The sequence below is a fragment of the Lactuca serriola genome, chromosome 4, assembly GCF_051521515.1.
Source record: "Lactuca serriola cultivar US96UC23 chromosome 4, Lser_US96UC23_V15, whole genome shotgun sequence".
NCBI lineage: Eukaryota > Viridiplantae > Streptophyta > Magnoliopsida > Asterales > Asteraceae > Lactuca > Lactuca serriola.
This window is the reverse complement of record NC_136411.1, coordinates 188,989,399-189,061,487: the sequence shown is the minus strand read 5'-3', so window position 1 is coordinate 189,061,487 and position 72,089 is coordinate 188,989,399. Positions and strand designations below refer to the sequence as shown.

Below are 72,089 nucleotides of genomic sequence, written 5' to 3'. Positions count from 1 at the left end.
TTGCAATTTGGGCCATGGATTGTCTTAAATCAAGAGGTGGACGAATTCTTATGGGAAGCCCATAAGGAAATCGTCCAAGGGCTTGATTAAAGGAGTCTATGGGTTGCTTAGGGCTTAAGCAACCAAATTAGGGTTTCCTTGTTAGATAACCCTAATAGCCTCACTATATATAGAACCCTTAAGGCTCAAAAACGTGGGGAACTTCTTTTCTAGGGTTAGAACACGTTTTGGGCAACCTCCATCCTCTCTCCTCTTCATCCTCTTGCTTATGGTGTTTGTGAACCATTAGAGGAGTGACACTTGTGACTCTAAGCCTTCCAAAGTCAATTCAAGGAGATTTGGGATTGTTATTGCTACATAACAATCAAGGTAACATTATAAACCTATTCTCATGTTAATATGATTATTTGAATGCTAGAATTAGGGTTTATAGTCTTGGATAACTTGCATGTACAATAGAGAAACCTAGATCCAAGCATTAGGGTTTGTATGAGCACATAGATGTCTTATGACTAAAACCCATCAGTGGTATCAGAGCCTTGATTGGTTTCTATTGTATTGATGTATTATGTGTTTATTCAAGTTGCAAAATCATTTTTGAGCCATCTTCCTGATGAACTCGGCGAGTACCACAGTGTACTCGGCGAGTATAGTGTGGTACTCGGCGAGTTCGAGCGTCAGATGGAGCTATTTTCGGGATTTCTTGCTGTTTATTTTTGAGATACTTGCCTTTATCATATTAGATCAATATAAATCCGATTTTTTGATATATATGAGTATATTCTTGATCTAATTGAAGATATTTATCAATTAATAAGATAATTGTTTCTTTATGTGATAATTGATTAATTATTTTGATTAAATTGGTAAATTGTTTTGCAAGAAATCATTAAATAAATCAAATATGGATAATTATGTGATTAATTGTTAATTTAGATTATTTGTTATTTGATCCTTGTTGTTATGAAAACTTTCATATTTTCCCCTTAGGTTTTATAGTTTAAATTTGAACCCAAAAGTTTTGTTGTTTTGAAATTTAAATAGTTAAAACCCTAATGTTTTGAAAAAGGTTTCAAAACTTGCCCTCAAGTTTTGGAATTTAAATTTTGATTAAATGGTTTAATTTTGATGTATATTTAAATTCTAAACCCTAATGTGTTGAAATGTTTCAAAACTTGCCCTCAAGTTTTGGAATTTAAAAGTTGATTAAAAGTTTAATTATGAATGTTAAATTCTAAAACTCTTGTATTGTTTTGAAAAAGTTCAAATCACACCCTTATGGTTTTATTAATTAATTAAGGTGTATAATTAAAAGAGGTTTAATAAATCCATAAAGTTTAGGTTTACAATTTAATTGAATTAAAAGTATAATTGTTAAATTTGACCACCTAGTATTTTAAAAGTGTAAAATACACATTATACTATATATAACATTAAAAGTCTAACATTATATATATATATATATATATATATATATATATGTATATGTATGAGTAAAAGTCAGTCTTACCGTTAGTAGGCCTCATTCACGAAGCTAGTCTATAGGAGGTGTTTAAGGAAATTGCCTATAAAATGGCGATTGAATGGGTATCCACTCTTACCCACCGCACTCTTGACTAGTGGAGGGTCGTTAGCCGAACGGGTAGGATAGGACGAAACCTTCCATTATAAGTATAATGAATTATTAAAGTAACTAAATGTTTTCTTAAAATTCTCAATCTTAGTTACTTAGGCAAAAGTGAATTGATGTAATTTCATGAAATTACACTTTGTGTTCTTGCGAAGACGTTAGTGGAGCGTGTGTGGTTTACCGGCACACTAAATGGTTCTAAGCAAAGGTAGCAAAGGGTGACTCAATGTTTGTCATAGTTCGGTGGAGTGTGTGTGGTTTACCGACACATCGAATAGGTGACTGTAACATGTGAGGGCACCATGTAAGTTTGCATGGTTATTCACACCCACTTTGTGATCCTCGGCATCCCAGTCACAAACAAGAGGGGCATATCGAGATTTAAACATGCCATTGAAAGTTCAATGAATATCAAAGGATCTAGGAGTTTTAATAGATTAAAAACTTAAATTTCTTTTTCGTTTTTCGTGGTGGAAATTAGTGAATCGTCATTCACTTACCTTCAAATATTCTGCAATTAGGGTTACAACATCCCTCTCCCGAGTTGTAGAATATTGTGTTGGGTCCTAGCCTTAGTATCTCATTTGGGTGATTTACTAAGGACTCAATCAATCAACTAACTTGAATTCGTTTTCTCCCGTTTTGTAGATGTCAAAGTTTGACAACTATGGTCTTCTCAAATCCCGTGGAACAAGCATTCCACATGAAGATGATATTCCACGATTCGATCGAGGAACAAGATATCATGCTTCACTTCCTCCTCCTCCTCCAATTGTTCTCCCTAACCCACAAGTTCAAAGGCTTGAAAAGTTCAAGATCACTCAAACCCTTTTGGCAAGTAAACATAAAGAAGGAAAATCGGTGTGTGCAGACGTCCTAGGGATGAAGTCACACATTGATAGGTTAAGAATGTTGGGATCCATTGTCTGTGAGGAAATGGCTGTTGATTGGGTTCTTCAGTCACTTCCTAACTCATATAGTGAGTTCGTATGAGAGTACTATATGATGAACTACGACGTGACCCTGATAGATCTCACCTATATGCTTATTGTTGCTGAATCAGCAATGATTTGGCGCAATAGAAAAGCAAAGTTGATTGGTGAATCTGTCTTCGAGACCTCTATGGATATAGACAATGGCAACGAAAGACATGCTATGATCGAAAAGTTTGATCACAAGAGAAAGGCAATGTCTGAAGAAGTTCCATGTCATGTTCCAAAAGAGTCAATTTGCTTTTATTGCCAAGAGAAAGGGCATTGGAGACGAAGCTGCCCCATTTACCTAAAAGATCTAAGAGATGGGAGAGTAGAAACGTATGGCTCTAATATAGGTAAAATCCATTAACTAACTCTTTTAAGCTTCTATTCTAGATTCTTAATACATAATGTGATAAGATTACAATTGATGTTTTGTAGGATCGAAGAAAAGAAAAGAAGCTTAAGGGAAGAAGTGAGCAGAATATAACCGTGAAAGAATGGATTTCGATCGCATTTCTAGAAGATTAGATTCTTGAGCTACTACTTAGAGTTAGAATTAGATTGCTAAGAAAGATATATTAGCATAGTTTTTCAATGAATTGCATTGTAAGGACAAATTTTTCCACAATAAAATAAATTTTGATTTTATATTTTATTTATTTATCCTTGCAATGGCGTGTATGAAAAAATTGATGTTAAATTGTTTCTATTATTAACAATAATGGATTTAGTTCTTATTATGTTATTTATGGAAAGTCAAGAATTTACCAAATAGGGAGAGTCTCTCATCGCCCAAGTTTCAATTGGACATAAACTTGGAATCATGCAACTTGGTTGCACGATGAATGAGAAATTTCATATTTGGAAATTAGACTAATTCATTGACAAAGTGTCAAGTGAAGGACTAGGAGATCAAGTACACAAAGTTGCGTATTGATGAAGTCCACCATAAGAGTAACAAAGATATTCGTCATAATTTACTAAAGGTTTAGTAAATGTGATTATACTCACAAGATTAAGTGTAATTGTGAATTGATTAAAAGGGTTTAAATCAATAGCAAAACGAATAAGAAGAATCAAGTAGGCAGAAAGATAAAAGTTTCTCCATTCTAAGAAGAAGGGAGAGTACCTTTTATGCTTTATGATGGGTCTTAATGATTAAGAACCATATCTCAATTGATCCTCTAAGTGAGTCTTAGTACAATTGTATGTCTAAGAAGAGGAATCAAGAATTGAAGAAATGGTCAAATCAAGAAGTCAATCATGCTTTGTTCCAATAACAAGTCTTAAAGTTAAGATTGTGACAATGAGTGAAAAGTATTAAAACATTCATCAAATGTGGAAAGTTGTGATGTCTTAGATAAGACAAAGACCAACTAGAACCAATTTATGAAGTGTTTTGATAAAAGCTACACTAACTCTTGAATATCTGTTTGTCAAGAAATGGTTATTGACAAGAGAGTCTTATATGTCAAGGAGTCAGTGGGAGTCTTAATAGTTTTGAAAGGTTTCAAGAACAAATCAAATAAACCTTATCGATCATCACTAGCACACGAGTTGAGGTTTACAACCTATCGTGATGACACTATTTTGTTTCCGATCCAATCCAATCGAGTTAATTATGCATGTGAGTTCTATGAGTTCTCATTTTGAACGCATAAAAGGCAAAGCACCTTAATCAATGAAAGGTACATTGATAGGAAAGGGTGAGCTGCTAAACTACTTGGAAGACATGAGGCAAGAAATCAAGATTAAGAAAGTTCGGTCCATATGAGTTTGAATTTGTCGTAAACTTTGGTTTTAACAAATTCAAATCGATAGGAACGCATACAGCATTAAAATCTAAGTGTCATAAGATTTCCTCCTTCATGAAAATGATTGTGAGGAAATGCTTTTACTAAGAAAGATTTTAAGAAGATAGTGATTGTAAAATTGCATTCTCGAATTCGATTATGGTTACGATATCCCTTTCCATAATTTGAATTGTGAGGTTTGGCAATTGTTTACACACACATATGAACTATCTAAGGCAAAGGTGTATAAGTTCAAGAAGCCTTGATAAAAGATTATCAAAGCACTAAGTATTAGAAACATTAAGAAATTCAATAAGCATTGTTTTTCTGAAAGTTAAGCTGTTTCTAAAGACATATCGAAGCTAGTGGGAGCGTAAGTGTTATGTTTTATAATAATCCTCATGATAGTGGGAGCATAAAAGTTATGATTGTATGATTATTAAGGCACATATTGCAAGTTGGCAATATTAATTATAGAAAACAAGAGTTATACCTTGCAAAGTCGTAAGAGTTGTAAAGTTGTTTTGCTATAATTAAGGGAGAGAATATTATGCTTCATTTCAAATCTAAAGGCTTAGGTTGAGAAATGTTAATAAATTAAGTCAAAGGTACATAGTGTGTTCTTAAAATTTTGATTATGATTACGGCATTCCTCTTCACAATTCGAATTTTGAGAACATAGCAAATAAAACATTATGCGTCGTGTCCCATACGCTTCGGGTAAAGGATCGATTGCAAATGCTTTAATGTTTGACCATTCTAAAATTTTCCAAATGTCGAGTGCATTTAGAGGGAAAAGGGACTAGAATTGGTTTTGACTAAAATAATTAAACAACTATCAAAGGACAATCCAAAGTTTGACGAGGATTGGTCGCTTGTGAGTAGTTGGAAGCATGGTATTGGATGGACCATATCGACATTATTATGAATAGAAAAGATTCTATTAAGAATGAGTTGTCATATGGAAATTATGGAAATGTTTCCATATTGGATGGACCATATCGACTTTATTACGAATAGATAAGATTCTATTAAGAATGAGTTGTCATATGGAAAATATGGAAACATGTCCATATTGGGAATTGAATATTGAAAATCTATGTGTAGATTAGAAACTTTTATGCAAAAGGATGTTCAAAGGAATGTACTTTGAGTGAGAGACATCATATCTAAGGAATTGTCTTGTAACAATGTCCAATAGAGGACTTTGTAATATCATTGGCAATAGTCTTTGTGACTTTGGTGCAGTGACATTACGAAAGGATCATTGCATAGAATTATAGAATCTAACATATGTTATAAGTAACAAGAATTTGATATTCTCACACTTATGAAAAAGGATTTGGAGTTGTGAAATGAGAATGATCGGAAATGTGTTCAATTTGATCTACTTCACAAAAGTAAGAACCATAGGTAAACATTGTGTGCATACTAAGAGCATGGGACAAGTGTAATAATTCAAGTAAGAAGTTGATTACCCGAAACGACAAATAATGAGTAATCGATATGGTGATAAATAAAAGGAGTTTTATTTATACTCAAAGGTTTGAGGCCATATGGGATTAGTATTATTCTTGTGTTTCACATTTGCATGTTTTGACTTCCAGAATAATTGAATTTATTAAGAATAATCGAATTATTCGAACGGGCCACAGTCGTTCATATGTTGGAAGTAGATATGAATGAAGACTGTCGTGAATTGGTGTGTGGATTGTCTAAAAGAGTATTAGACATAAGCAAATGTTTGATGCAACGTTCATGAGTGCTTATGAATATGATTTGAGCATTGGATTAAACCCATGCTCACTTGTATCACTCCATGAATTGTATCACGAGTGATTGGTGAGACGATAACATCTTATATTCTTGAAATCGAGATGTGTGAGTTGTATCTTGCAAATCGGTTGCACATTGATAATATGTAAACGCACTAGTAACTTGGTGTTATAAAACATATTGTTGTGTGTGATTCGATGAGTAAGTGCAAGCAAGCATTGTATCAAAGTTTATCCGTTCCTTTTATTCAAAGTAGGATAAAAGCGATATCTTTGGGCCCCTCGATGATTTAGTGATGACAAACGTAAATGCTCGGCCGGGCTAGGGCTAATTTGATTTGTTCAATTAGTCAGTCGTCATAAATCGAGAATCGAGATATAGTACAAAGAGAATGATTTGAAATCATATCTCATATGATATCTAGAATGGAGGAATATATGATCCCTTATCTAAGGACACACGTATCTGATAGGATCAGAGTTGACAGCGGCTTTGGAAAGCTACGATTGCAGATCAGGATCTGAAGTCATACGCATAATAGTTGTTAGACTTATCCAAGTGGGAGACTGTTGGATTAGTGTCTAAGTCCATAACTATTTTGGTATGTACTTGACCCGATGGTGCATGGTCCTTTTGGGTTGCCTTCACCAAAGCAACTTGATAGGATGAATTATGGAGAGAAAGGATTAAATATGATTTATTAATATATTATGGGAATAATATATTAAAGGAGAAATCATATTATTTAATTAATATTAGTCAATAATTAATTGGTAATTAGTTTTATGACTAAAAGAGATTAATTAAACTTAAGGGACTGGAATTGTAATTATAAGATAATTGCAATTTGGGCCATGGATTGTCTTAAATCAAGAGGTGGATGAATTCTTATGGGAAGCCCATAAGGAAATCGTCCAAGGGCTTGATTAAAGGAGTCTATGGGTTGCTTAGGGCTTAAGCAACCAAATTAGGGTTTCCTTGTTAGATAACCCTAATAGCCTCACTATATATAGAACCCTTAAGGCTCAAAAACGTGGGGAACTTCTTTTCTAGGGTTAGAACACGTTTTGGGCAACCTCCATCCTCTCTCCTCTTCATCCTCTTGCTTATGGTGTTTGTGAACCATTAGAGGAGTGACACTTGTGACTCTAAGCCTTCCAAAGTCAATTCAAGGAGATTTGGGATTGTTATTGCTACATAACAATCAAGGTAACATTATAAACCTATTCTCATGTTAATATGATTATTTGAATGCTAGAATTAGGGTTTATAATCTTGGATAACTTGCATGTACAATAGAGAAACCTAGATCCAAGCATTAGGGTTTGTATGAGCTCATAGATTTCTTATGACTAAAACCCATCAAAAAGGACGATGAATGACCAGGTATGGTGGGGGTGTGGGCTGGTCATGGAGTGGGTGTGGGTGGTTGCTTGTGTCATAAACTAAAGCAAAGTCAACACTCCACCAATAATATCTCACCCACTCTTCTTGGATAAGTATTATGCCCCAAAACATGATTAATTATGAAATAAGTGGTTTTATATGTTAAAATATGATTTGGGTGAAAACCCCACGCTAAAATAATTAAAATCGGGCTTAGAACGCAAAACTGGTCGAAAACCAGGTGAATTTGGCCTATCTGCAAGACTTCTCGATACTGGGCCGAGGTTCGGTCCCTACTGCTGCTGGGCCCGAAGGCAAAATGAGCCATAATGGAGTGAAGGTGGTTAGGAGTGAAATGGGGCGAAGGAGAAACGAAGGTTCGGTTCGGTTCGCAGGCTTTCAGTTCGGCCCGCATGGTTTCGGTTCGCATGGTTTCAATTCGCAGCAGTTCGGTCCCTATAGGGACCTTCGCTTCTAAGCACTTTTGGTCCAAGAGGGTTCGCTTCCTAAAGGGAGGCATCAGTTCCTTTAGGCTGTTTTACCCATTTTTACCCTGTTTTAAGTGGTTTTTGACCCGGTTAAGGGTCGGGATGACCCAAATGATTACGAAAAGTTAAATGAACTTTTAAGAGAGATTTGGGAGAGATTTTTAATAGAGAGAGATAGAGTGAAAGAGATTTGGGAGAGATTTTTAATAGAGAGAAATAGAGTGAAAGAGTTTGGGAGAGATTTTTAATAGAGAGAGATAGAGTGAAAGAGATTGGGAGAGGCTTCATTTGTGACCTTTTTGAGTGTTTGGCTTCGCAACGCAAGGTTCGTAAACCCCGTTAAGGCATTTTTAAGGATCTTACACACCCCCGATGGGTATGTAATAGTGTTTTATCGTTTCGTTACGTCACTTACCCCGATTAGGGTTACAGAAATCTAAAAATACGAATTTTCCAAATGATGATTTCTTATTAAAATAACGAGTTGTACAGTAATTACATAACATAAACCCTAGTATACAAGTGCTAATTGAGTTGACTGGTTTGACTTGTTGACTTTATTTGCCTTTGACTTGACTGGAATTTGACGATTGTCACATTATGCATGTTTCGAAAAATATGAATGAGAGTTTGTTGAATACTACATTGATGAACGATAAAACAAAAGACATAAAAGAAGCAAGAACTGACTTCAAAAGTATAGGCATTCGACTAGATCAATGGCCAAAAGAGAAAGTCAAGAAGAAGAAGAAAGACAGCAACAACAAGGAAGACAACAAAAAGGAGAAATAAATATTCCCACATGCTTCTTACTCTTTCAAACCAATTGACCGACAACATTTTTGTCAATTCATTAAAAGAGTGAGACTATCTGATGGTTTTTTATCGAACTTTAAGCAGAAGGTTAATGATACATAATCAAATTTGCTTGTGCTGAAGGCTCACGATCATCACATCCTCATGCAACAATTGCTACCTATAAGGGATCGAGCAGGTCTCCCACCAAATGTTTCAAAATAATCATTGACTTATGTACATTCTTTAAAACAAATAATGCACGGTCATTGGATGTTAACGACATGAGAAATGCCAAAGCAGAACTGGTGAAGATCTTATGCAATCTTGAGTTGATATATTCTCCAACATATATCGACATAATGATTCATCTCATTCATCATTTACCTGAAGAAGCCATTCTTGGAGGACTTGTACTGTGACATCCCCATTTTTACGGCCAGAAAAGACCGATTTTGTTTATGCTTTATAAAAATCAGAGTATCTCTTTTAATAAAAATGTTGCGGAATTTGTTCCCAGAAAAACATGATAATCGCGTTATCAAAGAATTTCTAAAGAAATATATTTTTATTCACTTTTAAAACATTTGGGATGTCATCGTCAATACAGAAACATAAGCATAAACAAAACTTACATTCATTTACACTAGTGATCTACATCTCTTTTAAATCTCTCAGTGTAATGTGACTTCATATCAATACCTGTGATATAAATAAACTGAGTGGGTCGGGTTGGGAAACCTGGTGAGTACATAGGGTTTTCAACCCACAATAATATAATTATTATGTTTAAACAATCAAAGAATCAACCCAATTACCCATCCCCATCATCTTCTTTATTCTTAAGGATCTACCCTAAGAATCAGTTATTTCTCATTCATTCATTCCTAAGGATCATCCTAAGGAAACAACATGAAGTCCATTGTTGCCAATGACACATTGGTTAAGCGCAGCTGCTAATATTATCACTTAGGCACAGCTGCCAGAATTGGGACATTTTCTATGAGGCGCTTCTGCCGGTATTGACCTTTAAACGCTATTGTCATAGTCATAAGGCTCCCTATTAGGCGCAGCTGCCGATACTGTCCTTAGAGCCCAGCTGCTAGGACGTTTACCGTAGATCTAAAACATCTACGGGTTGTGGCGCAGCTGCCAATGCTCATCTATAGGGTACTAGGTCCACTGCAACGCTTCGATACTCTCAAAACAATTTTCTTCGATAAAACCTAGTACCAATACCATTAGGGTTTAGTCTAACGATAACCGCGACAAATTAATAGTCTGACTATTATTATTATTATATAAGCGTTAAATAACACTCAATATGACTCATAATAATAGCCCACACAATTATTTCAAGGACCTAATAACATTCCTATAATTATTTGAAAGCTATATCAAAAATTGTGTAAGCGTAGCTCACTTACAGCGAATTTTATCGAAAACCGGAACTTTATTTGGAGCAGCATTTCAAAACCGAAAGACTCTTTTTCTCGGGACTCTGGGAGCCTCGAGGCTTCCTTAGGGTGCTAAGGGTTTTATCTAGGGCTTAGGGGTGGTTTGGGGTCTTAGAGAGAGAAAGAATCTAGAGAGAGAAAGAGATTTGGTGTGAAAATGTGTGAAAAGCTCGGACCCTTCGCATGCCTTTTATAGGCGCCTGACTTCGGACTACGCTGGGCATAACTCCGGATAGGGTTGCCAGCTCGCACCAGCTGGTTCGCACTTCGGACTCGGATGGATAAGAACCAAGGTACGCTGGGCGTACCAACCTCGGACGCGGGGCGTACTGCGAAGGTGGCGTGTCACTCATCCGAAGCGGGTACCGAGTTAGCGATGGAGGGTCTAGATTATGCCAAATCATCGATCCTTCATCAGGTCTCGCAATTTCATGCTTCAACTTTAAAAATTCGTAACTTACGCGTACGAGCTCCGTTTTTGACATTCTTTATATCCACGCGAAGGTGGGAACGTACTCTACAACTTTTGTGTAGACTCCGTCGGCTAATTTTGATTTGTTTTTAAATTTTATATTATTAACAGGCCGGGACAGGATTGGTCCGTTAAATCCTCTTAAATTCTTCATCCGACGTCCGTTTTCGCCCATCTTTTTATCGTTATGATACTCTTAACGAGATCATCGATTCTCGTTTAGGTCGTGTCGGCTAAAAACTGCTCGATCTAATATTCGAATTTCGGGTTGTACACTGCTAATCCGAAACTTCGAAAAATCATAACTTCTTCATATGAAGTCAGATTTGGGCCTTATTTTTATCGATGCTCTTAGTTTAACATATTCTACGACTTTCGTTTAGAGTGCTAAGGCTAAATCTTGCTCTATCATAAATTCACTATTTACGCTTCCCGGTATGGTGCCGGTTCCGTCGTGAAACTTCAACGGGTCATCATTTCTTTGTTATAACTTGGATTTCGGCGTTCTTTATATGTATGAAAACCTTGTGACATATTGCCTCTAAATTGACTAGCCCGGATCTACGGGCGTTACATGTACACATGAGATGGATGTATCCTTTTAAAAGATTTATGAAAAAACTTAAAAATTATGTCAGAAACAAAGCCATGCTAGAAGGTTAAATAGTAGAGGGTTATGTTGCAAACAAAGCTTTGCCATTTTTCTCTATGTATCTTGAAGGTATATATGCAAACTAAATTCAATAGTGCTGATAGAGATAATGACCCCGACCTTCAAAAAAGGCAATTTTATGTTGTCTCATCACAATGTCGAACAATGTCGGCTAACAAAATCACCGAACTTTGTAAAGAGACCAAAAAATCATTGTATTGGTTTGTACTAAACAACTGCGATGAGGATGAGATGAAATGCTACAAACCATAAGTTTTGTGATCTATTAACTATATTTTCGATAGTGCTATAATATATTTTAACTATTCTAATTGTTTTGTCCCACATCTAGTGGATTCAAATCAAAATCATCTGAAAGTGATTTCAAAAAGGAATTTCTTTCATGGTTAAAAGGAAAGTAAATATGTTATATATTTATAATGTAAAATTAATGAAAAACTAATTCATTAATTAAAAGTACAATCTTATATTTCCTTATAGATTTATCGTCTCCAAAAAATATGCATTCGGGCTGTACTGATGATATAAAGGTCCTAGCATATGGTCCATTGAATGCATATTCTTACACTAAATGCATAGTAAATGGTGTTCGATTTGTCGTGAGTAGCCGTGATCTCTGACGCACTACTCAAAATAGTAATATTGTTACGTTAGGAGAAGACGGTACACCATTTTATGGTGAATTAGAGGACATCATAGAGTTGCATTATTTATATGGTAACTCAATTATACTCATTCTTACTAAATGGTTCAATGCGTCATTATGTAATGGACGTTTAAAGACTATAAATAATATGAATTTTATCGATACTTGTCATGAATGGTATGTCAGTAAAACATGCACTACTAGAAAAACAACATTTTACGACGCGCAAACAATGACACGCAGTGATTTACGATACGCAAAAAGCATGCGCCGTAAAAATAATGTCATCTCTTCTAAAATTTGAAGGATAGAGGACATGCATTTGTGCGTGCCCTGAAATTAATGTCAGAAAAGAAACAAATACAAACACAGAGGGCGCTTATCTTAAATGTGTGTCCTCTTCAAACATCACTTTATATATATATATATATATATATATATATATATATATATATATATATATATATATATATATATATATATATATATTGCTTAAACGCGCCTTTTTAAAGGGGGGAAACGAAATCGTCTGAAATTCTAAAATTTTGAAGAGCCCCACGTCTACCCTCTCTCCTCAGTATCTCCCTTCATCCACTCCTTCCTTCTCTCTGTAAACCCTAAGCCATCGCCACCGTCACAGCCATTGAACCTTAAAAACTCAATCCACGCTTCACCTTCATTCACTCAATCTAGCCCTTTAATTTTAGCAAACCCACCAGAACCCTAGGTCTTGCCTTTTATGCTTTCACATCCTTCCTTCCCTAGTCGTATGTTATTCTGAATCCTTATTTCTTTTCTTTATCACGAACACGCCTCTATCACATCGCTCTACTCACCGTCGTGGTCTTAGGCTCTTACGCCTCCATCGTGGTCTCTGTGCTCATCGTATCATCATACATGCCGCCTCTCCTCGTCGTTCTACTCCTTGTCTCTATGCAGGTAATATCATCAGTACTCCCTCTTCTCATCGTTCTGCTCCTTGACCCTACGTAGAGCGTGGCTATTACCTCCTTGTCCAACGACCCGTCAACTCATCCATGCTTCCTCTTCATGGCTGCAGAAAACCCAAATCCCCTTGCCTGCCAATGATTTCCCATGTTGTTATGTGTGCATTGATAAGGGTTTTCACCTCCATGCTTTCTCTACTACTCTGACAGGTCTGATATCTTTATTCTAAGTCGTGATTTTTTTTGATTGAATAACTATGCCAGATTCTCCACATGATTCAGTTCAATTTAATGACTGGTCACCTTCATCTTGCCCTCGTGCCTTGCTAATTGCTAACTTTTATGGGAGAATAATTGTGGACTCAACCTTCCCATGTAAGCTTTGCCTGCTTTACTTCTAGTATCTTCTTTCACTGTTTGTGTACATCTTACCTCTTGCTTACTTCATTCTTTTGGGAGTTGTTTTTTTTGTATATAAGTAAGACTATTGGTTTTATTGTTTTTTTTCTTTACTGGAAAAAGTATTTGTAAAAAAGATTAGCCATTCTATCTATTTGGGCTAAGTTATCTTGCCAAGTTCTTTAGGTTAACACACTAACATTGGTACTAAGACTGAGACTGATACTGACATTGACATGTTTAATGATACTACAGGGATAAACTAGTTTGGTTAAAGATGCTAGTTGTTGGCAACGTGAACATGAGGGGAGATAGGATATTACAGTTATAACAAAGTGGCTATCTGGGATGTCTCCTGTATGATGCTTATACCCTCTGGTTATCTATATTCAAACTATGAATCATCCTTGACATTTCTTTCTTTTTCTGAAAACTAGTATAGGTGGCTTTCCTCAAGATTTGGTAGCTCTAAAAAGTCCCCATTTGAAGAAAAATTTCTCTCATAACAACCTTAAGCTCCAGCTGGATGGCAAAATTTTCTGTGTGTATGTGTCATACCCCCAAACCGGAACGACGGAAACGTTCGGGGGCGGAGGACATCATGTTTAGTATCACAACACATGCATCATAGTAATCAAAGTAACAAACAACCATTGAATTAATATTAAAGTGTTTACAAAGTATGCGATTCACAAAAGATTGACTCCAAAAGTAAATAATAAAACAAGACATGAAGCTACTATACTCCATCTTCTGAATCCCAGAGCGCGTACCTGTCTACTAGTTTCCTGAGAATACAAGTTATTTTGATAGAGTAGATCAACATTTAAGTTGGTGAGTTTATAAGTATTTAAGTGATGAAAAGTAAGTGCTAGTTCTTTTTAGAAAATTTCGCCTATTCCTCCAGAAAATCCTATATTTTTTGATGTGATGAATAATAAGTAAAATGACTTTACAATTCCTTCTATGACTACTAAATGGTTACAAGTTATATCCAATTTAGAGTAAACAGACAATAGATTGTGTGAATCTACCCTAAGCCCACAACCAAACAAGGAACAAGGAATGAGGCAGAAGTCACACATCCCATTGTTTTTTAGATCATCACTGTTATATAACCTTGGCATATTCATTTGGTATTCACGGAGTTAACTGTAGTAGTTCTTTATATTTGAAGAAAACATTCTTTAAGAAAATCATATATTTCCTTTAGTAAAATGGTAACCACAATAGTTCCTTCTATAATCACTTAGTTTATACTAGCTATATATAATCTAATATTGAACGGACGGTTAAATGGGTGAATCTGCCCTAAGCCCACAACCAAACAAGTAACAGGAAGTAAGGAGGAAAGCACACATCCAACTGTCTATCGGATATTAATTATATATAACCCTGATGTATAAACTAAGGTATAATAGAATTAACCACTAAAGGTCCTTTAAGATATAATGGTTTAATAAAATGAATTAAACCTTTTACTGGTAAGTTTCTAGTTTCACCTACTTAGTGTTCTATCCGAAAAGTATGTTTTTGTACTAGAAAACGGTATACTGAATTTGTATGTTATGACCTAACCCATACCTGTTACTCCCTAAGATTACTTGGTGTATACAGGATGTATATAGTTAAGATCGAATAGATAGTAGACTATGTGAATCTGCTCTAAGCCCACAACCAAACAAGGAGCACGAAATGAAGCGGAGAGCACGTATCCTACTGTCTGTCGGACCCGATTAATATATATCCTTTATGTATCTACCGAGGAATCATAAAGTTAGCATTATAGGTACCCTTCTAACTGGATGTACTAGGACTCGACTGTTTTGTTTGTCTTTTGTATTAATGTAAGTTTTCCCAAGATTAAGACTATCTTTACTAAAAATATAGTTTGCATTACCTTTTAAGTGAGAATATCACTATAACAATGTAATGGGAAAATGAAAGTGTGCAGTAATATTTGTATAAAATAACTACTGGAGCACTAACTACCTTAAAGCTAATTAGTTAAATTAAGGTAAAATTTTGATAAGGTTGTAACCATGATGATTGACTGTTGTAAACAAGACGATCATCCGACGTCGAAACGATGTGACATTTTGTCACCCTTTAGCCTTGCTGGCTGGGATTGTAGCTAACAGTCGGGGTGTGGGAGCAGGGTCGGCCCAATACATGGGCAAGTTGGGCTGAAGCCCAGGGCAGCAAAATTTTAGGGGCATAAATTTAGTCCATTCATCTATAGTATATATAATATTGGTCCATAAAAATTAGCCTATTAACCTTTGAGTCCAATTTCTATGGTGAGAAGGGCAGCGTATGTGAAGCAACTGAAGAGACCGGTGATCATCAACGTCGCATGGAAAAACGAAACGTCAATCAATATTCGACACCTAGAACCACGCCTATTTGGTGTTCGATTGGAGAACTCAATGCCTCGAAGCACACCCATTGATTTCGAATGCCGATACTACTTTTCTTAATCGTCGATCGCATCTCTAATATAAGAAGTAAGAAGCAATTTCTCTCTAAATCTGATATTTAGCTTTCAAATTTCTCATTCATCGGTCTCCAAAGTGTTTATGAGTCAATTTCTGACTCAGTTGCTAAATCTATACCTTCATCGTTTTTGTGATTGGGGTTTTTGTTCCCGTCTATCATCTCCCTTATATTCTTTAATTTTTAGAGATGGAATTGCTTTTTTTGCAAAAACGTTGGTAGTCACTCTAACTCGAATTTCTCATTTTAAAACATTCTCATTGTGTTTTCATTACCTAGTTGTTACTATATAAAAACAATTATTAACCCTTGGGTGAATAATTGAAATTATATATTGGTTTTAACTTTTAATGGTTATTTTGAAACAAAAATATAAGCGTATGATAAACTCAAAGTTTTGAATAGGGCCTGCTGCGATCTTTGGTTGGTTTATAGTTTGAGATTTGTCAACAAAATGTTTTTAAAAACCCAAATATATTACCAAAGGTACTCTACATATTTCCTTTCAAATGGTACTTTTTGACATCTGATATGACTTTCTTCATTGATTTAGATTAATATTTAACGTATTACACTTTGTAAATTGATGATTTAAATCTAGAAATTTATGGTATTAAATCCACAACAATCTGTTAGTTGGTTAGCTACAAAATATTAACTTCAAAATGGAAGAGTTGCTCTGAATTTCTAATATCAAATGCCAGCTTCTCTTGTTTTTATGGTATATCTTTGACAATTATTGTGGATGGATGAGTCTGATAAGTGCAATTATGTTATATAAACCCTCATATTGTCAATTTATATTCATTACAAAAACATGATCCATCTATTTGATATTGCATTCTATTTGTTGTCCTTCAAGGGAAAGGAAGTTAGAATAATGACTTTGATTAACCTCCATTTCAGGGACAAAATGTTTCTGTTTTGATAGTTCAATGCCTTCCTTCAAATTTGATATTTCAGTCTTGACCAAATTTGTACATTTGAAGATCGTCGAAGGGTAAGCACTCCATGCTTACTTCTATGATGAGGCATGACTAGGTTTTATGATCCTTAAATAGCAATAAAGTTGTATAGAATAATTAACATTTTTAGTTTTTAGTCTGAATATGCTTTTTAGCTTGTATAAATATGATTTTACAAATAAAAAGATGTATTTATTTTTGTTTTATGAATTTTTTTTATATAGTTGTGATGTATATATAGGGGCAGTGTTAAGCCTTTTGGCCCAGGGTAGCAAAAACCTATGGGCCGACCCTGTGTGGGAGTGTCTATCCCATATAGATCTATACACAGAATGCTCGCTCTCCCTCTAGGAGACTCTGGTTACAAAATGTGACACAACAAGTGTACTTTTGTGCCATGAAGTAGTATCTCACATTATTGTTATCTTGTTCTAGTATGTTCTAAACCCCTAAACTATACCCTTTATAGTTTACTATTATGTTTGTTTTGAACCGTCCCCAATTTGTAGAAAAGACTCGATTATCTATTGAGTTATGCATGTACTTTGAAAACAGAGTTTTATAAACAATAAACTAACATTTTTATAAAAGAGTTGTTGAATTGATTTGATCACTTATAAAAGCATAAGAAATATCTTTAATGTGATGATTATCACAGGTAATATTAACACAATTATCATTTTCTTCACCTTGTATTCCCCCCCCCCCTCAAAAGCATTTAAAAAGATTGATTATAGGGGTATAAACTCACCTTATGTGGGTGATTCAATTGAAGATTTGAGTAAGGATGAGAAGTTCGACGAATGAATTCCCGAGACGCAGACAAGTCCTAAATGACATATAATGGCATATATAGGCATGTAATTAGTGTTTAAAACAACTAACATGCAAGGAAACAACCTTTGGGACTAGGAAACACTTGAAATGAAGTGTTACAATCACATGTGATTGATTTAGGGGAGTTCACGGCCACACCATGAAGGGTTCACGACCAAAGGGGTTCACGGCCTAAGATCCTTTGAAGGGTTTACGACCCTTATGAAGGGTTTACGGCCCTAAACCATTCAAGATCTTGAAGATTGTGTCTAAGAGTGATGAATCAAGGATAAAAAAAAGGGGTTGTTAAGCATGAACAAGTATAGATGTCTTACTAACCTTTTTGGGGACGATATAAGAGTTCTTGGTGGATGATACTTGAGAGAGTTTGCGGCCAAAGGGAAAGAAATGAAGAAAAGTGAAGTGACCTTATACATATAGGGGAAGAGATCACGGCCAGAAGAGAGTTCACGGTCGTGAACAATGTTTGCGGCTGTGAACCTCATGTGTTGGGTTTTCTGGTTCGGTTGTAGCCTTCTGATCTCAAGCTAACACTTCATAACACTCAATTCTTAAGTGTACTAGGCTTAGAACTCATTAGAATGACCCTTAACAAGGCTAGAAGGCAATAGAATTTAGTCTGACTTTTGGTTGATTGAATTGACTTTACAAGACAAAAAATTTCGGGTTGTCACATCATCCCCCCGTTAAAACAACTAACATGCAAGGAAACAACCTTTGGGACTAGGAAACACTTGAAATGAAGTGTTACAATCACATGTGATTGATTTAGGGGAGTTCACGGCCACACCATGAAGGGTTCACGACCAAAGGGGTTCACGGCCTAAGATCCTTTGAAGGGTTTACGACCCTTATGAAGGGTTTACGGCCCTAAACCATTCAAGATCTTGAAGATTGTGTCTAAGAGTGATGAATCAAGGATAAAAAAAAGGGGTTGTTAAGCATGAACAAGTATAGATGTCTTACTAACCTTTTTGGGGACGATATAAGAGTTCTTGGTGGATGATACTTGAGAGAGTTTGCGGCCAAAGGGAAAGAAATGAAGAAAAGTGAAGTGACCTTATACATATAGGGGAAGAGATCACGGCCAGAAGAGAGTTCACGGTCGTGAACAATGTTTGCGGCTGTGAACCTCATGTGTTGGGTTTTCTGGTTCGGTTGTAGCCTTCTGATCTCAAGCTAACACTTCATAACACTCAATTCTTAAGTGTACTAGGCTTAGAACTCATTAGAATGACCCTTAACAAGGCTAGAAGGCAATAGAATTTAGTCTGACTTTTGGTTGATTGAATTGACTTTACAAGACAAAAAATTTCGGGTTGTCACATCATCCCCCCGTTAGATGGAATTTTGTCCCGAAATTAGCTTTCCTAGCAGTACTCCTGGGGTCGTGCTCCTCTGAATGGCAGAATACTCACTCGTAGACCTGGGATATATTGGTTTAATAAAATGAATTAAACCTTTTACTAGTAAGTTTCTAGTTTCTCCTACTTCGTGTTTTATCCGAAAAGTATATTTTTGTACTAGAAATGGTATACTGAATTTGTATGTTATGACCTGAACCATAGCTGTTACTACCTATGATTACTTAGTGTATACAGGATATATATATATATATATATATATATATATATATATATATATATATATATATATATAGCTAAGATCGAATAGATAGTAGACTGTGTGAATCTGCTCTAAGCCCACAACCAAACAAGGAACACGAAATGAAGCGGAGAGCACGTATCCTACTGTCTGTCGGACCCGATTAATATGTATCTATCGAGGAATCATAAAGTTAGCATTATAGGTCCTCTTTTAACTGAATGTACTAGGACTCGATTGTTTTGTTTGTCTTTTGTATTAATGTAAGTTTTCCCAAGTTTAAGAGTCTCTTTACTAAAAATATAGTTTGCATTACCTTTTAAGTGAGAATATCACTATAAGAATGTAATGGGAAAATGAAAGTGTGCAGTAATATTTGTATAAAATAACTACCGAAGCACTAACTACGTTAAATCCAATTAGTTAAATTAAGGTAAAATGTGATAAGGTTGTAACCATGCTGATTGACTGTTGTAAACATGACGATCATCCGGCGTCGAAACGATGTGACATTTTGTCACCCTTTAGCCTAGTCGGCTAGGATTTTAGCTAACAGTCGGGGTGTGGGAGTGTCTGTCCCATATAGATCTATACACATAATGTCCGTTCTCCCTCCAGGAGACTCTAGTTACAAAATGTGACACAGCAAGTGTATTGCTGTGCCATGAAGTAGTATCTCACATTATTGTTATCTTGTTCTAGTTAAAACGTATACGTTCCTTTTGTAAATGTATATGTTCCTTTTTGTTCTTGTTATAGTATGTTCTAAACCCTAAACTATACCCTTTATAGTTTACTAATATGTTCGTTTTGAACTGTCACTGATTTGTAGAAAAGACTCGATTATCTATTGAGTTATGCATGTACTTTGAAAACAAAGTTTTATAAACAATAAACTAACATTTTTTATAAAAGAGTTGTTGAATTAATTTAACTACTTACAAAAGCATAAGAAATCACTTTAATGAGATGATTATCACAGGTAATATTAACACAATTATGATTGTGTTCAACTTGTATTCCCCCCCCCCCCCCCTCAAAAGCATTTAAAAAGATTGATTATAGGAGTATGAACTCACCTTATGTGGGTGATTCAACTGAAGATTTGAGTAACGATGAGAAGTTCGAAGAATGAATTCAAGAGACGCAAACGAGTCCTAAATGATATATAATGGCATATATAGGCATGTAATTAGTGTTTAAAATAACTAACATGCAAGGAAACAACCTTTGGGACTAGGAAACACTTGAAATGAAGTGTTACAATCACATGTGATTGATTTAGAGGAGTTCACGGCCACACCATGAAGGGTTCACGGCTAAAGGGGTTCACGACCCAAGATCCTTTGAAGGTTTTACAACCCTTATGAAGGGTTTACGGCCGTAAACCCTTCAAGATCTTGATCTTGAAGATCTTGAAGATGGTGTCTAAGAGTGATGAATCAAGGCTAGAGCAAAGGGGTTGCTAAGCATGAACAAGTATAGATGTATTACTAACCTTTTTGGGGACGATATAAGAGTTCTTGGTGGATGATACTTGAGAGAGTTTGCGGCCAAGGGGGAAAGAAATGAAGAAAAGTGAAGTGACCTTATATATATATATATATATATATATATATATATATATATATATATATATATATATATATATAGGGGAAGAGATCACTACCAGAAGAGAGTTCACGGCCGTGAATAGAGTTTGCGGTCGTGAACCTCATGTGTTGGGTTTACCGGTTCGGTTGCAACCTTCTGATCTTGAGCTAACACTTCATACCACTCAATTCTTAAGTGTATTAGGCTTAGAACTCATTAGAATGACCCTTAACAAGGCTAGAAGGAAATAGAATTTAGTATGACTTTTGGTTGACTAAATTGACTTTACAAGATAAAAAAATTCCGGGTTGTCACAGTATGTTCTGTTTTCGCCTATGGATCTTATACCCATCTACTGTTATTGTTTGGGAGGTGACTCCTGGATTTGGGAATGGATTTTAAGCAACTCCAAAGACTAGCACCACCAATCAGATTCACAAAGCTTATGGAAGCTCTGGTTGTTTGCTTTCTGCTCATACATGGTAAGATAATCATGTTTCTTTGTTAAATTACCTTTTTGCCCCTGAGCTATGTCACACTACAAAAGAAGAATGCTACATTTTTCTATGTCACAAGAAACATGAACAAGTTTTTTAGAGGTATTTTGGTCTGAATGTTTCAAGCATCCTACTTTCATTTCATTCTATTACAACATTCTACTTTTAAATTCTTTCTACAAGTTGATAGATTTGCAAAACATGATATGTGGTAATATGATAAAGAAATGAATGACATGATACCTAAAAAGTTATTTGTGATTTCTAAAAATTTAGCCTGATCGCATATTTGAGTCATAGCCTTGACTCGGGTATCTGCAGGCACTGCCAAATCCTTCATGAACTGTGAAAAAGTTGGAGATTTCTAAGAGGCTGCAACAAGATCAAGAAGCTCTGCTTCAAATTTTTCCAATGTTTTGGCTTTTGCAGCTGCAATATATAATGCAGATGCATAGTTTACAGAGCCCCCAAACATCGCCATTGGAACCTAAACCACATATATAAATTATATATATTTACTTATTTACAATAAACAAAAAAACTATTTAAATAACACAATTACCTTAATCTTTGGTTCCTTTGTTGGAGAAGCAGAGGTGAAGTTCCTTAATTACTGCAAAAAAGAAAAAGCAATCCCTAAATTAGCAAACTTGTAGCTGTTATTTCAATCATCACAGTTACAATGTATCAAGTTGCAGTCAATGTGTATGCCTTTAGTGACAAGTACATTGATATAGCTTCGCTAGGTATGTATTTACTGATATTGTTTTGTTTTGGTTTTTGTTTGATGAAAGCTTGTATAGTAATAAATTGATTCTCATAATTCTTTGCATTTATTTGACTCAGCTCGCATTCTGCGTGGGATTAGAATAACTGCTCGTTTAAGATTTCAATTTTCCAGAGAAACCTCTCATTTTGTGAAAGAATTGTCTGATTCATTGTTGAGGCTTGATAAGGTACCATGTTTAATGTTTTACACACACACACAAACTCTCTCTCTCTCTCTCTCTCTCTCTCTCTCTTTGATATAGCATGTTGTGATGGTATGTGATGGGTATACTTATAGGGCCGAATACACATGGAAATGAATTATATGTTGTCCTATGGATCAAGTATTGGAATAAGAATACGAATATCTTTAATTGAATGAAATTATCCGTTAACCAAATTTTATGTACAACATTAAAAAATTAAACATAATAAAAGCTCTTTCTGAACAAGTTATATAGTAATAAAAATCATACATTTGAAAATATAAGTTATATATGTATATTTTAACTAAAACAATAAAATGTAAAAAATAATTTGTTCCTTATCATAATTAAAAAAAAAAGGGTTAAGGGTTGATTGAATGAGAGAAAAGAAAACACCAACACACCATGGCTAATAAGAATAAAAAATAAAGATATGAGGCAAAAAAATGTAAAACAAACTCGTGTGTATGGATATGATTTGTATAGTAATTAAATTTATAGTGTATGTTTTGGTTTGCATGCAGTCTTTGTTTGGTAGCTTGGACAAACTTGTAGCACCTGATCGTCCATGCCACTCTTGGTAAAACAAATTTATAAAGTACTTCTTCCATTCATGTTAGTAATTTCTCATTATGATGTGTTGTTTCTTGTGCAATTTTATTTTTAGGAGGTATTTTACTTTATTAAATGTTTAGAGTTATAGGACATGAGTATGGGCACATCATGGAACATTTTAGGGCAGTTGTTGGTCTTCCTCTTGGTGATCCATCAATGAAGTGACCAACTTGCATCATGTAATAACATTTTAGGCGAAGATGTAGGTATATGTTTTTTTAATGAATAATGTAATCATATGTATGAATATGAAATAAAGTTTTTTATTTAGTATGTGATAATCATGCATAGGGAGAAAACAACTTCTATTGATTGTATTTTTAGTAAATCAATAAATAATATTTTTTCTAAACATGTAAAATTACGATACGCAAAAATGTGTGTCATCTTCATTTATAACATGACCTTTCTTGACAGGGGCTTTAATGATACGCAATGCAAGTTGTAAATGAGCATTGTAAATGCGCATCGTAAATAGACGACGTGCAAAAGCGTGTCGTCTCGTTATGACAGGGCCTTCCTTGACAAACATTTGCACGTCGTTTGAGCGTTTTACAACACGCATTGCGTGTCGTAAAAGATTGTTTTTCTAGTAGTGATGGTATGGTGATCACAAGCATATCCAGAAGAGGGGACATGGAGATCGCGCAAATTTACTCGAGTGGGTCCCAATCCGATACGAAAAGAGTCTTTTATTGGAATCCGTTCGAGTGGGTCCCAATCTGATACGAAAAGAGCATATCGAGATCGCAAGCATGACATGAGAGAACATTTTGACAATGTCGGCAGATATGACAATGTGGAAAGGGCAAGAAGACATCCACCAACTGATTGGTCCGCGATGCTTGAAATAAGATGATTGATTTGGTGTTTTTGACATCGGAATATATACACATATTGGTAAAAAATAAAGCTACTAGGGCGAAACTTCCGTGTACCAGTGCTCATAGTTCTAGGTCGTATGCTCAAGGATGCTATTTAAATGTAATAAAATATATTAGTATTATATAAAATTGTTATTAACACTTGTATAAATGCAGTTATTATTTTTTTCTTATTATAGGAAAAATTAAACTAGGACCAAAGCCGAAACATATTGAGGGTTTGAGACACATGTGCTATAAGAAAAGCTCAGGTTGGTGTACAAATCAAGCACAAGAAGATTGGGTAAGTGATAAATGAAATTAATATGTTGTTTAAATATGTTATTATTTTAATGTTTAATTTTATTTGTTCGTTTTAATTATCGTATGTTTATTGTTTTCTTTATTTTAGGAGAAGATTCAAGACGAATACACTAGTATAGAGCCTTTGTTTTGGTACGATTTATTTTTTATTTTTAGGGCGGTGATAGCCTTAAATTGCATCATTAAAACACTTATGCATCAATAAATCAATGAATCACATCATTTAAGCCATTTGTTGTTGCGCTTTCCCTAAAAAGCATTAAAAATGTAACTGCACCATTAAATCAATAAAAATCGACCCAATTAATCATGTGGAACCGCCTCCTTTAATCTTCCTTTTTGTTCAAAATTTTCATTTCGTGCTGGATCCTTCGCAAATAAACCCTCTATTTTAATATAAATCTAAGCACACACCCATGAAAACCATAACTCCTTCGCATTTTTATTTTTCAGTAGAGTAGTAGATAGGATTTTTTTATAAAACTTCCCTACATCATCTTCATCTTGAACCACCAGTGCACCACCGAGACCACTATCATCCATCACTGGTAGAACTGGAGACCTTCACCACCACAAACCACTTGCTATCACCCTCGATCCATCGCTGCCACTTGTTACAACCGAAGATATCCAACCACCGATAGCACCCATCGCATCCTCCACGAACCATCGACCTCCGCCTCAAAACCGACTGAACCAGTTAACCTTCAAGCCACCCATCACAGTCTCACACACCATTTGTTTCAGCCTCGCACCTTCTAAACTCAAACGCACCACTGATGTGTGTAAAACTCACTAGTTTTAAACCTACTTTTAATTATCAAATAACACACAAAAGGCAGTGAACCTATCAATTGTGGTATAGTTCAAGCAAGTAGGGTATCGAACACAGGGAACGGAAAATTAAATACTAAAAACTAATTTATCTAATTTAACTAATAAGTAGGGGTTTTCTCTAGTTTTACAAGACTAGAAACTTGCTAATGATTACTTGTTAAGCTAGAAAACAAAGACTTTGACTAGATTAAATAACGGAAAAGTACTTCTATTTAGTTCAACTTAATTGATCCTATGGTTGATTTCAAGGTAAAAGTGCAATGGATTAATTCTTTTGCTAGTTACCGATTCAATTGATTAGTTCCGTATTCACTTCATTAATCCTTAGCAAATAAATCAATTTAAACAATGGCCAGTTGTCTATTTCAATTAAATTTACTAGATATAATATTCGGGTTAAGTTAGACTTGCAATAGCTAATTAATTTATCTTTTAATTAACTTCTTGTTTAATGGTCATCTCACAAGCTTGCACATAAATTTACTTGATTTTCTTATTAATCCTAGTTTCATGTTCACTACACTAGACATATGACAAAAAGTGTTCACTAAGCATATGAGATTGATAACTAATAGATGTTCATGCTAATTAATTATCTCCCTATTAACAGAAAATCAATTATCATTCATACACAAGGTTCTTTAGCAAGCTAAAATAACTAAATTAACCAACATAGAATTAATCCTACCAAGAATCAAACCATATTACCAATTTCGTATCCCCAAATAGAAGTTTAAAGAATTTAGTTCATAACTAAGGTAAATAACAGCAAACAAATAAGTTCAAGTTGCTTAATCATGTTGACAAAACAAAAGAAATAAGTAGAATGGTGGAATTATGCCTTAATTACTCCCGGAATTAGATTCTAGCTTCCTTGATCGACTTCTAGGGCTCTTCTGGCTTCTTATTCGCAACTAAGCACTTCTGAATCGTCCCAGAACTTCTGCCTCTCGATCTGTGGAATTATCTTTAAATAAGCGGTCCGACTCGTCGAGTCAAGTGGTGACTCGACGAGTCCCTCTCACATTCTCCGTGTTGTGATAACTATCTGGGATCCCGAGTCATTATCCTTCTGATTCCTCGACCGGACTCATCGAGTAGCTATCTGACTCGACGAGTAGAAGCTTCTTTTTCAGTGTTTTCCTTCTTCATTCCACTCTCAATCTTCTAACCGCTTCTCTTGCTTCCTTTTGCTCCCGAGCTTCATCTTTGGACTGAAAAACATAATTTAATACTTTTAAGTATCTTTTGTCCATAATATGCGATAATTTAGCTAATATATGAATAGAAAACTATACTAAATACACACTAAATATGCACATATCAAAATACCCCACACTTGACTTTTGCTTGCCCCCAAGCAAAACTAAATTTTAAACACATTAGAATTATGTATAACAACTCCAATCTAACCCAGCCATTATGCCAAGACCGCAACGCATGCATTTGTGTCTAAAATTTTTCCTAAAGAACCCCCCCATATTCCAAATACTCACAATCCTCATAAACATTCACCCACTCACCCCGAACTATGCTCATTTTATGCAACCCTCCGAATCCATCCGCAGAAAACCTCTTTACCCTCAAGGTATTTTTAATCGAGCAACCCAAGCATACATAATCTAGACAATTACAATTTATGATACCACTATGGAGCTCTTTGAATTCTTCACTTCTTTGAACATTTGATCTTTAATTTTTGGGTATCTTCAACTTTTGAATTTCTTCATAATTTTTGATCTTTGAACTTCATACTTTAACTTTGATGCTCCAAAAATTCTTCAAACTTTTTCTTGTAATTCTCTCTTTTTTTTTAACATGTAACTCACTTTTTTTTCACTCAAAACCTACATGCTTAAGCAGGCGCGCTCAATCTCAACCTTTATTGGCTAATGATAAAAACTTTCCTGGATACATTTCAGGTTTAGGCTGCTAAACATATTGCATCCCTCAGGCTGAGCAAGGTCGTGTTTTTGTCCCATGATTTCACTGGAATAAGGAAGCCACAAATGCACTAGAACGTGTATAGGCTCAACTAAACATTTGGGTTATCATGCAATTATTAACACAATTCTAACATGGAATCCTAATTTTTACCAAAATTTTCTAATTAAATCCTAAATAATACTTTTGGTATGCAAAATTTTTTTTAAAATTGACTATTATGTAACCAACCCCCTACCCCACACTTATGTGATGCAATGCTCTCATTGCATATTATGCATAAAAACATAAAAAGAAACTAAAGAGGGAATTGGAACAAACTCCCCTGGGATAGCAGTCGATAGGCTGATCACTTCCATTTTAAGCTCCAACTTCAATCAACTTTAGACATGGTAACATCTCATCCATGCCTTAGGTGTCAAAACTCGTGTGGGTCGCTCCAAATACGCGGAAATCAGTGTAAGATCTTCAAGAATGGAAATGGAAGAATAAGTGAGCAAGTGGGACCAGTAGCAGCATCAAATCAGCAGTCCGTCGGTATTAAAAAATGATCGACTCGTCGAGTCTTATAGTGGACTCGTCGAGTACCAGCGCGCCTTCTCAGAATATGTAAAAATACAAGGCGACTCGGCGAGTCAGCTTAGTGCACTCGTCGAGTAGGCCACTGAACGAAAAAACTTGGTATTTTGCAACTGTTTTAGCTTCCAAAAACTTCTTTAACCCTTCCTCACATTTGGACTCAATTGCTCATACCCCCTAGGATCGGACTTGACACTTTGACGTTAAAAACTCGCTTCTTTGACTCGCACTTACTCTAGAAAACATCCATGCTTTACATCTCTAAACCATTCTAAGCAAGCAATCATAAGTCAATCCTGAAAAATAACTAAAGCAAACAACCATTAAACATAATAAAATCTCAAAGCATACACTCCAAATAAAAAATATAAAACAAAACAAAAAAATTAAAATTGTTTGATTAAAAACACAAAAACATCAATCTTCATCTTCCTCATCATCATTGGCGGCTCCACTTCCCCCGGCTCCGCTTCGTCTCGCAGCAATCCTCTCATCCCAAGACAAAATGAATGGGTAATTCCCACCATCAATATGTGGGATATTGAAGTGGTCAAAAAGTCAAATGTGGGATTGGTTGCTAAAGTTCAGCCCCCTCGCCAATTGATCCTGCATCCGCCTCATCTCTACATTGTACCAATCCATTGGTACATCTTCATTTTCGACCGGAATCACTGGCGGCTCGTCCTCCACATCCCGTTCTCTTCTCGATCTCACCCTCCTTCCCGGTGCATCGGGACCAATAACGGGGTCATCATTTGGGATGGCATAATGGCCACCACCATAGTCTTCAATTATCCGTGCTCGTCGGAAAAGAATGGGATTAAACGGGGGCGTCGGGATCATTGTCATGAAGTTCCAGGCACCACGGTTCATCAACCCGAATGAATTAGCCAAACGAGTGACAAACATTCCTCCATTGATACGGGAGGTTTTGCGATCTTTGACCGCACCCTCCAAAAGGTATGAAGCAATACACCATGGGATGTTGCAAAAGACGCCGGGTGTTATAATGCTCCATAAGTAGAAAACGTCAAGGTTGGAGACCTTGTCATCGTCTTTCCTTTGGTTGATGGTGGAGGAAATAAGGCGGTGAATGAGGCGGTGAGTCGGGGATCGGATGCTCCCTTCTTGTGCAGACTTTGGGATGTAAACTTTGTTTCCTATGGTATTCCACCAACCCGTGCTTGTGACTCCATCGGGGAACGCCATATGAGTGTTTGCCAAGAAAGCCCGAAATATGTTTGTTGTCACCAAGGGTTGATCATAGATCCCTAGTCGGCAGGCAAGGTCCACCACCGAGCATTGACGATACTCGCCCCCAAGACAAAAAGTAAAGCTCGTTGGGTGATACACATCCACTCCCCCGGTGAAAGACACCGTGGAGAAAAACTCCAAGCAAAGCTCTAAATACACCGGCTCTTGTATGCGAAAGACCCGGCTCCACCCGTCACACACCATAGTTTCGCCTTCATGTTGGAACTCCTTCAAAAGGTAAGGAGCTAGTTCTTCTTCATAGCTAACACTTTGCAGCCATTCCCAATCAATTATGTTCGGTACATACACCTCCTTCTTCTTAATGTCGGAGAGCTTCTTCTTCCACTTCCTCATTGTTGAAGCGGATTCAATTTGCGGGAAGTTTAACCATGGAAACTCCCCTTGGCTACCAGTTGAAGATTGTCCTCTTCTGAACATGATTTCTGCAAAATAAACACACAAAACCCAGAAACACAGAAAATAATTAAAAACTAAAATGTATCTGTAAATCGACTGGACTCGTCGAGTCCATGCCCGACTCGACAAGTCGCGCAACCTGCACGAGTCAGTCGACGGGTCGCATAAAATTGGACCATAAAACTTGTAATTTCTGTCAAGGGTTTTTGTTCAAGGACTTCCTACTAAGTAATAAGGCCAAAATAAACGTTCAAAACAACAATATTCATGAAAAAATCGAAACCCTAGAATTTCATTATTTTTCAACAACCGGTTTTTTTCATGCAATTGCAGGTATAGATGGCCTTATAATCACATTCTTTCTAGAAATCAAGAAGAAAGTTGTTACCTTTTGAGTTTAAACCTTGAGAAATTGGAAGAAGATTTGAAGATTTCTTTGAATGCTTGAGAGCGTTTGCGAAAGGGGTACCCGGCGAGTGTGGTGTGGAAACTGAATTTTTAGGGTTAAAACCCTATTTACCAGATGTAAAAGTAATTTCGAAATTATTTTTTTTCTGTAAATAAAACCGACTCGTCGAGTCAGGTTCAGACTCGGCGAGTCTAGTCGCGCAGTCAAAGATTTTCAGTAATCAATATATACTCGTCGAGTCAGGGTCAGACTTGGCGAGTCATTTAAAAATTTGCATATTTTTCAAAACTTTTCTGTTAATTATGAATCATTTCACCCCACACTTAGGCTAGGCACACTCTCAAGCAGATATGTCCGATGATTTGGAAGATTAAAATTGTGAAAAGAAACAAAAACTAATAAAAAAAAACTAAAGAGTAAAAGAAAGCAAACTCTAACGACGGGTTGCCTCCCGCCAAGCGCTTCTTTTTGAGGAGTCATGAGCTAGACTCCTTCCCATTTACGTTTTGTCATCTTCAAGCATCGGTAATGTACGCCTCATTTTTTGTGGTTTATACTTGGTCTTGTAGGCGTGAATCTTCTTCTTGTAAGCCCTCTTCAATTCGTCTCTTCTCCTTTTCATTGCCTCATCTTCAGCTGCTTGGTCTTTCCTTTTTCTCTTTTTCTGCTTTACCCTTTTCTTTTTCACCAACTCTTGAACATCCTTCTCTTTAAATTTAATGACTTCATATTTCATGATGGTCCGTGCTCTAGGTTTAGTGGTGAATTGGTGATCAGCTTTTTCCTTTATTCCTGCATCCTTTCCCGTGCTTAACCCTTCTCCAAATGGCATCGTATCAAGGCATGCCACATCGGCGTGTTGGACCTCCATTCCCTTTACTTCTTCTGCAGATTGTTCTTCCAAAGAATCAAAAACAGTAACTGAACCCAGTGTATGTGAAGAACTAAACAGATCAGCTTTGGTCAAGTTTTTATCCAAATCGACTGGACTCGTCGAGTCCATTATGACGACTCGGCGAGTCGGATCGGGTTCCATCAACCCTGGAGTGTTTTCTGAGTTGGCTCCTTCCAGTAGTTTTTCTAGCTCCTCCAAGTCTTTGTTAGCATCTTCAACTCCTTCAGAGTATAGTGTGAACTTACTTGGGTCTTCTTTTAGTAAAATTTCAAGCTCTTTTTGTAATACCTCATCATCCAATTGGATAAATGAGATTTCTTCTCTCTTTTCTTCTTCTTGCTTGACTTCTGGAATAGCTTTAAACATCACCGACTCATCCCCCACACTTAATGTCAATGTAGACTCACATATGTCAATTAGGGCACACGCGGTGTTTAAGAATGATCTTCCCAAAATAATTGGTATTTCGGGGTCTTCTTCCATTTCCACCACCACGAAGTCTACTGGAAAAATAAACTTGTCCACTTTGATAAGGAGGTTTTCACAAATGCCTTGCGGATTAATTATCGTTTTGTTTGCCAAATGGATTCTCATATTTACCGGCCTTGGTGCTGGTAAATTTAGCTTCTTAAAGAATGAATAGGGCATTAAATTAATGCTTGCACCTGAATCAGCCAATGCTCGAGTAGAAACTTCATTACCAAATTGGCACGGAATTACTATGTTACCTAGATCACCCTTCTTCTCAGGCAGCTCACTCATCAATATCTCCGCGACTTCAGCCAGATCTTTCCTAGCAGCAAAAAGGCCTTTAAGCAAGTTAAAGTATTTAGGAGTTTGGAGCATTGTTTCCACAAATGGCATATTGACTTGTAAGGCTTTAACATGCTCCATGAAGGTTCTGTAGGCTTGAACTTTTTCTGCAGGCATGGCTCTGGTTGGGTATGGCAAAGGAGGATTGTATGGCTTTAGAAAACTGGCAGTATCTTCATTCCCGACTGGACTCGTCGAGTCCATGAGAGTGACTCGGCGAGTCTGGTCGGGTTTTTCTGGTTCTGGTTTTTCTTCCTTTTCTGCCTTCTTCATTGGGACCCTTAGTGTTTCTGTAAATTCTTCTTCACTGCTGGAGGTTATTATGCTCACGTTCTCCTTTCTTGGATTGGGCTCGGTGTTGCTCGGAAGTTGACCCGGTCTTCTTTCATTCACTTGATGTGCAAGCTGTCCCAGCTGTTTCTCAATGTTGAGAATGGAAGCTTGCTGATTCCTCAGCATGTTTCTGGTTTCTTGCATTGCTACATCGTGATCATTATGTCTTTTCTCGGATGCGGTTATGAACCTTGTGAGTATATCTTCTAAATTTGCTTTCTTTTCCGTCACCGGCTCTTCCTTTTGATAGAATCCCCTCTCCCTCTGTTTGTATTTCTCCTCCTTAGCCTTTTTATACTCTTCGTATGGGAGCCATTCTTTTTTTGGTTTCCTCCAGTCTTCATCATATCTATCGCCACTGGAATAAAATACTTGAGCTTTTTTATTTCCATTCTCGTCTCGATCACAATCCTTGGTAAGATGGGGGCCGCCACAATTTTCGCATCCTACCCTAATAGCATGGATCGTTTGATCCATTTTCGTCATTCTTCGGTCTAGGCTATCGAGTTTAGCTATTACTGCCGCCATGCCATCGTTCACCGAGTTTACTGCTCCACGACTCACTTCATTCCTCGGATTGTGGTATTCTCTAGAATGCTTAGAGAATTCTTCAATTAATTCTTTTATTTCTGGAGGTGGCTTTCGGGTGAGCGGGCCTTGTGAATCGAGTAGTTGCCTTGTGGTGACATTAACTCCATCATAAAAGATGGAGACCTCCTGTTGGCTATTAAGATCATGGTGTGGGCAATTTCTAAGTAGGCTCTCGTACCTTTCCCAAGCTTCATAAAGAGATTCTCCGGGTTGTTGCTCGAAGTTGGCAATGGCTTTCTTTAGCTTGGCTATCTTGGAAGGTGGGCAGAAATGGTCAATGAACTCTTCTTTCATCTTGGCCCATGTGGTGACCGATCCGGGAGGAAGTGATTTTAACCAATCTTTCGCAGCGCCTTTAAACGTGACAGGAAGCATTCGAAGAAGCTGGGTCTCGCGTGGAACATTAGGCACGTTGAAGTAGTCGGCCACATCATTTACTTCGTCCAAATGCTTGTAAGCGTCTTCATGATCTCTTCCGTAAAAAGGGATCTCCTTGAGTTGAGCGAGAATATGGCCCTTTAGCTCAAACGTAGCGGTTGCGGGAATTGCGGGTTGCACAAGTCCCGGCCCGGTGTCATCACGCATCCTTTTCTTCCATTCCCCCATGGGGATTTCATCGATGTTAGCCATAGTGATAGCTAACTCTTCTTCGGAATCGGTTTCGTGCTCGGAAATATGCTCTTTTTCTTCCTCGGTCTCGTACTCGCTACCTTCGTGAATTGGTTCTTCAATTGTTAATGAGGCACTGGATACTCCTGATTTGCTGCCTTTCTTCTTGCTGAAAACGGATTTCAAGTTCTTGAGTGGTGAGTTCTTTGAAGTTGCGGTTTCTCCTACGGCTTTTCCCTTGCTTCTCTTTAGTGCGGATTCCGGGTCTTCCAAAGGTGGTACTAGAGGTGTGTCCGATCCTCGGGTCATGAAACAGCTAAAAAAAACGAAACAAAAGAAACGAAACGCGTAAAAGGAATAAAAACGAAATAAATAAAGACTAAAACAGCGATGGACTCGCCGAGTCTGCTCGAATGCACTCGGCGAGTTCAAGGCAAAAACAGAAAATAAAAAATTCTAGTTATTCTAAAAACGAAATTTTATTAAAACTAAATCTACTTACTGATTTGCTTTGTAAATAACTTTGTGTAAGATAAATCCCACACAAAGGATCGATTAAACTAGATTTTACTATTAATTTTAGAACCGTTCCCCGGCAACGGCGCCAAAAACTTGATGTGTGTAAAACTCACTAGTTTTAAACCTACTTTTAATTATCAAATAACACACAAAAGGCAGTGAACCTATCAATTGTGGTATAGTTCAAGCAAGTAGGGTATCGAACACAGGGAACGGCAAATTAAATACTAAAAACTAATTTATCTAATTTAACTAATAAGTAGGGGTTTTCTCTAGTTTTACAAGACTAGAAACTTGCTAATGATTACTTGTTAAGCTAGAAAACAAAGACTTTGACTAGATTCAATAACGGAAAAGTACTTCTATTTAGTTCAACTTAATTGATCCTATAGTTGATTTCAAGGTAAAAGTGCAATGGATTAATTCTTTTGCTAGTTACCGATTCAATTGATTAGTTCCGTATTCACTTCATTAATCCTTAGCAAATAAATCAATTTAAACAATGGCCAGTTGTCTATTTCAATTAAATTTACTAGATATAATATTCGGGTTAAGTTAGACTTGCAATAGCTAATTAATTTATCTTTTAATTAACTTCTTGTTTAATGGTCATCTCACAAGCTTGCACATAAATTTACTTGATTTTCTTATTAATCCTAGTTTCATGTTCACTACACTAGACATATGACAAAAAGTGTTCACTAAGCATATGAGATTGATAACTAATAGATGTTCATGCTAATTAATTATCTCCCTATTAACAGAAAATCAATTATCATTCATACACAAGGTTCTTTAGCAAGCTAAAATAACTAAATTAACCAACATAGAATTAATCCTACCAAGAATCAAACCATATTACCAATTTCGTATCCCCAAATAGAAGTTTAAAGAATTTAGTTCATAACTAAGGTAAATAACAGCAAACAAATAAGTTCAAGTTGCTTAATCATGTTGACAAAACAAAAGAAATAAGTAGAATGGTGGAATTATGCCTTAATTACTCCCGGAATTAGATTCTAGCTTCCTTGATCGACTTCTAGGGTTCTTCTGGCTTCTTATTCGCAACTAAGCACTTATGAATCGTCCCAGAACTTCTGCCTCTCGATCTGTGGAATTATCTTTAAATAAGCGGTCCGACTCGTCGAGTCAAGTGGTGACTCGACGAGTCCCTCTCACATTCTCCGTGTTGCGATAATTATCTGGGATCCCGAGTCATTATCCTTCTGATTCCTCGACCGGACTCGTCGAGTAGCTATCTGACTCGACGAGTAGAAGCTTCTTTTTCAGTGTTTTCCTTCTTCATTCCACTCTCAATCTTCTAACCGCTTCTCTTGCTTCCTTTTGCTCCCGAGCTTCATCTTTGGACTGAAAAACATAATTTAACACTTTTAAGTATCTTTTGTCCATAATATGCGATAATTTAGCTAATATATGAATAAAAAACTATACTAAATACACACTAAATATGCACATATCAACACCGTAAACAACCTCGAACCATGGGAACCTCCACCCTCTTACTTGTTCCGGCTTCGAACAAACTACACCCCAACTTCCACTTTTGACAACCATCACCACATGATACTTACGCCACCATCGAACCAAGAAGAAATATAAAAAAGAGGAGGATGTGTTTTAAGGATCAATAGGTTAGTAGATAGGTTGGGTAGATAATATTTAAATATAAAACCCATTACAATCATAAACTAATATTGTGGTCATACCCTAATATACTAATATAGAGTATGTCTAATATTCGTGCTATAAAAAAACAACGAAGAAATGAATGGAATTGTGACTTCATAAATTGGTGCGGTTATAATTTTTTGGTGCGGTATTCATCATTAAATGTGGGTATTTTTTTAGGCGGGTTTCTTCATTTTTGGGGGCAGTTATATAACCGCATTATTAAATAGGGGTGTTTTTTTAATGTGATATTTGTTGGTGCGGTTCAATATCCGCATCAATTAATCCTTTTTAACGGCATCAATTAATGATTTTTGTACTAGTGATATGAGAAAATGCAAAACGAGATCGAGGAAGGCGAAGATGTAGATGGGGAACAACGTCTCGCTCGTTCCCTCAGGACGAGATGTGACATGCTCGCAGAGTGAGTAGGGGACCAATCGTTTGGTCTACTTCCAAATGAACGTGCTTCTGTATCTTCCCAATCTCAATCCAAATCTCAATCCCAATTTGATGCATACCAAATACAAAAATACTTACAACAATATAATAACTCCTTGGAGGCATGTATTTCTAACTTCCAACCATCATCATGTTCTAGCTTTCTATTCAATTCCATCACACAAGGAAGTACCTCACAAGGAAATACCTCTCAAGAAAATGTCGAGCCCGAGAGGATGGAAGAAGAAGAAGAATATGATAATGATGGTTGATGTTTTGTGTTATTTTGAACAATGTTAGCTAATTGAATTTGGTATGTAGTTTGGTATGTATAGTAATACTAAACTTGAATTTGAACAATGGTAGTTAGTTATTGTATCACATTTAATATATGTTACAAAATATCTGGATTTGTCAAGAATACATAAATGGTAAATTAATAGGATCTTTAAAAACTTAAGAAAAAAAACTTCTAGCGGCTATCCCAACAACATATCGTCTGTATATAGTTGTTTGTCTTATAGACAACTGATACTGTGTCGACGGCATGTCGTCGCTACAGTTCTTATCTATACCTATGACAAATCGTCGTTGTACTCATTCCGATGACATTTCTTTGCCACATGTATTTAATAAAATTTAATTTTTTTCGAAAATCATTCTCGACACGGATCCTATGCGGACAACTTGTTACCCCTATGCCGACTGACGACTATTTCCACCTATCATGACTAGTCTGTGCCAACTTACCCCCATGCCGACTGACGACTATTTCCACCTATCATGACTAGTCTGTGCCAACTACATGTTGTCGGTTTCGGTATACTCCATCCTATCCTATCCAATGACAATGTCATTGGTATAGGTTCATAAAATGCCGTCGGCAAACATAGGGTGTTAGGTGTTGTAGTGATATGTTCGGGTATATGCCCATGCAAAAAACCCATATCGGCTGTTAAAAGAAAAATATGCCATATTTGTGGTCTTCATTTGCAGAAGTTACATTGTAAAATTATAATTGTAGTGCTTCAGTGCATTAAATTGTTATACGTGAATTGATACTAAAGAAAGTATTCTTTTACATCATGCACGTTTTGGATTTTATGCAAGCCGAATAAATCAGTTTATATATGTTTCTGTTATGAATATCTTTAAATGAATTATGTGCAAGAATGTTTGATGATTTTGTGAATATTGTCATCGTCATATATATACTTATATCAGTATATGCAAACCATTAACTCAACAACGTTACTTACTAACCATAACAACTGCATTTATGCGAACTGGAAAGCCTGAACTATTAACATAAACAAATATATACACATAATCAACAATATTAATAAACAATATTAATATTGCGAGTAAAGGAGCTCGAACCCGGGGTGAGCTCCACTTAATTCGTTTCCCGTTTCCAAAAAAAAAAAAAAAAAAAAAAATCAACAATAAGTAACTAACTAATTAACTACTTCCAAATATTATGCATCCTAGCTGACAGTTAAATTCACGAAGAGCATGCACATTCAAACCCAAATCCCTTTGAGAAGCGCATTTGTGGATGAAGTCTCTCCAAAAGTGTTAAGAAGGTCGGAGCAAGAAGCATCCTGTGTCTCTTCAACCTCGCTCTTCAACTCCAACCCAAGCTCTTCTTCAATGTCGTCGGATGCTGATATCAGCAAAAACTCGCAACCTTCATAGTTTAAAAAGTCAGGAGGATCTGCAGCATGGTAACGTAATTTCCCAAACTGTCCTTGCAGGTGGGCAGGGAACACCGCTCTTTTCTTCTTATTAAGTCCCCTAAACTGTCCTTTCTGGGTCGGATTCTTTATTTGTATAAGGAAAGATGCCTCTTTTTCGATGTTTAAAGCCTCTTGTGGTTCATTTTTCTCTTCTTCCGATGGGAATTCCAGCTTGTAAATCAGATGGGTGTGCATCTTCTTCCCGCTGTGATGCCTTAGTATGCGGTATATGCCTTCCCCTACTGGTCTTGCTGCAGCTTTGTGCCTGTGTCCACTCTTCGCAGTATCATATTCCTCTGTACACCACAAGTGTATGTTTTTATTTTTAAAGTAAGCAGAAGATCATCCACATACATATTAACAAATGTAACATTGATCCAATTTAACCTCCTTTAAGAGCATCCTTGACATCCTCAATCTTGGTGGTCACCAACTCTACGAAGCCCCAAAGCGGCCTGCTGTTCTTGGTTGGATCCGGGAGCTTCTTCTGGCCCATGACAATGAACCGGAGGAGTGAATTCTTCTCTATGTTTACCTCCTAATAGATCAAATGCATGTTTGTTAAGTTAAATTTTAATATCAACTTGAATTAACGACAAAAAGTCGTTTGGTAGCTAAAAGCACACCTGGGAGCCATGGCCACCTTGAGTAGGCGGTGGGTCGTCGTCTTCTTCTTCTTCTTCTTCTTCTTCCTCTTTCTGCTTGACTTGAGTGGACGTCTCGCCGGACTCGGGCCTTAAAACTATGTACATCCGCTGCACATCATCGGAGCTATGTGCTTCTTCCTTATTTACTTTAGGCCTGTAAAAGAAATATATCTCCCCTCTTTCCTGAATGCAGTTGATCGATCGACTGATTAATTAAACACACGTATATACACAAAGAGAATCCCAGTTGCGGTAAGTACCGGTGGCTAGTTTACCTGAATCTCGACCTCCGGTGGGCTTCTGGTGTTTACCTCTTCTCCTTGTCCCATTTCTACTCTCTTCCACAGGAGCGGTGATCAGTGTGCGAATCCAAGACCATTCCCAAATATCTATATTATAGCTTATATAAAATTGGATTACTTTCTTCTTTTAGCTACACGTATCACTCCTCCCACCACGTGTCCCTTTGGTTGTGCTACTTCGTTTTTTGTTATTTTATCACTTTGATGTTTATCATATATGATTTTCATAAAATCCAGTATCGTGGTAAAATTCAATAATAGGTATTTGAGAGTCGTGTTTTTGTGATTTAAGTATAACTTCTTATATAACTTTTTTTACGCAAGCATATACACTCGTTAAATTACACTCCTAAATTACTATTTCCATACGAGGCGATGGAATTTTATATATGTGTATAAAAGATGAAATAATTAGGAAATTATGTTTAACCAGAAAATGCTCATCTCCATTCTCCACTTTGCTAGGACGTATACAAGATTTTATTTACAAAATTAGAATGATTGTTTTTAAAAAGAAAAAAAAAACAAAAAAAAATCCCTACTACATGAACCATTTTTGTAATTCATTTTTACTTATGGATAAAAGCCCACTCGTTAAAATTTGTCGTGGGGGCATTTATATAATTTTTTTTAAATATACACCGTTATATCTCTTTCTAATAAAAATTTCTCTAAAGCGCCACGTGTCCTTCCTATAAGCTCCTTCTGTCCACGTGTCAGTTGCACACATCTCCTCTCAAAACTTTTCCCACCCAATGCACTGTTAACGGAAATCAAAATACAATCACAGTTAAATCAATTTAATTTAAATCATAATCATAATAAATAATATAATTATCAACCCCTACTAATTAGCAACTCAGTTACCATAATCTAGCAGTCTTTTTGAATTTCTAAATCTTTTATCCATTATATCTCCATTATAATAGGAATTATAATAGGAATTAAATAATGTTTGCTATATTATTGTTTATACAAATGGAAGATCTAAAAAGCTTTCTGACCTTCTCATTTTTCAAATTTTGGTTCCTCTGTACGTCTTCTTCTCTGCAACCCTGGTAAATCGTTCTCCTTTATACTTCTTATAAAGCACCTTGTGATTCGACAACCTTTCATTCACATAATATATAATCATCAGGTTAGTGTACAATCATCTTAAAATTCATGTTTTATCTGTTGATTATATATATATATATATATATATATATATATATATATATATATATATATATATATATATATTTGTTTATGTTATGTTCCGAAAGTGTATTGTGATAAACATGTAACGGTTTTGACAAATGCAAACTAATTCATACTTTATCGGTTGATTATCTATGTTTTGTTTTTGTTTATGTTAATTCTGTTTGTTTCTTTTTCATTCTAATTCTTTTATGTACTTCTATTTCATGTATTTAATGTCCGATTCAAACTAATATTTTGAAAATGTATTAAATTTTATAGACATCTTCCATATTCATAATTATATAAATACCATGAAATAACATAAAATTTAGAGATCATTTTCATATGTATTTCTTAGAAGATAGCATAGAACTGTTTATTTTAAAAAAATGCATAAATCAGATTTCAATATATGTATGATATTTTAAATAGAAAGAAATATCAACGTACTATCATTTCAACATATGTCAGTATTTCGTTTATAATAAGTGGAATTATTACTTTTTTCGTATAAAATATAAACAGGTAATTGCTATAATAAACAAATCGACACAAATTCATTGTTGTTTCTTGCATTAGAATAACATGAATATATAATAGAATAATGTTTAGCATAAAATTTCATACAAGGTGTTCAAACATAAAAAAAAATAGTTATATATTGACAGTTTATTATTATTATTATTATTATTATTATTATTATTATTTTCATTTTTTAGCATAATTGATATAACGGTGATTTCATAAATCATACTTTTCTGTTGTAACAGTTTTTTTTAAAACTCTTTTAACATAATGTTTGAATGCAAAACTTAAACTTTCTGTTAAAATTGTATTTAATGTAATCAACATTACAACAATTATGATAAAAAAATGCAATATATATATATATATATATATATATATATATATATATATATATATATATATATATATATATATATATATATATATATATTGTGATTATTTCTTTTACGTTTATAAATCAATTAGGCATCTAAACATTGTATTTTCATTATGAAAACAAATTTACTCCATAAAGGTATTTTGAAGTTAAAGTTGGAAAAAAGTGGTTGCGTTTTGATTTGGATGTGAATTTGGAAAGGTATTTAATTGTTACTTTTAAAGAACAATTACAAATTTTTATTTTGCATGGCTGTATTTTCATATTGTGTGCTAGAAGGTTCAAACATTTGTTACTGATGATTTTTTTTAATGGTTTGTTTGTGCTACATTCATAAAATATTCTGAATTTATGAATTGGATTTTTTTGTTATGGCATCATCTTTTTCGTTCATCAGACATAAAGTTTATCTATGTTGTATGGTATATGTTTGTATTTCCTATTATTTGTTTTTGTTTTTTCATAAACTATAAACAAAAGGGCATATTTTTCCTCTTTGTTCATGTTCAGAAATAATATCAGTGTTATTGCATTTTTTATCATAATTGTGGTAATTGGTGGTTACATTTAATACAAATTTAACATAAAGTTTAAGTTTTTTAATCAAAGTAATATTTATGGCAATGTACTTTTTCCATTATTTCTTTTAAATAGAAAAGGACAATACTGTCTTTTTTTTTACTAATCTTGCACCCTCTCAAATTACAATGATACGATTTTTTGTTTGACTTTGATTACAAACTGGACTTTGTTTTATGTAATAAATCTTTTATTTTGATTATAAATATAAAAATAAAATTATAATATTAATATTAATCTAAACTATATTCACGATTCAACTTTATTTCATATTAATCTTGCCATTGAAGTTTGCAATTACCATGTGAAAAAAGCTACCATGATTTCTTTTAAATAGAAAAGAACAATGTTACCCTTTTTATTAATCTTGCACCTTCTCAAATTACAATCATTTCAAGTAAAAAAAATGAAAATACAACTTTGTAATATAGAAAAACAAAAATATGATGCTATAATACGTAAATAAATGAAAGTAGGTTGCTATTTCTAGCATTTACTAAGTTTATCCAGACATGGGTTAATGGGTAAAAAGAGACTTACATTGATGATTAGAACTAGGCAGTTGAGTTTTTGTACTTTGTCAATACTCTGTATCAAAAACAAAAGAAAACAGGGTGAACAAATTGAAGCACAAATGAATTGGGGGACAAATAGTTGAAGTGAAAATTGGGAATTACCTTAAACAAATCAAACCAAAATGTCACTTATTCGTGAAATTATAGCACTATGTATAACAAAGCTCCTCAATTTTTGTAGTCGAGAAGCCAGGTGTAACATGGCCCCACTGCAAACCGGTTGTGCATATAAGATCATGTCTCCCTGCTTGATTCCATAATATTTTTAAACAATTGTAAACAGCCTCTATGTCATAGTATATATTGGTAGCAAATTAAGCTCACTCTTTCTTTCTGCATATATACTAATGCCAATAAAATAATCAAAGCACTCAGCTTGTATCCAAATGTGTAAAATACCCTTCACAGTAACATATAGGAAGAAAAAACCAAAACGAAATGCCTCTTGAATCTTGGCTTACCTTGCCAGTGGAGGCTCCATACCCCAAATAATCATAACTACAATATAAGCATTAACACAAAATGTTGTTATATAATTAATCATTGGAATTTTTGTAAATTGACTACCCTGTGTAATTATGGAGCAAATCTAAAGTGCCTAATTAACTTGTGGTCCATTAATCTTATTTAGCTTTATTTTTTTAATGTCTACGATATTATTTTTTTTGCAAAATATGTTTATATTCCCAAAACCAACAAGATAAAATATGGATTATATTTGGACATTAAGTTTCTTAGTCAATTTTTCATATTTGAAGGAGATTCAGCAAGTCTTCACCAAATATGGAAGGTAAATTAGTAAAATCAAATTCTTATTTATTTGAAATGTATCAAAACAATACCTTGAACCAAATCGCCTAATATTTAGCAATTTCGAATCCCAATGAGGGAAGAAAATTGTATGGATTAATAGAGGAGGGAAGAAATTACAAGGATTTATGGTGATTGTCGAGAACTCTTGGAATATAAAAGTAATGCAGAGTCAGCATTGATACATGTGAAGCGTGAATTGAATTAGACGGCATATTAATATGATTCCAGTTAAAAAGAAATAAAACAATTAATAGGTATAAGGTAGAACTGAGCCCAAAACCCAAAGCCCACCGATACATGAATCCCTAAAGGCGAGGCCTTGGTGCCTACAAAAAATCGCCGATTCACAGCAAAAATCAATGCCTTCTATACACGACATCGCCTTAGAGGTTGGAGGAATTTCTCTTGTCGCCTTAAGTTGCCTAGTGCCTTAGGCACGATTTCTAAAACACAAATTATAACCTTTTAGATTTAGATCAAGACAAATCTAATTCTTAGGAACACTGTTTGTTCTACTATTTAAATTGTTTGCGATTGTTCATATGGTATGATCATTATTGTTTTTGACAACCCAAAATTTATACATTGTTCAATTATTCAAATCAATCAAGGTTAGACTTATTTTGCCATCTTCTAGCACTATTTTGAGTCAATTTGAGTGTTCTGAGCGTAATACCTTCAAATTAGGGTGTACAAATGGGTCCCACAAGTTCAAACACTTCACAAAATGGCCATACACTCCATCATGAGGAGTGTACGGCCGTACACCCCCCCCCCCCTAGCCGTACACTTTGGACTATATATGAGGGACTTAGCCTCTAATCAACCCTTTTCACCTCCCTCAGCGAAGAACTTGTTTCTGCTCTCAACTATCATCCAATTCTGCACCTAGATCTTCAAGATTGTAAGTATTCTTCCCTTGATCTGTTGATTTTTCCTGTATCTTGTATGAATCACTGATTTCATCCATGAAATCACTCCATTTGGTAGATCTTCAAGTGTTCTTCAGTTTCAACAAGAACACCAAGAACACCTACTAGTTTCTTGGACCCCAAACACCCCAAAAGGCTTCTATATCGTAAGTACTCCTTCCCATGCTTGTTGCTTACTAGATATGCCATTAGAAATCGTCCAAAATCATAAACATCAAGGACTGTACGGTGGTACACACCCCATGTGGCCATACACCCCTTTGTTTGGTGCATATTAGCCTCAAAACTCACATTCTATGCTAAAGCATGTTCAAGAACACTTAGAGGATACAAAATATGGCCTTGAACCACACTTTTGACCATCTTTGCAAGACCATCAAGGGTTTACGGCCGTACAAACCCTTTGTGTGGTCATACAGACCCTTTTAAGGTCCAAAATGGTAACTAACACCCCTTTAAGTTAAGTTATAGCTAAGACACACTTCCTAGATGGTTCCCAAGGCCTTGAGAGACACATTAGCATGTTCCATAGGGATTTTGCCGCCGCACACCCTGACTGCACACACACAAAACTGATGCATTCTTGCCTTACACTCCATTTGTGAGGCTATATACCCCTTATGTGCAATCATATGTGATTGTAACACTTCAAAATAAGTGTTTCCTAGTCCCTAAACTGATTCCCTATCATAATTACTTGAGCTAAACACTTATTATATACATATATGTACCATTATATGCTTATTAGGATGTAACATACACGTTTTGAAATCGTGTTTTTTGTAACATCCCAAAATTTGAGGCTAAAATTTTCATTTTTAAATTAGGTAAATCATAAAATATGTTAACAAAACATTGTCAATATTACATTAGGTTTAAACCACAATGTCCTGTCTCAAAATCATAACATCATAAGTGATGGAAATCAGAGTACAATCCCAGAAGCTCATTGTGGAAATCATGTGTGAATGTGTGATGCGCTGCTACACCGCCGGCTCCTTCCCCTTAGACGAAGAGGCACCTGAAACCAAAACTGAAACTGTAAGCACAAAGCTTAGTGAGTTCCCCCATCATACCACATAGCATATAACATCATCAATATCTTACAACCGGTTACTGCCATCGGTATCTTTCAACCGGTAACGATCATCGATATCTTTCAACCGGTACACGCCATCGATATCTTTCAACCGGTAACTAGGGACTATTTCACCCCTAGCACTAGCATATAATAACAAGATATAATCATACAGTCAGGCATAATTGGGTACTGTCCTACCCTTCGATCCTAAAGACCTATGTCAGGGACAACCAATCCCTTCTACACACATAGCATATCTCACAGGCATATCTCATGACCAAAACATGTAACCATACCAAGATAATTATCACCAAGACAATCATCTACCAAATACCCCTGTTGGTGGGCCGGCATTGTGGCCATAGACCTACCCCTACTGGAAGGTAACTCACCTCTACGTCATGTAGTGTCTGAACTGTCCTCTGCGTGAAGATCGACTCTCCTCGACTCCTCACTCCTTACATGACAACCCTTCTAAGTCAATGAATAAAACATACAACCCTAACCAGGGTCAACCCAAGTCCAGTCAAAGTCAACATTGGTCAAAGTCAACATTCAGTTGACCTGAATCGTTGAGTTGGCCTACCAACTCGTCGAGTCCATGCCCTTCTATCCCGATATAAACCCCGACTCGGTTCGTTGAGTCTAGCAAGAACTCGACGGGTTTTTCCTTCGATAGTAACATCGGGACCATCTTCATTTGACTCGTCGAGTTCATTCTTGAACTCGTCGAGTTCATCTCCCTCATAAGAACTTGTCAAGTCTACGACTCGCCGAGTTGTATGAACAACTCGCCGAGTCCATCTTCAAAGGTTAGGAGATTTCCTTGGACTCGCCGAGTCTACTCAATCCACTCGTCGAGTCCCATGAGGTCCAGGTCCTTTTTCGTGTCTAAACAACCAAGGGACCCCCTTCCTAACAACTAATCCATCCTCAGAAAGGATTTGGTGTTCAATGCTCACTCACTTGTCGAGTTCCAAGAACAACACGCCAAGTCCAACCTTGACCACTACTATACAGTCGATCTAAATGGGATTTAACACACCAAAACTATAGATCTGGCCTCCTAATGTCCATTTTATACATAAAGTTCCAAGCTTGATGCACATGCATGGGGTTTTAGCTCAAAAGTCCATAGAATGTGCTCTACAATGTGCATGGGGCTCTCATGGCCCTAAAGTTGGTACCTTTATGCCATAAGACCCCTCTTAAGGCCCAAATATGAGGTCAATCCCCACTCAACCCCTCATAATCCGAAAATGGCTTAGAAAGCCATAAAAATCCCAATTCCAAAGATGAATAAGCATATAGATAAGTCAAGACAGGGGTATTTACCTTGATGAAGCTGAAAATGGGGTAAGATCTCTGGATCTACAAGTCCCAGCTCGAAATCCCAAGCTTCCTTCTTCCTTCCAAGCTTCACAAACCAACCAAGAACACCAAAATGGCCTTAACACACACAAACGGCTAGGGTTCCGATATGCAGCTTTAGGGGAGTGTTAGGGACAAGGGAGGCTGAGTTAAGGTGTTTATATAGGGTGCAAACCCTCAGATTTAGGGTTTCACTCTCCCAGCACCTACTTGCCGAGTTAGTCACCCGAATCGTCGAGTAGGTCACTTAAAATGTGCGCGGGGTCACGATCCTACTCAACGAGTTGATCCTCCAACTCATCGAGTCCAGAGAAAAAACACAAACTACTTGAATAAAAAGGCATACCAAGAATCAAGTGTTACATTTTTGCAATAAATAATATTATTGAATATTATATGATATTGAGTATTGAGTTCTAACAGATAGTTTTTACTAGAAATAAAGTAAAACTATGTTTAGAATCATTCAGAAAATATTTGAAGTCTTATGAGATTCCAAGTTAATATTGAAATTTAACGAAAATATAAAATTTTAAATAAGTAAAGCTTATTATTAAAAGTTGTAGAGAATCCTGTTAGAACCATTTAGGCGAAAACATCATCGAAATCCGAGTTATAACGAAAAAGTTATGACTATTTGAAGTTTCGAGACAGAACCAGCATGACGTCGAATGATGTAAAAAGTGAGTTTTTGATAAACTACTTTTTAGCCTATATGATTTAAATGAAAATCATAATATTCGTTAAACCGAGAATTTCCATAAAAAGAACGTCAAAATCTGACTTCATATGAGGAAGTTATGATTTTGACAAATTTCGGTATAACAGTAGACAGCTAAAAACTCGAAATAAAGATCGAGTGAGTTTTAGCCGACACAACTTAAACAAGAATCGAAGATCTCATCGATTGTAGTTCAACGGTAAAAAGACAGAAGAAAACGGACGTGAGATGAATAAGTTATGAATTTTTAACTGAGTTTTTCTGTCCCGGCTCGTTAAAAATATGATATTAAAAATGAAATCAAAAATAGCCGATGGAGTCTAAACAAAAGTTGTAAAATATAATCTCACCTACGCGTGGATATAGAGTATTATATTGCAATTATGAATGAAAAATGAAATATGTTGCTATTATAAATCAAAATAATCCCTAAATAAATAATTTGTGGTTATTACTTTGTTAACATAAAGTGTGTTGCTATTATGGATAAAAAAAATAAGTACTATACCTATATTTGTTGAAAATTAAAGTAAGTCGCTATTATGGAATATGGGTTTTGTATGTTTCTATAATGAATAAAGAATGTTGATATATATTATTTGTTTGCTAATTATATATGTTTGTTTTTAGGTTAAAGAGCTACGAACTAATGAACCCAACTTGAAAATAAAGAGAGGGAAAGAGTTTTGATGTAACAAAAACAAGAAATAATGGAACAACAATTGGCTCAACTAATGAGACAATTGGTCCGTAGCAATTTCGTAGGAAATAGGATATGTTCCATAGGAAAAAAACATCCTTGTTGGAACTTCATTGGAAATTTCCTACTTGTTTCCTACTAAATACCAACAGAATTGTAGGTAACCATCCAATTGCTTGTAGGTAACCATCCAATTTTCTAATGGGTCATTTTACAAATTTAAGAAAATTTGGGTTATTTTTGTTAAGAAACTGTTTCATACAAAAAAAATCAGATTGGATTGAATCCGACTTTATGCACTACTTTTATTGCTGACAGTCCGAAGGGCAAGCCTAGAAATCGATGGACCCATTAAGGAAGAAGATTCTTACAGTTTATGATATGATACCCATAAAGATTGTTTTCTCTTATTCCTGTAAGATACAAAGTACAAGTACGAAGGAATGCCATATATATGAGATGGACATCTGCCATGAACAAAAAGAGAGAATTACAAATGCTAATAGTTACTACTACAAATAATATAAAGCAAAGATATGCGGATGGGTTTTAAACTTTTAATCAATCAATTGTCCCTCTCATCTAACTGTTGAATCTTGTTAGCAACGTCTTCCATTTCTGGCCTTTTCTCCACATCCACCTCGCAACATTCCAACCCGATCTTGATAAGCTTCACCATCTGTCCCTGAGCATTGTCTATATCCTTCATGTCCTTGTCAAACACCTCCTCCACCGCTTCCCCCTGTATGGACTCCACCCACTTACCCAACTCGCTCCCATACTTACTTGGTTGCCCTTGTGCCAAACTGTTTGCAGGCAACTTCCCTGTCATTGTCTCGAGTATCAATATCCCTAAGCTCCAAACATCCAACTTCTTGCTGATGCGACCATCTTTAATGTATTCAGGTGCCTTATAAGCCACCATCATGTTCTGTGCATGTTCCACGTTTACCACAGGAAGCAACGTGTAATCCATCAAGAGAGGTTGCATGGAATTGTCAACGAGTACGTTGGAAGATTTGAGGTTCCCATGAGGTACTAATAGGTTAGGTAATTCTGTGTACAAATAAGCCATACCCTTTGCAACTCCTTTTATAATCTTTAAGCGCGTTGGCCAGTTAAGTTCAAGCTTTTCGGTTGTATGTTTTCCTAATGAAACATGATCGTGAATTAATATAGTATTAGCTATCATCAATTCATCATCATCGTCATGTTATTAATTAAAATGAATTACAGATACATACCGTGAAGCTGCCTTTGTAGGCTGCCATTATGTACGAAGTTAAAAACCAAAAGCTTCTCTTCTTTACGATAATAGTATGCTGTTAGAGGAAGCAAGTTAGGGTGTGACAACCTCCCAAGCGTCCTCATATGCTCATGGAACTCCTCCTTCCCGCAGTTGCTCATCTGTCTGAATCTTTTCACAACCAGAGCTTGTCCATCCATCATCACCGCCTTGTAAGCTGACCCAAAGCTTCCATAACCAAGAACCTCTGCGGATGCTCTAAGCAGGTCGTTTAGGTCAAACCTCGGCCCATCTTCCTTCAAGAATGTCAATTTCCCTTGTGCACCCACTATCGATGGAGGCTTCTTAGAATCTAATTGTTGTTCAGTCAGGATAACAGATCCCCCTGGACTTGTACATGTTGAAAATGAAGATCCTTCGCTGTAGTCTCTCATGTGATCTATTCGGCTCTTACCCAGAAGGTACAACATGAAAAGTGTTGCAATTGCTGTTATTGCTAGCAAAGCTGATATTATCATAACTATGACTGTTAACATGGACATCTTCTTATGGGTTTCATCTGTTGACGAATAAGGATTATAGGAAGCTCCAGTTTCATCACATACTGAACTTATCGGTGGCCCACATAATCCATCATTTCCTACATTAGTTCAGATATATGTAATACTAGAAGAACTCAATAGATATAAATTAAGCAAGCATGGTAATTAAAGTATTTGATATACCTGTGAAAGAGGAGGCATCAGTAATCTCGTCAAGAAAAGGTGGGATAGGACCCTGTAAATGATTGTTAGAAGCGTTGAATATGATGAGAGTGTGAGGGAAATCTGGGATGGGACCCATGAATTGGTTATTCTCTATCCTCAACTCTGTAAGACTCGTAGAAGATGCCAATGATCTGGGTATATCACCGGTAAATTCATTGTATGCCAAGTGCACTTTCTTTAAAGAAGACATACCCACAAAGGCATCATCATCAATGTCTCCAGAAAACTTATTTGTGCATATATACAACGCCTTCAATGATCTTAGCTTCCTAAATTCTGGAAACGGCCCTTGAAAGTTGTTGTTCATCAAACTCAACGACCTCAATTGCCCCAACTGTTGAAGTGAATCCACGTTAATTTCCCCCGATAGTTTCATATTATCAAGTTGGATCCCCCATACATTGCCGTTGTTGCAAATCACCCCAGTCCAAGATGTTCTTGGTGATCCTGATCCTACTTGGGGACATGGACATCTTGGTGGATTGTTCCAATTCCCTAGCACCATGTCTCCATTCTCTAATGAACTCTTAAATTCCAATAGTGCATTTTTTTCCCTCTCTTCTTCTTCTGGTGACAATGATTCACATCTTATAACCAGGAGGTAAACAAGAGATACAAGGATGACAACATTTTGTAGATGACGATTCAACCTATCGCCAATCCTTATTGAATTCGTTGTATTGGGTGATGGTGATGGTGATGGCGATGGCGATGGCGATGGTGGGGGAAGCACAAATTGGACCATGAGATTATCTCCACCTCCTTCTCTATCTCCCTACTTGGCCAACAACAGCTACACACAGTTCTGAACGATTGCATATGATGGTACGTAGTTTTAAGTTGTATTCTCAGCGGTTTCCTGGCACGATCAATTGTCTGATTATATAATCAACAACTCCTTTTCTTTTTCTTTTCTTTTCCTTTTCTTTTCCTTTTTCTTCTTTTTGTTTTTGGACTTCTTCCTTGAGTTTGGGAGAGTGAACGAGGTTGGGGGTCAGCTGTTGAAAGAGAAAAGTTTGCATGTCTTTTGCCAAAAATACCGCGTAAGGGAGACTTGGTACTTGCAACCTAAATAAAAACTTCTAAGTATAGGGTGATTAATATATGGTTAACATTTTTTTGAAGGACAAGCTTGTTTCAACTAAAGTAATTATATGGTTAATATATGGTTAACATTTTTTTTTGAAGGATAATGCAACAATATTATTTATATCTACGTTTCAAGCAGGCCGGTTCAAAGATATAGTACGTCGAGGGTGAATAGAAAAAATGGGTCTTTAAAGCCGTAAATATAATAAAAATTAAATTGAAAATGGAAACACCGTTATAAAATTCATTATTAATATTAAAAAAAAAAAAACAAATATCGTTAAAACATTACAAAAACAATTGATTAAAAAATATATATATTTTTAATAACATTTTTGGATAAGCTAGTTTTTTTTTTATATAATTATACAATATACTTTAGGAATTTTAGGCCCTTCAGAGACATGGATAGAGACATGGGTCCTGGACGACTGTCTGGGTTGCCAACCATCAAGATCGGGCCTAATCCACAGTCATGAATTTATGTCATAAAAGATCCATTTCAATATCCACCAGAAAGATATATGGTTATTGAATATTCATATATTAATAAAATAATAGTTTTGTTTGTATATATATCATTTTCCTAAAATTCCATATTTAATGTTTGTTGCATGTCAATATATATCACTTTCCTAAAATTCCATATTTAATGTTTGTTGCATGTCAATATAAGAGAGTTTTTTTTAAGATTCTGTCACGTGTTAATATATTTAATGCAGTCTTTTAATATGAAATCTTTTAATTTAATAAGACACTGAAATTCCATTATATCTTTCAAATTTATATAATCCTAACATATTAGGCATATAATTAGTTCACATATAATATAATATCAAATTTAAAAAATTAAACGTTAATATAAGTTCGTCTTCCTTTTTTAAACCACTTCATATTTTATGTGTAACAATATCACATAAATGAGGAGATTTTGATTTCCACTCTATTTTTTTATCCCGTTAATTAAAGTTATTTTTATTTCTACGATAATATAGACTATCAAACATTGAATTTCTTCAGTAATTCTTCATCTTAAGTTGTATTCTTTTCAATCAACAATAAGTTCTGCAAGTGATTCATAAACATAGTTACATGCCTTAATAAACTAGTTAACTATAAACAAATTGATTATAACAATAAAATCAATATCATTACAAAATGAAAATAAAATGGAGCACAAAAATTAACGGAACTCAAAAAAAAATTAAACAGTAGATATGTTTTCTATCAATTGAACAACTACATCAACTAATTAAATATTTTGGGTAATATATTTTCAAACATTTCGGCGTCTTATTCCAAAATCACAAACTTTAGAAGATAATTGAACCTATAATAACTAATAACTAAAAAAGGACCCATGCGAAGGTTTTTTTTTTCAGATTTGTTTGTTTGCAATCTATGGGGTTTTTTTTTTTTTTTTTGCATACAGGTTATTGTTCATTATATATAAGAAATTTGTACTTTCTTCCAGTATATTAAAAGCTGATAAAGAGCATATGCAAAAATCTTGTGTAAAATAATAACTACATCATTTCTAATCTACACCATAAGCACAAACCATTCTTCTCGATGGTGCACGTGCATTGTATTTTGCCCTTTCTAAAAATCGGATCCTTGTTTCCATCCTCACCACAGGATCTGGAGCATCCCATTGTTGACACATTATCTAAGGTAGACTTGTATTATGTATTCTGTGAAAGAGCCATTTAGTCGTGTACGTCTCCTCTCTTTCTTCTTTAACTGAAATTGAATAAAAGGAGTTAAATGCACGAAATGGCAAGGAATTAAGCACAAAACTAATTAAGTAATTTAAAATATACGTCAGATGTTCAAAAAAGAATAAAAAAAATATATGATGGTTATTTTATTCATGTACTCTACTTTAAAGCTATTGTACATTCATTACATGTGCTATTGCCAGAAAATGTCATCGTTGAATTTGTTAGTTAAAACGATATTTAGTTGTCCAATATACGAATCCAACAACAGGAGCTTCTTTAATGTAACAAATGCAAATGATTACCACTTCTATTATTTTCAGGAACCTTGGAAAGCAAAATTAAAATAAAACAACACTATTTTATAAGCTTGTTCAGTAGCTGCGGTCAATATAAAGTGTTAATGGCAACAATACCCATAAAATTCAAAAGAATTGATGACTATAAAAAACTGATTTATGATTTTGTCTCTCTTCCAAAATTAGTACGGTGGAAAGAAAATTCAAATTAATTTGATGCTAAAAAACAAAATGCTTTCTCATTCTTATTTGGCTGCCAAAATCGATGAGTAAACAAAAGAATAAAAGCATACTGCTTTTATGAAGAAAAAAAAATAAAAGAAAATATATATATATAAAAGTATTATTTTCTCATTATATGGAGTCTTAAAGAATTTATCCATCTCACCTGCTCATACTTAACCCCACATTAAAAACACTTTACTTTCACCCCTTTTGCATAAACAAATTGCCATTACTATCAAAATTAGCAGTTTATAATTTCAAGAGCTTTATGTAAACTCCAAATACCCGAAGATTCATTCTACCGCTTCATGATAACAATTTTTAAATTAAAATGCATTAATGAAAAAAAAAAACAAAAAACATACATACAGATTTGCTGAAAAACCACCATAAACATTTTGAGGGATGTAGTTCGGATGAGGCCCAACATAATGAAGAATAATGGACCTGCACATGTATAAGAAAACGGTGTTTGTTTAGTGTTAATTTAAACCTTTGAAACATGTTTGGATTTAAGATATTAAACGATATATATTAAAGAATAAAAAAATACCATCTAGTTCATATTTTTCAACATCTTTGACAGCTTTTAAAGCAGTTGACATTTTTGCAAAAAGAACAAATCCAAACTTCTGTTTGCCGACTGCCATTGCAGGTGACATTGCAACTGTTGTCACTTTTCTATGGCATTGAAATAATGCCCTAAGATGCTCTATTGATGTGTTCTCAAGAATCTTGTTCACATAAAATGCCTTCACCTATGAAAAAACAAAAAATATTGTTATTTTCACATTTTAATGTATTAAATTTATATGAAACAAACAAAAGTTTGCAATAATAAACGTATGTGTTTCTAAAACCCAATTCAAAGATGCTGGGTTTTGGTCAAAAGTAAAAAATCTTAACATGTCAAAAGTCAGAATGGACGGACATCACTTTTCCCATACAGAACTTAACAATAAGAACAAATGGCAGAATAGATGAGTATAGCTGTTTAATCTTTATTCATTAAAGTTTACCTGAACAACAACAAAATGATGAGGTGTTAAATAGCATGGTCCTAATACACTTAATCCAAACAACACCTAAAGAGGGAAAAAAAAAAAAGATGAACAGCTTAGTGGTGTATTTGAGATCTTGAATTTGTAGTCAAAAGATAATCTAGATGAGAATGAAATCATATCAACAGTGTAAATTCCAATTTTATGCAGTTTTAAAAGCAGTTGTTATTGAATGAAGCTATTGCAATGGATGATAGAATAGAACTAATCTTACGAGTTCTTCAAGCACTTGATGTGCATCCTCAAATCTGCCAAGTTTGAACAACGAAAAAAATCCAATCCGTCTTTAACCCAGTACCTTTTTACGTCACCAACATCTAAAAACAACACCAGCTGAAGGAAATATATAGGATGCTAAACACTTGACAAATTTATTACAGAAAAAGAAATCAAATGTATTTTTTTACTCACTCTCCTGATTTCTGAACAGAAGAATTAACCATAGCCACAATTGGACTTCAAACTCTCTCCTACGATTTTCATAAGAAAATGGAACACAAATTAGAAAACCAAAATATTTCCTATGAGCGCTGAGAAAGAAAAGACTTATTTCAATCAAAATCTTGAGAACATTGAGAAATTGGGCAAGGATATTATGAATATCCACTAGTTTTACACATTAGGTCAATGGGCTGCTCCCTACATTATCTTCTAGATATACGTTCTGTAAATGGCTATAAAAGCCGATTGATACCAACAGCAATAATATACAAGATTATACCCTTCAATATCTTTATATGGTATCAGAGCATCTCATAGCTCCGCCGAGATCTTGATCCTCATCCTTCCCGTGGTTCTGTGTTCCAATCACTGCAAAATCCATGGCAAGTGACACTATTATCCCCATCACCGCAACAACCCATTTTCCAATCAAACTTACCGCCTCAAACTTTCCGGTCTGGCGTAAACAAATCCAATCCACCCTAATTGGATTCAATCTTCATACGTTCATAGATGGATCACTCCCCATACCTAAGCAATTTCTTAACACCAAAACAGGGGAAGCGAATCCTGCTTTTCTGCCCTGGTATCGTCAAGATCAGATCATTCTAAGCGCTATTCTTGGTAGTTGCTCCGAAACTATTCAGGAGCCTCACATCAGTCCTCCCAGCCACATCAGTCCTCCACCTGGCTGTTTGATACAAGAGTCTCACATCATGTTACCTCAGACCGCTCAACCCTTCATTTTGTTTCTGAATATGGGGGTCCTGACGAAATCATCCTTGGTGACGGTAAGGGCCTCTCCATTTCCCATATTGGACAAACATCTCTTTCTACTTCATCTCGCTCTCTCTCTCTTTACCTAATGTTCTGTGTGTTCCTCATTTAAGTAAAAAATTGATTTCAGTTGCCAAGCTTTGCAAATCTAATAATGTTTCTGTGGAATTCTTTCCCACACATTTTTTTGTCAAGGATCTGCGCACGGGGGCGCTTCTTATGCGGGGGGAGAACGACCGTGATATCTATCATGCTGCCTTGAAAACACTACCTCAAATCAACATCACTACCAAATCCTCTCTGCTCGATTTACATCACACTTTGGGCCATCCTTCTGTTACAATTTTGAAGTCAATTATTCATCAACTAGGACCTTGTTCTAAGTCGTTGTCTTTTTTAGATTTTCACTGTGACTCTTGCTCAGTTAATAAAAGTCACAAAACACCATTTGGACCAACTTCTTTTACAGCCACCAAGCCTCTGCAACTTGTTTACACGGATGTATGGGGTCCTACAAAAACATCTATTGATGGATTTTCTTATTACATTATTTTTGTTGACTTTTATTCTAAGTATGTTTGGTTGTATCCCATAAAGAAAAAGTCTGATGTTGCTCAATTTTTTCCTACATTTAAAACCTTGGTCGAAAAGTATTTCCAAGCACCACTTATATCTATTTTTTCTGATAATGGTGGCGAATATCAAAGTCTCATTCCCGTATTTCAATCTATGGGTGTCTCGCATTTCACCACTCCCCCTCATACCCCTTAGCAGAATGGTACTACTGAAAGGCGTCACCGACATATTGTGGAAACTGGCCTAGCCTTACTCCACTATGCAGGCCTTCCACTTACCTATTGGTCACATGCATTTCAGACTGCTGTTTACCTGATTAATCGCCTCCCTACATCGGTCCTTAACAATAAAACCCCGTTTGAACTTATGCACAACAAACCTCCACTTTACCACAAATTACAACCATTTGGATGCTTATGTTATCCTTGGCTTCGTCCCTATTCCACCTCCAAACTTCAACCTAGATCTACCAAATGCCTATTTCTTGGCTACTCTCCATCCAAATCTGCTTACAAATGCCTTGATCTCTCTACGAACCGTGTTTTTCACTCCAGGCATGTGCAATTCATAAAGACTCAGTTTCCATATCAAACTACTAACTATTCCACAACCCTACCTACTGTTGGTGACTTCCTAAATACACCTACACCTCCTTCTATTCCACCCTCCAGCCCACCAACCATGTCACAGTCTACCTCTACTACAGCTATCTCTCAATTACCACCCTTAACTACTCTGCAAGCCTTAATTCCTACCACAGAAACATTCACTCTCCCAACCCCACTTCACACATACTCCAGGAGATCACAACCACAGGACCAACCCCACCCTTCTACTATGACCTCCCCTTTAGTCCATCAAATACCTTTGCCTCCTCCCTCCCCTTCCCCTACTTCCCCGACCCAACAACCTACTAACCTTCCAAGCCCAGTGCGTTCACCAACATCATCCACCCTTGCTTCCGCTCCATCCTCTCCTTCCACCCCATCCACCTCTCCTACTCCTCCCAATATCCACCTACCACCTCGTACTAGAAAACGCAATCCTAAGTACTTTAGTGATAAGTTTGTTAACACATCCACCCTTCATCCTCTACCTAATCCTCTTGAACCAACCACCCATGCTCAAGCACTTAAGGATCCAAAATGGCAAAAAGCTATGGATGACGAGTTTAATGCTTTACTTCATAATGGAACTTGGGAGCTCATTCCTTCATCAGGACACAAACCCATTGGTTGTAAATGGGTCTTTCGTATCAAAAGAAATCCTGATGGTTCCATTGCTAAATACAAGGCTCGCCTTGTAGCCAAAGGTTTTCTCCAACAACATGGTGTTAATTACTTTGACACTTTTAGCCCTGTTACAAAACCTGTTACTATCCGTACGGTTCTTTCTATTGCTCTCTCCATGAATTGGCCTCTCAAACAACTTGATGTCAACAACGCGTTTCTTCAAGGTACATTACATGAAACTGTCTACATGGACCAACCACCTGGCTATGCCCACCCTCAGTACCCAAACCACATATGTCGCCTTCGAAAATCAATCTATGGGCTAAAGCAAGCGCCACGTTCTTGGTACTTAGAACTTACCAACTTCTTACTTGCCTTTGGTTTTCGAAAATCTCTTGTTGACGCCTCTCTTTTTGTCTACAATCATGAGGGTATTATTGTCTATTTTTTGGTCTATGTTGATGATATTGTCGTTACAGGTAACAATAATGCTTTTCATGATCATGTTGTCGCCTCACTTGCTGCCCGATTCTTCATCAAGGACCTTGGTCCTCTTCACCACTTCTTGGGCATTGAGGTCATCTCCAACCCCATGGGTCTCTTCCTTTCCCAACACCGCCATATCCGGGACTTGCTCACTCTCTTCAACATGGATGGGGCAAAGGAGGTTGCTACTCCTTTAAGCTCCTTTATTATCTTGTCCCCAACAGATAGTTCCCCACCTGTTGATCCTACACCCTACCGGAAATTAGTTGGCTCCTTACAATACCTAGCTTTTACTCGTCCAGATATATGTTTTGCTATCAATAAACTTTCTCAGTTCATGCATTCTCCCTCTCAGACTGATTGGCAAGCTCTGAAACGTGTCCTTCGGTACCTAAAAGGTACAATTCACCATGGATTGCTTCTCAATCGTACTTCTTCTCTCCACGTCACGGCATTCTCATATTCTGATTGGGGTGGTATTTCAGACGGGGGCCGGTCCACTACAGCGTATATTCTCTATCTTGGCAACAATATAATCTCATGGAAATCAGCCCGTCAAAAATCTGTTTCCCGGTCATCGACTGAGGCTGAATACAAAGCCCTGGCCAATACTGCATCATAGATCTCATGGGTTCAAAACCTCTTGTCTGAGCTTGGCATCAGCACCACCACTGCACCTACGCTATATTGTGATAATACGGGAGCTACTTATCTTTGTGCTAATCCGGTGTACCATTCGCATATGAAGCATGTTGCACTCGATTATCATTTCGTTCGTGAACGGGTGTCAAATGGTTCTCTTAAAGTCTTACATGTTAATTCTACAGATCAGCTAGCTGATGCTCTTACTAAACCACTGCATCGCAGTCCGTTTCTCAAGCTTCGTTCCAAGATAGGTGTCTCTGACGGAGCCTCCATCTTGCGGGGGCGTATTATGAATATCCACTAGTTTTACACATTATATTCCGTATATTCTAATTGATTCCATTACCTTGTATAGCTTAGGTCAATGGGCTGCTCCCTACATTATCTCCTAGATATACGTTCTGTAAATGACTATAAAAGCCGGTTGATACCAACAGCAATAATATACAAGATTATACCCTTCAATATCTTTATAAAGGATACCTGCTGATTATTTCAATGAATAAAGCAGTTAGGAAATTGAGGAACGATGATGCTTTGTTCATCCTCCCGATTTCTTACGACTCATCTTGAAGGGTCGTTGTAAGTGGTGGTGGTGTTACCTGTTTAAAGGTTCACCGGAAAAGCAATTCTTAACAAACCCAACACCTCCAGTACTCCGACTACCATATTCGAATCCACGTTGGTCCGGATGGAACCCGAAGCAGGAAGCCGAATAGCCGATGAACATCACATTAAAGGTTTAGTTGAGTTTGGAAGATGAGAAAGAGCGATGGAGAAGCTGGTCATGGCGAAGTAAATCAGCAGAGGGGATCCTAATCAGGAAGAAGGCAGAGCAGCGGGAGAAGTCCCGATGGTATGAGGTGAGAGGTGAGACATTTCAGGTGGTGAATGGTTGCGTAGTGGAGTTAAAGTAGCGGCGGTATAGGAGAAGAGGACGCGTGTGCACGATGAACAATACCGTTGACGACTCATTGACCAAGGAGGGAATCAGTACCAATAAGGGTAAAGCTTCATAAACGACAAAGGGAAAACGAAAACGATTAAAAGCGAAACAGAGTAAAAAAAAAGTAAAAACAAAAAAACAAAAGAAAACTGGACCAATCAAATTGAAGAACTGTGCTCAAAGGAACACAAAATTAATATGTATATATAAATTACAAAAATTAACGAAACTCAAAAAAAATTAAACAGTAGAAATGTTTTCTATCAATTGAACAACATCAACTATTTAAATATTTTCAAACATTTCGGCGTCTTATTCCAAATTCACAACTTTAGAAGATAATAGAACCTATAATAACTAATAATTTTCTATATTCTTGTCCAATATGTAATGAATGCAGTATATAGATATAATTTTCTTAACGAAGTTCCCACCGTAGTGTAGTCTTTTACAATCTTAGAATGTTAAAAAGATAAATTTGTGAAACCTAGTGATGGAAATGGTTTAATATATCTGAAAATATATCTTATTAAATTTCTAATATCTTAAATAATAATAAAAATATCCCTCTAAGTTTTCCGATTCATTTCGGTCCTTAAGAATATTCTGCATGATATTTGGTTTCTTTCATTTAATAAACAAACCGGACCGATTATTATCCAAACTGAACCGGTCTCGTATTGGTTTAAATAATCTCGCTTTCAGTTCCTACTATTAGTCTAATTCGGTTTTCAGTTCAATTTGGTTCCGAACCGAATAACATCCCTAATCCATAATCATAAATTAATGTCATAGAAGATAAGGTTAATGTAAGATCCCGGAATTCAGGTATATCTCTTTGATCCTTTTCTTTCCTCAAGTTGTCAAAATTGGTCCTTGAAAAGAATGTATGACATTTGAGTACGCTGAGCGTAAGAGAGAGTACATTGCACGTAATCATGAGCGTGATCTTGACGCGGAGGCTACCCAGTACGTTGGGTGTACCATAGTGTATGCTGGGCGTACTAGGTTCAGATTGAAACCCTAATTGTGGGGGTGAGCCCTATATAAGGGACATTATGGCCTCACTTTTAGCCACCATTTCCAGAAAGCAGAACCCTAAGTGTGCCCTAACCCTCGTCCTAGAGCTTGTGTGTGTGTAGTTGAGCTTGAAAGTGTTCTTGTGTGCTTTTGAAGATAAGAAGGTCCTATTGAAGGAGCTAGAGTTGGAGGGCAAGCCTTGGATCTAAGCTTTCTGAGGTTGGAGCATCAGTTGGATGTAAAAAGCTCAAAGCTTTCTCAACCCTTTTTTATTTGTGCATTATGGACCATTTCTAGGGTTTTTGTCCCAAAGGTGGAGACTTTATGAGTAAAGGAGCTTCATAGACCTTGATCTGCCCATTTTCAGTGTATATTGTGATATAGATCCATAAAAATCAAATCTTGGACGTTAGGAGTGAGCCATGCATGAGATATGAGCTCCTTAGGGAAGGAAGTGGTGTGATTTGGATGATGATGACCTTTACAGCCATGCAAAGGCGTAAAGTCACTGAATTTATGGATTAAGAGGCATTAGAGTGACCAGATATAGGATATGAGCTTGTGTCTTAATCGATTAAGAACAAAATCATGAAGATTGTGAAAACTGGGGCGTACGCTGGGCGTAATCCCAGTACGCACGCAGCGTAGGGGTCGAGTGTCCCCGGTTCTGTATAGCATCCGAGTACGCCCAGCCTATAGAGCTGGTACGCGCCGCGTACTCCTTAGGGTTGAGTTTCATTGACTTTTAGGGTTTAGTCAACAAGTGGACTTTTGGACCATTGGAGGGGTAGAATGGTCTTTTACCCTTCTGGGAGAGCATAGGAAGGAATTAGTCTAGCCTTTGAGAGCCGTTATTAATTAGAGGTAATTGCTGTATGTGATTAGGCGGAGGCTAGATTAGTGTTTCGAGTTGGATTTCATTCGGGTTTACCTGAGGTGAGTCTTCTCACTGTATATTACCTAGGGTGGTATCTATGTGTGGACCGGAAGGTCATACATGTTTTCTTGAGATTATGTGTATTGTGATTATGTATGCTATGTACTTTTCTGACCGGACCGGAGGGTCCAACAATTTACGAGGCCAGAGGGTCCTCAACCAGACCGGACCGGAGGGTCCAACGAGCTAGACCGGACCATAGGGTCCAACGAGCTACGGGACTGGAGGGTCCCGCTGAGACACATCGACCAGAGGGTCATACAGAGTATAGCCTCGAGTGGCGAATTGTTGTATGTGGTATTTAGGGGAACTCACTAAGCATTCGTGCTTACCGTGTTATGTGTTATGTGTTTCAGGTTCCCCAAAGGATCGCGGGAAGGCACCGGCCTGATTGTACACACACTCTTGATATGGATCTATGTTATGGATCCTGGATTTGAATAATTGTTTTGAAAACTTGTTGTTTGACTTTGAGAATTAATGTAGAGACATATGTTTTATGAGTATTAAAAATAAAAATTTTTGGTGTGAAATTTTTGGTTGTTACAAGTTGGTATCAGAGCCTTCGTTTGAGGGATTCGGATACACTTTCTGTCACACCCCAAAACCGGGACCGCGGAAACGTTCTGGGGTGGATGACGTCATGTCAAGTATCACAACATATGCAGTATAGTAATCAAAGTACAACAATCATTGCATTAATAGTAATAGTTTTACATTACATAGAAATATCAAAATTATACAAGTAATAATATAGGTGCGGCTTGGTACTAAACCGTCTTCACCAAAAGCTCCTGGAATGTACCTGTCTATTGCTACCTGAGAATACAAGTTATTTAAAAGCGAGTATCAGCATTTTTATAAATGCTGGTGATTTCATAAGTATTTAGTGGCATTTTATTCAAATAACTTTATACAAGTAGTTGTTTAGAATCAACAGTGTATTAGAGTCCTTTCCAGAAAATCCTATATTTTCTTAAATAAAAGCAGTCTTCTACCAAGTCCCGACAGAGTTATGTTGTAAAAAGTAATTTTCCCTTAAACACTATCATTACCAAAATACGGTATTTGATTTTAAAGAAAGTGGGAGAATATTAGGGAAAATAACGTATGCCTCAGCAGTGAATACTGCTGACTAAGGCAAAAGAAATCATAGACTCCAGGAGAGTATTGAATGAACAACACGCCTGGCTCAGTCTAACGAAAAGAGACACAGACCCCAGACAGTATCAAATGAATGATACGTCTAGCAAGGTCTAAAAAAAGTGAATACAGACCCCAGACAATATCAAATGAATGATACGTCTAGCAAGGTCTAAAAACAGTGAATACAGACCCCAGACAGTATCAAATGAATGATACGTCTAGTAAGGTCTAAAAACAGTGAATACAGACCCCAGACAGTATCAAATGAATGATACGTCTAGTAAGGTCTAAAAACAGTGAATACAGTGTTAATTCATGTTACCTTAAGGCCATGAATTATAAGGTAACCCCAAGATACTCGTAACCATACTGATAGACACTAGAGAACTTGACGCCCTGCAAGCGTCGGAAAGAATGTGACATCTGTCACCCCTTGGTTTGGTAGGCCGTGGATTGTAGCTAGAAGTCAGGGTGTGCGGGTGTCAATCCCGTATAGATCTATACACACAATGCCTGCTCTCCCTACAGGAGACTCTGGTTACCAACTAGACAACAGAGAAGGTCGTGTCCTGACAATGCATCTCATGTAGTGAGTTCTGATGTAAATATTGGACTAATGATAGAGACTCACAAATAACTTACCGACGTAAACCTATATGTCTATGCCTGTATACTTAATATATAATTAATGATCAAACGACCTTCGGACGGATATCCGATCCCACCAGACCACATCTCAACGAAGAAAAGGAAATAGGGCGACCTAGCCTTCCTAAGTCCTTTAAACATTATTTATATAACTATACAAGCATAGGCATACATTTAACTACGTAGAAGCATTTAACGAAGTTGAAGTGTTTATCGAAGTAGAAGTGTTTCACGAAGTAGAAGCGTTTCTCGAAGTAGAAGCGTTAACAAGTAGAAGTGTATCACTAAGTAGAAGTGTTAACAAGTAGAAGCGTATCACTAAGTAGAAGTGTTAACAAGTAGAAGCGTATCACTAAGTAGAAGTGCTAACAAGTAGAAGTGTATCACTAAGTAAAGGCGTATCACGAAGTAAAGCGTATCACGAAGTAAAAGCATATCACTAAGTCAAAGCGTATCACGAAGTAAAAGCGTATCATGAAGTAAAAGCGTTAACAAAGTAATAGCATTTAACTAAGTAGGAGCATTAACTAAGTAGAAGTATAACGAAGCAGTAGTATCTAACAAAGTAGGAGTATAAAAACATGGAAGAAAACTTTGATGAAAACTTTGGAAAACCTTTATACTTAAGAAAATCACGACTTGGTATTCTTTTGTAAAATAAGTTTGAAAAACCTTTAGAGATCCTTTGAAAACCTTTCATAAACAAGTTTTGATTATAACTTTGCTAAAACAATATAAGTAAAGAAAACCTTTGTTTAAAATGCTGCTATAATTGAATTTGAAATAAAGCATACAGCGCAAGAGACAATTTGAGAAGAGATTTGAACAAGTAAAAACGTCTTAGAAATCCATTTACAGTATCATACTTGGTAAAACAGTTGACAGTGTACGAAATCCTTGTGCATGCGGGTTATCAATCACATGTGATTGATATGATAATTGGCATGTTTTAACTTGTATTCCCCCCCCCCCCATAAAAGCATGTAAAAACATTTAAAAGGTTCATTCAGGGGTATGAACTCACCTGTTGTAAGTGGATCGAACGAAGGTGCCGGTTGGGTGCTCGGTGTCAAGTAAAGACTTGAACACACTTAGTGACCTATTAACATATGATGACATATGTTTACATACAATTAGTAAATATAATACTAATTAAACATGTATACGCATCCTAAAGTGCGGAAAACACTTTGATTAAGTGCTAGGGGTGTCCCGGGTAACATTTATGAGTATGTATGGCCTAGATAGGGAGTTTACTCTTCAAGAGTAAACTCTTTGTAGAGTTCACGGCCCTAAGACCAACTCCTCATGAGTTTACGGCCGTAAACTCATTGTAGGGGTGTTCTAGGATGCTAATTGGTCTTATCTCACTCATAGAATTAGGCTAGGTCCAAATATATGGCATATGAAGGGGTTTAAAGCTCTAAATGGACCATTTGAGGAGTTTACGGCCCTAAACAAGGAGTTTATGGCCGTAAGCTCCTATATGCATATTCTTTTTGTGTTTTAAAGTCTTAAATGGTAGGAAATAAAGTTCTATGCATTTATCCAAGTCAAATGGGGGTGTTAGGGCATCATTTGGGCACTCTTTGGGAGTTTACGGCCCATGGACCAATACTAGGGGGGTTTATGGCTGTAAACTTCTATTTCCTTGATTTAGTTGAAGTTTAAAGCCTTTACTTCAATGGGGGTTGCTTCTAGACATTTTCCAAGGCCATAGGAGGTGTTTGAGGGCATTTCTAACACCTTAAAAGGTGTTCACGGCCTATGAAGAGGGGTTTACAGTCCAAGAGTGTTCTTGGGCCGTAAACTCATGTTTACTCTCCAAAATGCAAGGTTTTAGTGTTCTAAGCTCGAAGGTGTAAGTCCACAAGTCATATCTAAGCCCTAGGGGTAGTTTAGAGGGGTTTTGGGGCTTAAAACCCCCACTTAAGGGTGGTCACGGTCCAAGAGTGTTCTTGGGCTGTAAACACATATTCTTGCCCCTATTTGATGTCTTAAACACGAATTTGCATGATAACTAAGCTATACAACAAGTTAGGATAGGTTACTTACTAGTTTGGGGCTCGAAACGGGCGTTTTTGGCTCGAAAACAAGTTGTAGAGAGAGAGTGGAAAGTCTCAAATGGACTTCTACTCACCCTTATATAGGGGTTTAGCTTGGGGCTCAGTGAAAATCTACCCGATACTGCCGTTAAACGGGGCTTTTGGTCGCACCCGATTAAATGGTCGTATTTTGACTTCGTTGATACTAAAACTTTTCAAGGGATTAATGAGGGTGTTTCTAATTTGTTTCAACCCTTACCAAGTCATTATAAAAGTCCCAAATTAATTAACCTCTTCCAAAAGGTTAACGGACGATTTATAAAGCGAGGCTATTTAACGGAAGGAGGGGTTAAAAATGACGGAATAAATTTCGGGTTGTCACACTTTCGAGCATATCTGAACTCAAACTGAGGATTTGAGAAAAGTTTTCTAAAGGAAACAATTTTTCTAAAAAGACTAAAACATTCCAAAAGAGCGGAAAAGAGCAGTGTGTACAATCAGCCAGCGCCCGAACGGTGATTTCCCAAAATACCCTTACTTTATGTGTTATGAGGTGATATGAGATATGATATGCATGCTAGTGAGTAGGCTATGTACTTCATAATCTAGGACTAGAGTGGCCTGATTTGTGATGCCTTAGCCTAGTAGTTTCTGCTACTGAGAATTTCTTCGAGTGTGATTAGGTAGCAGAGAAGAGTTTATGAGAGGTCTACTAGAGTGTAGCCTGTATTCAGTGAGACATAGAGTGCTTGTGAACTGGGATCCTAGGAGGAGGACTTGGGGTGACAACTGATGTGGTGTGGAAGGTAGTATAGTGCCCGTACTACTAGAGACACTGGGTCAGTAAGCAGTCCAAGTAAGAGTCCTTAGGGTACCAAGAAACAAGTAAGAGTGAGTGATCGAGTGAGAGTGATCTCGATCGAGTCTCTTATTATTTTATCTTGTGTTTCAAAGACATCATGGTGGTTCCGCGCCACAACGACGGAGGCAGTGGTACCAATGATGAGGAGATTCGTAGGATGATTCATGAGGAGGTGGCCGCAACCATTCGAGCTGAGATACCAGAGATGTTTGGGTCTATCAAGACCACGTTGATTGAGAACTTTGACGAGCGATATGCTTCTCTTACTGAGGCTGTTGTTGCTGCAGCCACCGTAGCCATTGTCATTGCTAGGCCACAGGGGGGTGACTCGTTGCTGTACCGAGAGTTTCGCAACACGAAGCCACCAGAGTTTGACGGGACGTAGGACCCGATTGCTGCTATGAGATGGATCTATGACATTGAGGGGTGTTTCTACACTTGTTCCTACCCGGAACATTTAAGAGTACGGTTCGCGCTGAACCAGCTCTGCTTGGGAGCGAAGGACTGGTGGAAGTTTGTGACAGCTGACTTTACTACTGCAGAGCTTACATTGGTGACCTGGGAGAGATTCACCGCTATGTTCTGAGATGAGTACGTTCCCCCGGTGGAGAGGGAACAGTTGACCCAGGATTTCTTGTCCCTCAAGCAGGGAACTGAGTTTGTGACTGTGATCACCCAGATGTTTCATGAGAGGGCGTTGTTTTGCCCTGAGCACGTGTCTACCGAGCAGGCACGTAGGAGTGAATATCTGAGCATTTTGAGGAGAGACATTCGTGAGTTCGTGGCAAACTCGACATACCAAACATTTTCCAAGCTCCAGGAAAATGCTCGGAAGAGATAGATTGAGCTAGAGACTCGGGCCAAGGAGGAGGCGGAGTCTCAGAGGAGGGATAGGCGGCCGGCACAGTCTCAGCTGGCGGCCAAGCGGGCAAAGCCCGCTAATTCGAGATCGGGAGTTCAGAAGGTTCGCACTTGTGGGAAGTGCGGAAAGAGCCATGATGGGGTGTGCAGAGCAGGTGTGTGTTACAAGTGCGGGAAGGAGGGGCATATCATGAGGGATTGACCCAAGGGATTTTCTGTTTGCTTCCATTGCAACCAGACTAGCCATAGGAAGGCCGAGTGCCCGCAGTTGCTTCAGGGATCAACGCCTTCTGCTACTCGAGCTACAGAGAGTCGGCCAGTGAAGGCCGAGGCACCGAAGGCTCGCGGTAGAGCCTTCCAGTTGGCAATGGAGGAGTTCCGCGTAGCACCCGAAGTTATGGATGGTATGTGATCTTTTTTTTATATATGGTTCTTATTTGTGATGTGTTTAGGTACTTTTCTTGTGAGTTATGTACCTGCTTTGGTGTTGTTTGACTCGGGTGCGAGTCGATCCTTCATATCGCTAACATCCGACGAGAGGCATTGAGTCGACCTTTGAGAGTCTCCATAGTTGATGAGCATGTTGTTTTTGCGACTGAGGCGATCTGGGGATGTGTGCTTGAGATTTTTGGACTTGAGTTTCTGATAGATTTGGTACCTATTGCGATGGGGGATGTATGTGTCATCGTGGGCAGCTGTGACCACCCGAAACCCTAGTGGGGGAGTACTTACAGTATTCGGCGAGGGTACCCGATCTGGGTCAGCGTTTTGTTTGGCTGCTCGAGCAAGGCAGAGCTTGCAACAGGGTTGCATGGGTTTTCTAGTATATGTGGGGGATATGCGGGATGTTACGGAGAGACCGAGTTCTGTCGCTGAGGTTCCGGTAGTGAGTGAGTTTCCGGATGTTTTCCCCTAGGAGTTATCGGGTGTGCCTCCCGAGAGGCAGGTGGAGTTTCGTATTGATTTGCTTTCGGGGGCGGCACCAATCGCCAAGGCACCCTATCGCCTTGCGTCGCCAGAGATGCAGGAGTTATTCTCACAGCTTCAGGAGCTGTTGGGAAAGGGATTTATCCAGCCGAGTAGCTCGTTGTGGGGAGCACCGATCCTTTTTGTCAATAAAAAGGATGGTTCACACCGGATGTGCATTGATTACCGGGAGTTGAACAAGCTGACAGTCAAGAACCATTATCCACTCCCGAAGATAGATGATTTGTTCGATCAGTTGCAGGGTGCATCTAGGTTTTCCAAGATCAATTTGAGGTCTGATTATCATCAGATGAGGGTTCGTGAGGAGGATATTTAGAAGACAACATTTGGAACTCGTTATGGGCATTACGAGTTCGTAGTGATGCCTTTCGGGCTCACCAATGCACCAGCAGAGTTCATGGATCTCATGAATCGGGTATGCAGGCCTATGTTGGATCGTTCAGTGATCGTGTTCATCGATGATATTTTGGTGTATTCGAGGTCTAGAGAGCATCATGAGGAGCATTTGAGAGAGGCCCTTGGAGTATTGAGATCGGACAGGCTTTATGCCAAATTGTCCAAGTGTGATTTCTGGTTACGAGAGGTCCAGTTCTTGGAGCACCTCATTAATCAGAATGGGATTTTGGTCGACCCGACCAAGATTAAGGTGGTTATGAGTTGGGAGGTGCCGAGATCCCCTACCGAGATCAGGAGTTTTCTGGGGTTGGCCGGATACCATCGGAGATTTATTAGACATTTCTCCAAGATCGTCGTTCCTCTCACGAGGTTTCCCGGAAGGGCGTTGCTTTTACTTGGGGTCCCGAGCAACAGACCTCGTTTGAGACTCATCGCTAGAGATTGTGCGAAGCTCCAGTGTTATCTCTTCCTAAGGGGATGGAGGACTTTGTGGTTTACTGCGATGCATATATATCGGGGTTAGGTGCAGTGCTTATGCAGAGAGGGCACGTGATAGCATACGCATCAAGGCAGCTGAAGCCTCATGAGACGAGGTATCCCACCCACGATTTAGAGTTGGGGGCAGTGGTGTTCGACCTCAAGATCTGGCGCCATTACTTGTACGGGGTTCGGTGTACCATATACACGGACCACAAGAGCTTGAAGTATCTAATGGATCAGCCCAACCTGAAGGTGTGGGGGGGTTGGTTTCGTGCAAGGCCCTCGCAGCAGGAAGAGGCAGTTGTCATTTGAAAGAAAATGCTCTTAGTTTTTATAAGGTTCCAAACCTTCGCACCCTGATGAAAAAGCCCTTTCTTTTCTATCTTATTAGTAAAGCCTAAACGTCTTTATTGAAGCCTAGCTAACGAGAAATCAAAGCGATAACGCACCTTTCCTAAGATTAGAATCGAAATAGAAGAGAAGGCCTTTCTTTCTCGAAGTAAACTTTCCCCTTCCCTTCTTGCTTTAGAAAGATTGCAGCTAGCATGCTGGACTAATCCAATAGAAAGTCATGGCTCTTCTCCTGTTCTACGAATCTACAACTCTCTTTACTGAGCGAGACTCCATCTATATCCCTACTAGTGGTTATTCTTTCCAGGCCATTTGTTTGACAGCTTAAACTAGACCCCACTTTTGATTAGATAGGTATATGCGCCAGAGAAGGTGGTTAGACGTGGTAAAAGATTATGACTGTGAGATTCTGTATCACCCGGGCAAGGCTAACGTGGTAGCCGATGCCCTGAGACGCAAGGCGGAGAGTGTCCTGATTCGGGATATATGCATAAGGATGACAGTGATGACTCCAGTATTGGACACCATTCGAGAGGCCCAAGCAGAGGTCGTGAGACCGGAGAACCGCAAGAAGGTGCGAGTGATCGGCCAGGTATCCGAGGTCGGACTTAGGTGCCTTAAACGGGCGGAGCTCGTAGCACTTTGATGGAGGAGGCGCATAGGTCGATATTTTTGATCCATCCCAGGGCCACTAAGATGTATTTAGACCTGAAGAGAGACTATTGGTGGCCCTGTATGAAGTGGGATGTCGCGTGGGTAGTAGAGAGGTGCTTGACCTGTCACCAGGTCAAGGCAGAGCACCAGCATCCACATGGTCCATTGTAGCCTTTGGAGATTCCCCAATGGAAGTGGGAGCAGATCTCGATGGACTTTATCACCAAATTACCGAGAACAGCACGTGGAGTTGACGCGATCTGGGTGATTGTGGATTGGTTGACGAAGAGTGCTCACTTCCTTGCTATTAGTGAGCGCTCTTATGCAGTGAAGCTAGCCAAGATTTATGTGAGAGAGTTGGTATCTCGGCCTGGAGTGCCGGTCTCGATTGTGTCAGATCGATATGTGTGTTTTACTTTCCGATTTTGGAAGAAATTTCATGAGGAGTTGGGCACGCGATTGCATTCCTACACTGCGTACCATCCGCAGATGGACGGATAGAGCGAGCAGACGATTCAGACGCTCGATGACATGCTTCGAGCATGCGTTATGGATTTCAGTGGGAGTTGGGACACATACCTACCCTTGGCTGAGTTTTCCTATAACAATAGCCATCACTCGAGCATCGGTATGCCTCCCTTTGAGCTCCTTTATGGGAGGAGGTGTCGTACTCCCATCTGTTGGGGAGAGGTGGGGCAAAGAGTTATGGGCGACACTAAAATAGTGCTGAAGATGATCGAGCAGATTCAGCAGGTCAGGAAGAGGTTGCAAATGGCTCAGAGTCGTCAGAAGAGTTACACGGATAGACGCTGATCCGAGCTTGAGTTCCAGGTTGGGGATTTCTTTCTTCTGAAGGTATCCCTGTGGAAGGGGGTGATTTGGTTTAGGAAGAGGGGCAAGCTAGGAACCTGATACATTGGTCCTTTCAAAGTGACCGCTAGAGTGGGTAAGGTAGCTTATTGTTTGGAACTACCTAAGGAGTTGAGTCAGATTCATGACACCTTTCATGTGTCACAGTTTAGGAAGTGTGTGGCTGATGAGACGGTGGTGGTTCCACTATAGGACATTCAGGTGGATGCGGGCCTGAATTATATTGAGAGACCGATTGCAATTATGGATCGCAAGGTGAAGACTTTGAGGAACAAAAAGATACCTTTGGTTCAGGTTCAATGGCAACATCGAAGAAGGTCCGAGATGAGTTGGGAATCGGAGTCAGAGATGCGGGAGCAACATCCAAAGTTGTTTGCGGAGCATGACTTTGGGGGCGAAGTCTAGTTCTAGTGGGGGAGAATTGTAACATCCCAGAATTCAGGTATATCTCTTTGATCCTTTTCTTTCCTCAAGTTGTCAAAATTGGTCCTTGAAAAGAATGTATAACATTTGAGTACGCTAAGCATGAGGGAGAGTACGTTGTGCGTACTCATGAGTGTGTTCTTGATGCGGAGGCTACCTGATTGCAATGGAAGCAAATCAGGTCTGATGTTTGGAATGTGGGAGTGGTGGCAGTATAATCCTTGCTAAAGTGCCCAACCTTGTCGCACTTATAGCAGCCTGATGACCCTAGTCTACACACCCCCTCGTGCGGCTTGCCGCACTTTCCGCAACGACTCCGGCCCTGATGGCCCTTCGACCTAACGTCGGATCCCTTGGGTTTCTTCCCCGAAACCCCGGTCACCTGTCCTTCTCCACTTTCCACTTTCGGATGTGCTCCAAATCAATCTCCCTCTCCCTCGCCCTGGAGATCATAAAATCCAGGGCTGGGCAAGCTGAGTAACTGACATGCTCTCGGATATCAGCTCGTAACATATCATGGTAGCGGGGTTTCCGCATCTCCTCGTCTCCTGCACACTGGGGCACCAACAATGCCCTCTCCTGGAACATGGTGGTAATCTCCGCCACTGACTCAGTCGTCTGCCTCATATCGAGAAACTTCCTGGCCAGCTGTTGAAGCTCCATGGCCAGCGCAAACTTAGCCGTGAACCTGGTCACAAAATCTGACCAAGTCATAGCCTCAATGGCTGAGGCTCCCAAAGAGTCACCAACCAACTCCCACCAATCACTGGACCTATCTCTTAAACAACCTGCGGCATATCGCACCTTCGACCCCTCATGGCAGAAGCTCGTCAACTGTGCAGACTCAATGTCTGCAATCCATCTTTTGGCAGCAATGGGGTCCTTCGCCCCATGGAAATCTAACGCACCACTTCCCCTGAAGTCCTTGAAGGACAGTGTGCGTGATCCTAACTGGTTGAGTTCCATGTCGCTCCTGAATGCCCTGAGGCGATCCTCCATCAGCTCTATGATCCCTTCCTTGATCGACACAAAGATAATCGGGGTCGCATCACGGATACCTCTCGTGATCTCTGACGCGATAAACTCACGTAGCCTCTCGTCCATTGGCTCGGAACCTGAACCTAATCCCGATCCTGATCCTAACCCTGATCCTCCTGCTCTGTGACGCGTAATCATCACCATTCTGAAACAAACACATAAATGTCAAGATCATAAAACATTTCAAGAGGTCTTACACACTCTACAAGTTTCCTGATTCCATCTTAGCCCTCCTTGACTCGAGTACGGATCATCTGCTTTCAGTAGTACGGGCCCATACTACCTTCCATATCTATCCGTACTTTCCTCAAGGATTGCTTCGACTTCACCAAGTCCCTTTTACTACTGTTGCACTCTTTTCTAATCACATCTTAGGCTTACCCTAAGGTAACTCTCCAACCCACCCCCCCACCATCAGTTGCATAAGAAGTTCCTGCTAGTTTCACCTAACTAACTTGCGAATACCATCACATATCGCTAAGACCAGATAATTCTTCGAATAAGAGGTCATGCCCTACAACGGTTGGACTCAAACAAGAGCTGCGAAATAGGGCTAAACCTAACCTTCTTATATTATTTAATCCTCACAATATGTAATGTGATGTATTCGTTTAGTAGTTAAGTAAATATATCTAGAATTCCTATTAGCACAAAGCAAGCAGCATTCAGGCGTTAGGTAATCCAATCAAACATACTCTATCCAAGCTATCATATAACTGACTAATCAGTATTATCTTGCAGCTCAATAAACACATATGGCAGGCATATCAGAAATC

At 37.4% G+C, this 72,089-nt stretch overlaps 1 protein-coding gene, 1 long non-coding RNA gene and 1 pseudogene across 10 annotated transcripts; all 3 read right to left on the bottom strand.

Annotated features, from left to right (window-relative positions):
• Nucleotides 1–36,992: 36,992 nt before the first annotated feature.
• Nucleotides 36,993–38,298, bottom strand: LOC145100481 (uncharacterized). Of its 2 annotated transcripts, none has more exons than XM_079037741.1 (4): nt 38,200–38,286; nt 37,904–38,078; nt 37,665–37,815; nt 36,993–37,573 (listed from the first exon to the last, which is right to left on the bottom strand). In XM_079037741.1, the coding sequence occupies exons 2-4, from the start codon at nt 38,027–38,029 to the stop codon at nt 37,062–37,064; spliced, it is 789 nt and encodes a 262-aa protein (XP_078893867.1). In that variant the 5' UTR covers nt 38,030–38,078; nt 38,200–38,286; the 3' UTR covers nt 36,993–37,061. The 2 variants fall into 2 exon arrangements, with proteins under 2 accessions (XP_078893867.1, XP_078893866.1); XM_079037740.1 differs by having other exon boundaries at nt 36,994–37,573; nt 37,904–38,107; nt 38,200–38,298.
• A 9,181-nt stretch (nt 38,299–47,479) lies between these two features.
• On the bottom strand, nt 47,480–49,842 carry LOC145099077 (pollen receptor-like kinase 1 pseudogene; annotated as a pseudogene). Its single transcript, XR_013704600.1, has 3 exons — nt 49,056–49,842; nt 48,329–48,970; nt 47,480–48,233 (listed from the first exon to the last, which is right to left on the bottom strand). The product of XR_013704600.1 is annotated as a pollen receptor-like kinase 1 pseudogene (transcript).
• A 1,787-nt stretch (nt 49,843–51,629) lies between these two features.
• Nucleotides 51,630–54,635, bottom strand: LOC145103071 (uncharacterized). Of its 7 annotated transcripts, XR_013706346.1 has the most exons (8): nt 54,373–54,635; nt 54,214–54,302; nt 53,904–53,962; nt 53,707–53,809; nt 53,451–53,516; nt 52,985–53,189; nt 52,801–52,878; nt 51,630–51,929 (listed from the first exon to the last, which is right to left on the bottom strand). It is a non-coding gene; the product is annotated as an uncharacterized LOC145103071 (long non-coding RNA). The 7 variants fall into 7 exon arrangements; XR_013706348.1 differs by having other exon boundaries at nt 53,707–53,825; nt 54,214–54,635; XR_013706343.1 differs by having other exon boundaries at nt 54,214–54,635.
• Nucleotides 54,636–72,089: the final 17,454 nt, after the last annotated feature.

Bases quoted from the DNA above. Each gene is read 5' to 3' on its own strand.
- LOC145100481 (XM_079037740.1), bottom strand. From the start codon at position 38,253: ATGGGACAAGGAGAAGAGGTAAACACCAGAAGCCCACCGGAGGTCGAG. The intron at 37,816-37,903 runs GTGTGCTTTTAG...TTGATCTATTAG, and splicing joins AAGGTGGCCATGGCTCCCAG to GAGGTAAACATAGAGAAGAA. The intron at 37,574-37,664 runs GTTAAATTGGAT...TGTGGTGTACAG, and splicing joins CAAGGATGCTCTTAAAGGAG to AGGAATATGATACTGCGAAG.